Genomic DNA, 72089 nt, shown 5'->3' on the forward strand with positions numbered 1-72089 from the left:
TGTATACATATCAAATACCATTTTGATAGCTTCCTGTTGACATACACATTTTTATATTTGCACTTATACCAAACTCAATCATCTTCACGGGAAAACAACTAGTTAGGTATTCATTAGAAACACATAAGACCAATGACGAAACCCTCGACACTAAGTCATGTGTGACAACCTTGCAATTCGGGTCAAGTAAAAGTCAACAAAAGTATAAAGGTCAAAACGATAAACTCATTTAGTGCTTGTATGATAGGGTATATTTTATGATTTCTTATGTACAACTTTCTATTATAATACAAGTATCACTCAGAAGTTTTACATGTTTGGAAATTCTAAACCGTAACCAGGGTGAGTGATGTGATGACTTTATAAAGCGTTATGGGGCCAAACACAATCGAAGGCTACACGCATCTCTACCACTTTATCTCAATCTATCCCAGATCTCTCTTAAAATCTCTCCCGAACTCTCTCAAAACGTTTGATTGTAAAAATCACAATTCCCAATATTTATATGATCATCCGTACCATCCCAAACCTTCCCTAGGCCAAAAATACCTTAAAACGGAAGAAGGAAGTCAAATAGGGGCCTGGAGGTTTATAGGTCACTATTCACATGCGAACTCTTGTAGGTCCTTGCAAGCCTCAACAACACTTAGGGAGGTTTGCAAGCTACCGGGAGATTTTGCATCTCACAGTCCTTCACTGCGAACCAGACACCTTTATAGTAAGACCATCTTCGCATCGTCTCGGGCTCATTCACAGGTCTTTGGCCGAGCTCGCACCGAACCTCCTATTCACATCCAACACCCTCTCGCACCCAGAAGCCTCTCACAGTAAACCTTCCCCCTCTCCCACTGAACCTCTTACCTTCGCAGGTTCGCATCACTTTCTCGGTTTTCGACCACTTTTGCATTTTAAGCCCGTTTTTTATGATTTTGACGGTGGATTTTCACCTAAACTCGTATTTTGACATATTAGACCCCATAAACTTATATCGTATTCCTATTTTAGGGTAAATTCTTATTATGGATCATATCTTTTGTACAAGATATTATCTATGGGTTATTGACTTTTCCAAGAAGTTATGACACCAAGCCATCCCCATATCCACTTTATGTCACTATTCACACCTTACCTAGTCAAATCATTGTCCTTTTATGCATTACCCAACAAATCCTATATTCTATCCATTTCCCAAAAGGCTCTTTTAATTTATCCAAAAATCAAACACACACACACACACACACACTCTCTCTCTCTCTCTCTCTTTATCTCTCTCTCTCTCCTCCTTTTTCTTCTCTCTGGAACTCAAACATCCAGCAAGTCACAAGTTCTTCCCTGACTCTTGGTAAGTTCTTCATTATTAATCTTAAATATTCCACATTCCTTCACTCCAATCATGGATTTCTTACACAAATATCGTTATATTTGTTCTTAGGGCCTTTAAATCCTTAAGCATTCTCCAAGTGTTCTTGACATGGAAAACCCTTTCTTCAACCATCCATCTCAGGAAATCAATCAAGGTGAGGTCATACCCCCGTCTTTTCAAGTTTTCTTCTAGTTTTATGGGGGAGAATACAAGTTACAACACCAAAACATGCTTAAACTCAAATAACAGCTTTCAACAGAAAAGTTTTGGCACAATCATGAACTGTTTTTACCATCTTAAACTCCATAACTTTCAAAACTGTTCAATACGAGAATAGTTCAGGTTTATTCCTTTCAAACGACTACTTGCACATGTTCACATGATTTTTCTAAAATTTATGGTGATTTTTACAAAACTTTCTATCAGCACTGCAAAGATTTCGGACCAGTCAGTGAAAATGGTCATTTTGACACTAGTTAGAAATATTATAAAAATTGTGAGTTTACTAGACACTTTTCTGAACTTCTAGAGTTTATGGATTTAGATTTTGAATCACGATGATTTTTCTGTGATTTTTACAAAAACAGTGACAGAAAAGTAAAACTAATTACAAACAGTTTACAAGTTACTAACACTTTGTAATGTGTTGAGCAAAGTGTTTATCTATGATGACTACATATTTACTTGTGTATTCTGTTAAGTTACACCTAGATAACATAAATACTCATTCATTATAAGGGTTCTTAGTCATTACAAACATACAAGATGAACTATAATAAGTATAGTTTATGATTTGTTAAATTACTATTCACTATGAAAAGGTTCAATTCTCACTACAAAAGGGTTTCTCATTTACAACGTACATTCATGACAAACTATAATATGTATAGTTTATGTTACATAAACTCTATGAACTTACTATGAAAGGTTATAATCCTACTACCAAATAGGATTTTCAATTACACTACATGTAAACTAGTTAAATCCGGTTGTGAGGCACTACTTCATTGTACTCTTAGAGTACTAGTTAAAATCTTGTAGTTATAACTAGAGTCTCTTGTAAGGAGAGTGTGATACTTGTATATAGATCTATATTGGGATTGACAACCCACACCTTAGCTGCATGCAATAGCTAGACCGACAGGTCTGCGGTGACAAATGTCATAACATTCCGATGCCTAAAGAACGTCGTAACAGGTTACTATGTCAAACAGTATGGTTATAATAACTTACAAAGGGAAATAATGGCACACATAGTTTACGAGATCTCAATATTCAAAGGGGTTTTATTTTCATAAAACTGCTTACACTATTATATGTATGGTAAAATACTTGTACATTTTGGTCTTTGGGTCTTAAGACTACAACTCATTTTATAAGGAATATATTGGATTTTTCTTGTGCAAACACTACATTTACAAAGAAAGGTTTTGAACTCTATATACAAAAGCTTATGTAGCCACCAACATAATCGTTAACACTCTTTCAAAATTTACTTGTATTCTCAGGTAATCAATAAAAACAGGTGACTACCAGCTTTTGAGGATGGAATACTTCGGCGTTGGACAAAACATTTTATCATCATATTGTAATTGATTTTGAAAAATGTACTCTTATAAAACCATGTAACTTTTTCTATTATATTTATGATAATTGTATTTACTTTAGCACTATTATACTCGTTGTTGTGATACTATACATGAAGTCCTCCACCCCTGGACGTTTCCGCCATCCTTGGTTTGGGGGTGTGACACATTAGTATCATAGCATTGTTTATAGTGAACTAAGTATATCGAACCATATAAGATATACAAACTATAAACACAATGGGACAAAGATGCTCTGAATAAACCTTTTTCATACAACTATACTTTTAAAAATAAAACTTTATTTTTAGGTAAAGTATAGGCAAATGCATGCATGATGGTATAGTGTCACATCTAGGAAAAACACAAAACGTAAAAATGGATGAGTTGTACACTATGATTATGTCTTGGGACATGTAATCAAGTCTAGGAGGAATATAGCCTGATCAATTATATTCGTCCGAGAAGTGACTAGCATATGCAGGGGGATAGTTGTAGTGGGCAACAATTCTATCAACCTACCAACACCCATACAAGAATTGCATTAAGAATAAAACAAAACATTTAAAATACTATAAGAGTATTTTATGTTGCTATAGCATCATATTTCTAGATTCATTATGTGCCTATTACACCCCTATTCTCACACAAACGTCTTGGCAGGATTCCACTTACGTGGAGACCCCTACTTTCCGAACCAGGGAAACAGTGGTGGGATAAAAGAAGAGCAAGATCAGGATCCCAATGAAGACCCTGAAGAAATTGAATGGGAAGAACCCCAAGAAGAAGAATTTGAAGAAGAACTAGAGGAAGAAGAAAGTGAGAGGAGTCGGAAGAGGAGAAGTAGGTTATCAAGCCTCCATACATAGCCAGAGTTCCCATGAACTGTTTTGGCTACAATGGGCATGTGCTCCGTTGGGCATCAGAAATCGAGAAGTGGAGTCGTCGTCAGCGGCAACGATCACCATTTGGCGATTAACGAGGTTACTATGACGTCAACCCTTGAGGACCAGCAGACAAGTCCTTCCCAGTAGTGATCCAGCAAGTCACAAATTTGGAAACCAGAATAGGGAAACGGAAAATCGAGTTCGGGAGCTGAGTGGCACTGCGGAAGTCACCAACGCGCGCACTCAAAACTTGGAAAGTGACCACTATCCCAAGGATCGACTTATTGAGGACCTTGCCACCGCACGGGCAGAGGTAAGGAAGTCTCAGGAAAGGTATACGGCTCTTAAAGAGAGAGTGACCACGGCTGAGCATCGGTTAGCAGATCTACAAGGTGCCTCTACTTCATCTCATGGACTGCGAGGGACGAGTCGCCGCGAGTAGGGTCTACACTACTCACAAATCTTTATAGATTAGGTTTATGAGTATGCGTTGGTGCTACTCTTCTCTATGTGTATGCTCAGTCCTGCGATTAAGCGGTTACACTAATCAAAGGGGCGTAATGCTTTCAAAATTTTCCTTGCATTTATGTGATGTAGACCTATATCAAGGTCAAATTTTTCCAAATCCTATGTACTAAAATCATATCAATGAAATTGGCATGCATATTATAATTCGTTGGGGGTGTTATCACTAAATTCATAAACAATATATGTAGTTGCTTATGGTGAGTCTACAACTGCTTGGTGTAGGAAATAAAGTTGTATATAATTAAGATTCTATCGGTTTAGAAATGGTGGTTCCCCTTTAGGTCCTATTCCTTGTTTGGTTGTGGGCTTAGGGTAGATCCATTAGATTCAACGATCTATTCGATCTTAATTACACATAACAAGCATACACTAAGCGGATGTAGAAGGACCTGACATGGATCAAGTCACAAGATGTCACTAAGTCACTACTACTAAATTCATGACTCAAAACATATGAATTTACAACATGTATTTATTACAAATACACTAAAAGTTGGATCATAAAATAGACAATTTAGTTCAATCATAATCAGCTTATCACTACTACTAAAGGCTTACTAACTTTTCAAATTTGTGGCAAAATCATGCCACTGCGGAAAAATCCTCGGCCTTCGCACAACATACCACCATCTCCACAGTTTAACCCCCATGTTCCAACCTGCCGTAGCAGCAGCCGTGGCAGCTACAATGCCACAAATTGGTACAAACGACGGTGGTGTTTCAGGAAATGGTGCTACTACCTCCAATCAGGTGGACAGTCAGAGGCGTTCAAAGGAATGTTCCTAAAAAGATTTTACAAATGGAAAACCCAAATCCTTCAATGGAACGGGGGGCATCATCGCCCTTATGCAATGGTTTGAGAAGATTGAATCAGTGTTCGAAATTTGTGCCTACCCTGAAGCAAGCAATGTCAAATTTACAGCTTACACTTTCACTGACCGAGCCCTTACCTGGTGGAACAGTCATGTGAAGTCCTTAACTTTTCCAGTGGCGAATGCAATGAGCTAGGATGATTTGAAGACCCTTATACTAGTGGAATATTCCCCGAGGGGTGAAATTCAGAAATTGGAACATGAACTGTGGGGCCTCAAAATGACGGACTCTGACATCGCATCTTACACAACCAGATTCACTGATCTGGCCAACTATGTCCCGGGTTGGTCACTCGAAGAGTAAAAAGGTGGAAAAATACATCTGGGGATTAACACCCCAGATTCAAGGAAATGTGTTGGCTTCAAAACCGACTACTTTTGACAGTGCCAAACAATTGGCACAACAACTCATTAACCATAGGGCCAGCCATAGCACTGTGGTGGCCACCCCTGAGCAAGAAAAAGGGGGAAACAACAAAATAAATTTATGGAAAAACAAGAAAAACCAACCGGCCCAGGAATCTACCAAGAAGCAACAAGTAGTAGCGGTTCGCGCTACCACTACCACCGCCACTCTAACACCTCGGAGACAGTACGCTGGGAATCTCCCTAAATGTAACAAGTGCAAATTTCGACACACTGGACCTTGCCACGAGATGCACTGCAACAATTGTAACAAGAAAGGGGCACACCGCCCGTTTCTGCAAGGCGTCTACTCAACAAGCCAACCCGGCCGCCAATGCTGGAGCAAGCCAAGCCTGCTACGGCTGTGGAAAAATCGAGCACCACAAAAGGAATGACCAAAAGCTAAAAATGCAAATGCCAGCGGTGTCGGAAGGTTCTTGGCCTTGGGACAACGAGAAGCAATGGAAGACCGCACAGTGGTTACCGGTACATGCCTCTTCAATAACTCATATGCATGCATATTATTCGATAGTGGAGCTGAGAAAAGTTTCGTTAGCCACACATTCAAACAATTATTAGAACAAAATCCCCAATCACTAAAAGATACATACGTCGTAGAAATGGCAAATGGAAAGACAGAGAGTACTAAGGACATATACTCAGGGTGTACACTCACTCTAGAGAACCACTCATTCAAAATCGATCTATTGCCTGTTTCAATAAAACGCTTTGACCTCATCATTGGCATGGATTGGTTAAGCCCTAACCGTGCTGATATTCTGTGCTACGAAAGGGTCGTTCGCCTTAATCTGCCAAGTGGCGAAACTCTCGTCGTTTACGACGACAAACCTAGTGCGAACCTACAAATCATCTCTTGCGTCAAAGCCCAAAAGTATCTTCGTAAGGAATACCATGCCTTCTTATCCCACGTAGTCGATTAGAAGCAAGAAAAGAAAGACATCAAGGACATTCCGGAGGTCTACAATTTCCCTGATGTATTTCCAGAAGATCTTCCCGGAGTCCCACCAGTGCGACAGGTCGATTTCCGAATCGATCTAATCCTTGGGGCAACCCCTGTAGCCAAGGCGGCATACCGCCTAACGCCAGGCGAGATGCAGGAATTGTCTAATCAACTAAACGAACTGCTATGTAAAGGGTTCACCAGACCGAACTTCTCACCTTAGGGAGCACTGGCACTGTTCGTGAAGAAGAAGGATGGATCGTTCCGCATGTGCATCGACTATCGTGAGTTGAACAAGCTTACCATCAAAAACCGATACCCTCTGCCCCGAATCGACGACTTGTTCGACCAAGTCCAAGGAGTGACTTACTTCGCAAAGATCGATCTGAGGTCAGGATACCATCAACTACGAGTACAAGAGGAGGATATTCATAAAACGAATTTTAGAACCCGATATGGTCACTACGAGTTTGTAGTGATGCCCTTTAGATTAACAAATGCACCCGTGGTGTTCATGGATCTAATGAACCAGGTGTGTCGGCCTTATTTAGTCAAGTTCGTAATTGTTTGCATAGACAACATTTTGGTATACTCAAGGAGTGAAGAAGAGCACAATCAACACCTAAGTATTGGAGACTCTAAGGGTGGAGAAGTTGTATGCAAAATTCTCAAAGTGTGAATTTTGGATCCGAGAAGTGGGCTTCCTCGTTCATGTAGTTAGCAAGGAAGGGATACATGTGGACCCTCCCAAACTCAAGGCGATTGAAAATTGGTCGGCACCAAGGACGCCTATAGAAATCCGTCAGTTCTTAGGCCTCGCCAGCTACTACAAGAGGTTCATTCAAAACTTCACCAAAATCGCTAAACCGCTTACCACCATGATTTAAAAGGGAGTAACCTTCTACTAGGGAGAAAAGCAAGAAATTGTGTTCCAAACGCTAAAACTGGTTCTGTTTAGTGCTCTAGTTTTATCCCTACCAGAAAAGAACCGAAGAGTTTGTGGTCTTCTGCGACACATCAAACCAAGGTCTCGGGTGTGTGTTCATGCAACGAGGAAAGGTTATTGCTTATGCCTTGAGACAGCTAAAAACACATGAGGTCAATTATGCCATACATGACCTCGAACTGGGGGCCTTAGTATTCGCTCTAAAATATGGAGGCACTACCTCTATGGAACGAAGTGTACTATCTTCACCGATCATAAAATCCTTCAGCATATCCTCAATCAAAAGGAGCTCACATGAGGCAGAGACGATGGGTGAAAACACCGAATGATTACGAATGCAAAATTCGTTATCACCCAGGCAATCTATGGAACGAAGTGTACAATCTTCACCGATGATAAAATCCTTCAGCATATCCTCAATCAAAAGGAGCTCAACATGAGGTAGAGACGATGGGTGAAAATACTGAATGATTACGAATGCGAAATTCGTTATCACCCAGGCAAGGCCAATGTAGTAGCTGATGCCCTCAACCGAAAGGAATAATCGGGTCGCCGAGTAAGGTCGTTAACCATGACAATCCATTCATACCTGTCACATAAATTAAAGAGGCTCAGTTGGAAGCCCTGAAACCAGAGAACGTGACAGGTGAAGCTTTAAGAGGGATGGATAAGAACCTAGAAATCAAGGGTGAAGGAATACGCTATCTCATGAATCGGATCTGGATACCCAAGTTTGGGGGATTCAGGGACGTCGTCATGAGAGAAGGACAGAAAACTCGATATTCCGTTCATCCTGGTTCAAACAAGATGTATCTGGATCTCAAGAAACCTTATTGGTGGCCGAACATGAAAGCCGAAATTGCTACGATCGTGAGCAAGTGCCTGACTTGCGCCAAGGTCAAGGTAGAATACCAAAAGCCCTCGAGTCTATTGAAACAACTGGAAATACCCAAGTGGAAGTGGGAGCGGATTAAAATGGATTTCATAACCAAACTGCCCAAGACAACGGGTGTCTCGTTACCATTTGGGTCATTGTGGGCAGGCTGACCAAATCTGCACACTTCCCACCAATAAAGGAAACTGACAAAATGGAAAAGCTGATAGGGACATACATTAAGGAAATTGTGCGGTTGCATGGAGTACCAAAATCCAATATCTCCCACAGGGATACTCGATTTACCTCGCGATTCTGGCAGTCACTCTAGAAATCCTTGGGAACTAGTTTGGACATGAGTACAACCTATCACCCACAAACAAACAAACAAAGTGAGAGAACTATACAAACACTAGAAGACATGCTAAGGGCGTGTGTGATAGATTTTGTTAAAGCTTGGGATACCCATTTCCCACTTATCGAATTCTCATACAATAATAGCTATTAGACTAGCATCAAGGTTGCCCCATTTGAATCCTTTTATGGCCACAAGTGTAGATCACCGATGTGCTGGGCTGAAGTGGGTGACACGCATCTAGCAAAGGGACAAGTCCCTAACAGCACCCTGATGGCCCGAAGATCATAAGAGAAACTACCGAGAATATTGTCCAAATCAGAGAACCACCAAAGGTTTCTAGATATAGACAGAAGAGTTATGCGGATAACCGACGAAAGCCTTTGGAATTCCAAGTTGGAGATCGAGTGCTGTTAAAAGTCTTACCCTGGAAAGGCTTGATACATTTTGGGAAACGTGGGAAATTGAATCCGAGATATATCGGGCCGTTCAAGATCCTCACTAGGATTGGCCTGGTAGCATATAAGCTTTGATTACCGCAAGAACTCAAAAATGTGCAACCTACCTTCCATGTGTCCAACATAAAGAAGTGCTTGTCCGAAGAGACTCTTATTATCCCTCTTGACGAGATTGAAATCAACGAGAGTCTCCACTTCGTGGAAGAACTGGTAGAAATCATGGATCGGGAGATCAAAAGAACAACACAAAGTCGCATTCCCATTGTGAAGGTCCGATGGAACGCTAAGCGGGGACCCGAGTTCATCTAGGAACGCAAAGACCAGATGAAACAAAAATACCCGCATCTCTTCCCCAACCCTTGAAGCCCCAGTCGAAACGCTAATTTCGGGACGAAATTCCTTCTAAGGGGGAGGGGATGATGTGACAATAGTCAAATTTTGATCAAGTCAAAGTCAACAAAAGTCCGCAGGTCAAACCGATAAACTCATTTAGTGCTTGTGTGATAGGGTATATTCAATGCTTTCTTATGTACAACTTTATATCATAATACAAGTATCACTCGAAAGTTTCACATGTTCGGAAATTCTAAACCCTAACTAGGGTGAGTAATGTAATGACTTTATAAAGCGTTATTAAGCACCCTTTGGGGGTGTAAAACACTCATAACGAGGCATAATGGGGTTTACGAACCTTGCATTATGGGGCCAACCACAATCGAAGGCTACACACAAAGTCTCTCTGAATCTCTCCCACTCTATCTCAATCTCTCCCAGATCTCTCTCGAAATCTCTCCTGGTCTCTCTCAAAACGTTTGATAGTAAAAATCACAATTTCCAATGTTTATATGACCATTTGTACCATCCCAAAGCTTCCCTAGGCCAAAAATACCTTAAAACGGAAGAAGGAAGTCAAATAGGGGCCTGGAAGTTGGCAGCCCTTCATTGCGAATCAGACATCTTCGAAGTAAGACCATCTTCGCATCCTGTCGGGATCGTTCACAGGTCTTTGGCCGAGCTCGCACCGAACCTCCCATTCGCATCCAGTACCCTCTTGCACCCAGCATCCTCTTTTAGAAAAGCTTCCCCCTCTCGCACCGAACCTCTTACCTTCGCAGGTTCGCATAACTTTCTCGGTTTTCGACCACTTTCACATTTTTAGCCCGTTTTTGATGATTTTGACGGGGGATTTATTTTCATAAAACTACTTACACTATTATAAGTGTGGTAAAATACTTGTACATTTTGGTCTTTGGGTCTTAAGACTACAACTCATTTTATAAGGAAAATATTGGATTTTTCTTGTGCAAACACTACATTTACAAATTAAGGTTTTCAACTCTATATACAAAAGTTTATGCACTCACAAACGTAATCGTTGACACTCTTTCAAAATTTACTTGTATTCTTAGGTAATCAATGAAAACAGGTGACTGCCAGCTTTTGAGTACGGAACGCTTCGACGTTAGACAAAACATTTTATCATTATATTATAATCGATTTTGAAACATGTACTCTTATAAAACCGTGTAACTTTTTTGGTTATATTTATGATGGTGGTATTTACTTTGAGCACTATTATACTCGTTGTTGTGATACTATACATGAAGTCCTCCACCTCCGGATGTTTCCGCCATCCTTGGTTTGGGGGTATGGCATCCTACAAGAACTGCCACCCCTGCTAGAAAAATGTCCACAACCTACGTTCATCACCTCCACCCACTCGATTCTCTCTCTCTCTCTCTCTCTCTCTCTCAATATCTATTCTCTCCCCGCCTCTCTTACGTATGCACATATAGTGACCTTTAAGGAGTTGCGTTCATTTTTTAAGGTTGGTGAAGGAGTACATAACCCAGTTGAATTCATATTCCGAGATTTTCAATTTTTATCCCCTAGTTTCCAATAGTGACGCATACCCCATAATCCAAAAACATAATGCTCTACTTCGAAAAAAATGAAAAATCGACCCCTGACACATACCCTATTATCCAAAAACATAACACCCTACTTCGAAAAAAAATGAAAAACTGACCCCGGGACCTGATTTTTCCTTCAAAGGGTTTTATTAAACTAAAATACTTTTCATAATTTAATTAATTAGATTTATACACAGTTTAATTATAAATTAACTCTTTTATGTATTAATTTATCCTGTTTTTTTAATGAATTATTTCAAATTATAATCTTAGAACAAAAGTAATTCAAAAAAGTTAAATATCTACGAAATGAAACTAATATCGTTAACAAAATATTTTTTGGGTCGTTATACTAATTTATCTAAAGAGTTGTATCAAACCTGCATTAGCATATTCGGTAAGCACGCTAAGTAGATATATACTAGTAAACCTAGTTTTGAACATTGAAAGAACATTACTATAATGTTTAGGTACTTGACTTTTTTCCTTAGCATGTAATTCAGTGTTTGTGCTTCATTTTAAGCTGCAAAAATACATATTTTAGTTAAATATTGAATCAACATCAGAAAACAACATATCAATGTTGCGTATTTTCTGTTTTCAACACTTATTTACTTTTTTATTTGAAATCTGTTTCGCTATTTAAAATACTAATAAGTCATTAACATGAACTCTAAGTTACTTGGTTTTATGGTTATAACTTGGTTATTTGAATTATATTAAACTTAGTTTTTCAAGTTGTGATGGTTGAAAGTACATTGCTATTCATGGTTCCATTTTGAAAGTGTATTGCCATTCTTAGTTCCATTTTAAAAGTAAACGCTATTCTTGGTTCCTTTTTATAGTTCATTGCTATTTATTGTTCCAATGACCGGCTATATTATGAAAAATCACAAAAACTTGTTTTGAGTTGAGAAATAACCACAAATTTGGTACCACGACCGGGACTGGCGGTATGGTTTCTGGTTCTTGTAAACTCTTAAATCCGGTTCGGTTCCAAAGCGGTTCGGTACAAAATAATATACGTACACTTAATTCTCTCAGCATAACTAGGCATGTCTAGATCATATGTAAGGTAATCTTAGCCATAATTCACCATTTTAAGTGCTATTGTAATTAAACTATATATCGTTTAGACATTAATTCGAAATTTTCCGAATGCTGCAAAATTTGGTTTTTTCTCCAACATGATACATGGTTCTGACTTCGCTTTTGCTAAGGTTGCAAGGTCACGAAGGCGCTTCTCATCTGAAAGTTGCTTTGCAAAACTGTCCAAGAATACAAACAGTTAGTGTGTAATTAAATGCATCAAATAATACACAATTGCTTAAGATGCATACTCTTTGAGAGCTTCTTGATTAGTTCTTTCACTGTACGGGAAAAACTTATTGGTTTCCAAGTTCACTCTTGAAACTTTCTTTTTAAGTAAGTCTTCACCAACCTCAATCAAATATTTTAAATTATCATTGGTAGCTCTATCAAGTGAAGACAATGACCCTTCTAAGCCATCCTCCTGTGTTTCATAACTTTGTTGATATATCTTAACAAAAATAATCTTTATCAATGATTCTAACTAAAAATGTAAATACCCTGAACGACTCAAGCTTTTATGACAATGTTTCAAAATTATAACATAAAGGTTACACACAAACCTGGATGCGTAGGTAATTTTGTTCACTGCCAAGGGCTTTGAAGACAACTGAAAGGTGGTTATCAACCATATCAATGCTAGATTGAGTGGAAATATCAAGTAGGGGAGTAGAGCCATTGGCATTGAACCACCATGCAAAGAGGCCCCATTTTGAAGCCTCTTTTGCATTATATTTCAATTTCATTTTGCGTTCACCAGTTCCAATAGATATAACCAAAAATCTACGATAATCTAGGGATTGGGATACGTCAAAATCGCTACTTTTGCGAATGAGTTGCTTAGCAATTTCACCAATTGCAATAACAGTCTGTTGAAGAAGAAAAGATGAGTAAGAAGATGTCCATTTTGTAGAGAAGTTGATTATTAAAATGTGTTAACCTATACATGAATCTAAAAAAACAATTAACAGTGAAAGAAGATTTAATATGAATATGTCCTTCAACATTCTTAGATCTTAGGCTTTTGAAAGTTTTTATAAAAAATATAAGGGTCAAATTTATGTTCCAAATTTATAATTGACGAGTATTCTAACCGGATTATTTACTGCCATACCACCATCAACTAGGTTAAACTCATGCTTCTGTCCCTCATGATCAATGGTTTCAAAGTGATGCGGTGGAAGATAAGTAGGTGTTGCTGATGTTGCTATGCAAATATCTGACAGCAAGGCATTCAAATACGGCTTTTCCTTCATCTGTCAACATGAAAAATGATCGCATGGACATTATTTGTATGAGTTATATATAACAAATAAAGGAAAAGGAGAATTAAAACCTCATAGCTGGAAAAGATTGTTGGCTGGAGTGTCGAGATGTCAAAGGTAGGAATAACAACATTAGTTAACGTATCTTCCAATCTGATATTTTTAAACCTCTTCCTAATGGAGTCGTGGAGGTACTTTCCATCATATAGTGGCCCATTTAAGCTCTTCATAATTTTTGTAAACATATTGCTGTTTTTCAAGAAAGGGAAAATGACTTAAAAGCCCTAACGAAGTTTCCAAACCATTCAAAAAACCCCAATCATGTTTTGTTTGTTCAAAAAAACCTAACGAACTTAACATTTTGTCTAAAAAGTTCAACAAAGTTCCAAACCGTACAAAAAAGCCCAATTTTGTTTTGTTTAAGTTCGTTGGGTTTTTTTTGAACAGTCAAAACATGATTGGATTCTTTTAAACGTTTTGGAAACTTCGTTGGCCTAACAAGTCATTTTTCCAATACGTTAATAAGCCACGTTATCTGTTTCTCTTATTTGACTTTCAGGAAAGTGTAACTTCGTTGGGCTTTTTAGACAAAATGTTAAGTTTGTTGGGTTTTTTTGAACAGACAAAACATGATTGGGGTTTTTTGAACGGTTTGAAAACTTGATTGGACTTTTAAGTCATTTTCCCTTTCAAGAAATTAAAACCATGTCATGATGTGAATATTACTCGTTTACTGTGTAAATGGGAAAAATTTGCTCTTGTGTTGTGTTTCTTTGTAACATTTTACAAGAGAGACTATGTTCTTCTAAATTAATCGACTCTCTTCTCTTCTTAAAAAAGAAGACTATATTCTGTTTTAAAGTCGCAGAATTTCTCTTTATAACATTTTACTCGAATCCTTTATATTCTCTTACGCAGAATTTCATGTAACTAGTTTGAATTTGGAAATTTTATGAGTTTAATCATATAAAGATAACATATTTATAACATTTGTTACCGATCTTGAGGGAAGATCTTTGGGCAATTCTGGAGATAGAAATTCTTGATGTCTTTAGCGGAAAATAAAGGGCGCTTTTTTTCATCCGGAGCTGTTAACATCGCAGTGATGAGGCCACTAGTACTTGTCCCTGCAATTATATCAAAATAGTCTGCTATTCTTGCGTCTTCACCATCTATTCTCTGAGCAATAAATAAAAATTATGATCGCAAAGAACAAGAAATATCAGATTTGTAAGATGGCAAAGATATCATACAAGTTCTAACAAAAAAACAGTTAAAATTTTGAGAAATCAAAGGAAGCATGTTATACCTTAAGCTCATTCTCAAGAAAGTCGAGGATAATAGCTGGGATAAGACCTCTGATTCCTCCACCATCGATGCTAAGAACTGTGATTAAGTTCCCAAAAGCTGGGGGCTGTAGTACTGACTTAGATCTCTCCATTTGAGTAGTCATGAGATTCCTCTGTGTATATGTGTATAAGTTTGTTAGTGACTTATCTTTTTATCCTGGCAACTGATGAGTTGCCTACTTTATTGGTATTTCTATTTTTAGTCCGATGCTCTATTTTTCTTGAATTGGCCTTTGGAGGCTTCTTAAATTAAGCTTTATTTTATTAGAATGGTTGGTGCAAAAACTATGCATTCACATAGCAGAACTATATCATGAATCAAGAAACGATGGAAACCAAAGGGTAAAAATTGTTTTTTCACATGAAGTGTCTTGTACTTAAATGACTTCGGATGTTTTTTTGATATGCATATAAAGAGAATATTAACCTCTTTAGATTTTAAAGGTAGCTATATCAATAATATGTGATAGCGATACTTTATTATAAAACAAGAACAAAATTCCATATAGTGCGTGACAGTTATAATGCATGACAATGTAAGTGAAATAATGAATAATAAGACACATGACATGATTGGACTTGTAGGTCCCTGTTCGCACATCTATTCGACCAAAATTTGTGAACGCACAACTTCTGTCAATTTTGTTCTACAACATAGATGGACACCTTTCTTCCACAATCATTCCATTTCTACAGGCTACAACTCTCGTCTCGTATCTTCATGTGAATCATGTCCATCGTTTTCTCAGTTTTGCATGGAATCCTTAACCAATCTTTTTCATATATGTTTGAAGCCACTTGTTGTCTAAGGAGGATTAATCACCAGCTAAAACAGAAACAAGAAACAATGACACACTGTAAGATTCTTGTAAATTCACCTCAATGATGATAGAGGTGGAAACACGTTTATATAAAGAGAACTTTACAAAATTACCCCTACAATCAAGGGGATAATTGATACAGAGAATATGACTAAATAATCACAATTAATATGGCTAATAATAAAGTAAATCATCCAATATCCCCCCTCAATGTGAATGGTGGCAGACCAAGTCGAAGCATAGTACGAAGTGTCTCAAATTGAGCGCGCGGAAGACTCTTAGTAAAAATATTCGCCACTTGTAGATTGGTAGGAACAAATTTCGTGTATAGCTTGTCAGATGTAACAAGTTCCCTGATAAAATGGTAATCTAAGTCAATGTGTTTGGCTCATTTATGGGACACCAAAATTTGTGAACGCACAACTTCTGTCAAATTTCGTACTCTAGCCATGGTGATGGGTTCGGGTGCAGCTCCTACTATAGGACGACGAGAGAATTTTGGATTATAGGCCAGTAGTTGTAAATAACTGTTGAAAAGCTTATAATGTCTTGTTTATGCTTTTGATCTGTATCAGAACATGACATCCCGAAGTTTTGATATATATATATATGGAAAATATATACCATCTTAATGAAGGGTTTTGATAAACTTTTATCATATGTTGTTTAGGGACCAATTCCGCAACATCTTTTAAAAAGATTTCTCTGATTTTATTTTAAAAAACATAAATTAAATCGGTCTTTTCTAGCCGAGAAATTAGGGGATGTCACAGTTGGTATCAGAGCATTAGTTTAAGTGAACTAAGAAATTGTAGAATTTCAAGACTTGAACTTAGAATGCTAAGTGATGATTGTGAGATGAGTGTCTACCATATTTTAGACACGAGCACTAGTTTATTTTAGGGAAGATGCCTAAAATTCCCTTATGTGCTAAATGCTATGTGCTTGCCATGTGTGCCATTATTTGTTCGGATCTATGGTTTGTTGCCGACCGTATCTGGAAACCTTATGTGTGTAGGATTCTAAGCGTATGAATACGAGATTAGAACTAAGATGTAAACCTTTCGGAGTGATAAGGGAATTGATATGTCTAACAAGAATAAAGACCTAAATTCACCTTATTCGGTATATAGATTGTAATAGTAAGAACTCGGAGTGGAGCTGGAAATGCAAACAGAAACCAACAACCTCAACCCCAAGTGGTGGAACAGGTGCCTATAGTAGGAGCTGCACCCGAACCCATCACCATGGCTGGAGTACGAACTATGATTCAGACCATGTTGGCTGAACAGAGGGAGGAATTGAGGCAAATGTTGCTGAACGACAGGGATGAACCTTCAGATCCTGTTGAACAACGTGAACTAAATGACGATCGATCTGAAGAAGGGAGCAACAGTAGATCGGTTGCTCATAGTGAACCGCTTGTGGCTGGGAGAAATAACTACGAGGGTAGGATGGAGAGAAATGGGTGCAAGTATAAGGACTTTATGACTTTCAAGCCATCGACCATCAATGGAAAAGAAGATCCTGTTGGAGTAATGGACTGGATCTTGGAAATGGAGTTGGCTTTCATGACTTGTGATTGCCAAGGCAAGTTACAAACTACCTTTGCAGTACGTCAGTTCAGGGGTAGTGTTGCTCGTTGGTGGAGCACTTTGGGGAAAACCCTAAGCCCTAATGAGCCACTGCTACTAACTTGGGCAAAGTTCTTAGTGCACTTCAAGCGCAAGTACTGCTCGGCCCAAAACGTACTTGAGTTAGAAAACCAATTTCTAACGTTGCAGAAGGGGGATATGACCGTTGACGAATATACGAATAACTTCACAGACAAAATGCAGTTTGCTTTGCGTATTGTCCCAGATGAGTTGGCAAAAATTGACAGGTACGCAAAGGGACTTCCATGGGAGTACGCGGTGCCAGTACGTCAGGCACTTACTTTGGAGGCAGCTATCTGTGCTACCAAGTCTGTTGAAGATTTGATAAAAGGGAGACCCGCCATCAAGGTTGAAGTTGGAGAAAAGAGAAAGTTTGAAGGAACTTCAGGCTCCAATAAAAAGAACAAATTCTCGAAGACTGGTTCGAGAAAATTTGGAGGAGGAGCCGAAGCCAAGTGGTGTGACAAGTGTAAGAAGAAACATGTTGGGAAGTGCAGCGTGGAAGTCACTTATTACAAATGTGGAAAACCTGGGCATTATGACAATGAATGCACCTTTAATAAGAACGTATGTTTTGGGTGCAATGAAGAAGGGCATATTTTGAGGGATTGCCCGAAGAAGAAGGACGCAACAAAACCCAATCTACCACCAAAGCCGAAGGCGAGAGCCTTTCAGATGACACTCGAAGCTACGAAAGAAGAAGTCGATGTTGCTTCAAGTACCTTTCTCGTAAACGAATTGCCTGCCCAAATTTTGTTTGATTCTGGAGCCAATTACTCCTTTATATCGCATGAATTTGGTAGAAAGCTAGCTTTGCCTATAGATATGCTAGTTAATGCTATAATAGTCGAGATTCCTAGTGGCAAGTTTGTACCTGTTAGCCATCGTATGAAAAACATCCTCATTGACTTGGATGGGAATAAGTTCCAAGAGGAATTATTGCCTATCGAGTTAAATGGATACGACATAGTTTTCAGAATGGATTGGCTTAGCGCCAACGATGCAGAAATACTATGTAGAAAGAAGATAGTAAAAGTAAACCCGCCAGGGAAAGAGTCGTTTATGGTGTATGGAGACAAACGTAGAGTAAATTCTGGAATCATTTCCCTAATGAAAGCCAGAAAGTGTTTGGCCAAGGGATATACATCATATCTAGCGTTCGTGATAGATGCTAAGAAGGAGAAGCAGGAGGTGCAGGATATTCCCGTGGTGTGTGAGTATCCGGAAGTCTTTCCCGAAGATCTTCCCGGATTGCCCCCTGATCGACAAGTAGAATTTCGTATCGACTTGTTACCAGGAACAACGCCGATAGCAAAAGCACCATATCGATTAGCACCAACGGAAATGAAAGAACTTATGACACAACTTTAGGAGTTAATGGACAAAGGTTTCATTCGACCTAGTTCATCGCCCTGGGGAGCCCCTGTGTTATTTGTAAAGAAGAAAGACGGGAGCATGAGAATGTGCATCGATTACAGAGAGCTGAGAAAAGTGACGATAAAGAACGAGTACCCGTTGCCAAGGATCAACGACCTGTTCGACCAGTTACAGGGTTCGAGCTATTTCTCGAAGATCGATTTAGGTCGGGATACCATCAACTAAAGGTGAGAGAGCAGGATATCGAAAAGACTATGTTTAGAACGAGATATGGACACTATGAATTTTTGGTTATGTCGTTCGGACTAACCAATGCCCCAGCAGCTTTCATGGATTTGATGAATAGGGTTTGTAAACCATTCTTAGATAAATCCGTGATAGTATTCATAGACGATATCTTGATTTATTCAAAAAGCAAGCAGGAACATAAAAAGCATCTACGTGAAGTGCTAGAAGTCCTGAAAAAGGAGAAGCTGTATCCAAAGTTCTCCAAATGTGAATTTTGGATTCAAGAAGTCCAATTTTTAGGTCATGTGGTTAACCAAGAAGGAATAATGGTTGACCCAGCAAAGATTGAAGCTGTAATGAAGTGGGAACAACCAAAAAGTCCTATGGAGATTCGAAGCTTTTTAGGATTAGCTGGATATTACCGAAGGTTTATCCAAGGATTTTCTTCGATTGCTACTCCATTAACAGCTTTGACCCACAAAGGAGCCACTTATGCTTGGAATGACAAGCATAAGGAAGCCTTTGAGAAGTTGAAGAAGAGATTGTGTGAAGCATCGATTCTTTCATTGCCTGAAGGAGTTGATGACTTCGCAGTTTATAACGATGCATCTGGAGTTGGGTTAGGTTGTGTTCTGACCCAAAGGGATAAAGTGATCGCGTATGCATCGAGGCAATTGAAGGAACATGAAAAGAACTACCCCACTCATGATCTGGAGTTGGCAGCTGTAGTATTTGCCTTAAAGATATGGAGGCATTATCTTTATGGAAGAAAGTGTAAACTTTTCACTGATCATAAGAGTCTCCAATATCTCTTTAATCAGAAGGAATTGAACATGAGGCAACGACGCTAGCTAGAGTTACTCAAGGACTACGACTGTGAGATACTTTACCACCCTGGTAAAGCAAATGTTGTTGCTGATGCTCTCAGTCAGAAGGTAAACCTTGAAAAGAAAAGGCCAAGAGCGTTGAGAATTTAAGTTGTCTCGACAATTGTGGAAAGTATAAAGAAAGCTCAAGAGGAAGCTTTAGAGAAAAGTGGCCGAAAGGAAGAACGTCTGGGCAAAACGTTAGTGTTCGGTACAAACAACCAAGGGTTGAAGGTATTCCAAGATAGGATTTGGGTACCTAAGACGGGCGGAGTAAGAGATCTTCTGATGGAAGAAGCTCATAAGACCATGTACTCGATTCATCCCGGCAGTAAAAAAATGTTTAGGGATCTAAAACCCTATTATTGGTGGCCGACGATGAAGCTCGATGTTGCTAAGTATGTGGCCGAGTGTGTAACTTGTGCTAGGGTTAAGGCACAACATCAGAAATTGTATGGGAGTTTAGAACCTTTACCCGTACCCATGGGTAAATGGGTAGACATCACCATGGATTTTGTAACTAAACTGCCCAGAACAAGGAACGGTCACGACATGATTTGGGTGGTTGTTGATCGCTTCACTAAGAGTGCACATTTCATAGCAGCCAAAGAGAAATGGTCTATGGATAAACTTGCGAATTCTTACGTGAAGGAAATTGTGAGGCTTCACGGTGTTCCGCTAACGATTGTATCCGATCGTGACAGCCATTTTACCTCAAGGTTTTGGAGGAGTCTACAAGAGGAATTGGGTACTAAGTTGTGTTTGAGTACAGCTTACAATCCGCAAACCGATGGTCAGAGCGAACGAACGATTCAAACATTGGAGGATATGCTGAGAGCATGTACCCTAGAATTCCAAGGTAACTGGGATGAACACTTACCTCTAGTAGAATTCTCCTATAATAATAGTTTCCACTCAAGCATTAAGATGGCACCTTATCACGCTTTGTATAGGGAAAAGTGTCGAACGCCATCATGTTGGCTGGAAGCTGGAGAAAAGCAGTTTCTGGGACCTGAAATAGTCCATAAGACTGCTGAAAAGTTGAAAGTGATAAGGGAAAGAATGTTAGCTGCTCAAGATCGACAAAAGAGTTATGCTGACAAGAAAAGACAACCGATAACCTTGGAAATTTGAGATTCGGTTTTACTTAAAGTCTCGTCATGGAAGGGACTTATAAGATTGGGCAAAAAGGGAAAGTTGAGTCCAAGGTTTATTGGACCATTTAAAGTTCTTCAGAGGATCGGGAATCAAGCTTACAATCTAGAGTTACCGGAAGAACTAGAGGGTATTCATAACACCTTTCATGTGTGTTATTTGAGAAAGCTCACGGGAGATGTGCCCGACATAATTCCGATTTTTGAGTTAAGGTTGGATGAAAACAAGAGGTTGATCGAAGACCCTGAGGCAATCATTGACCGTAAGACTATGAAGTTACGGCGCAAGATGGTCGATTTAGTGCTTGTGCACTGGAAACATACGAATGGACCAAATCTCACTTGGGAAACGGAGAGTGACATGATGAGTCGCTACCCGCAGTTTTTTGGTGATATGTGATTCCGGGGACGGAATCATCCTAAGGGGAGAGAATTGTAACACTCGTGTTTCTAGCCTAGGCATTTATATTGAGGTGATAGTCTAGGTTAACCTTTGTAACACAATTTGAAGAAATGACATGGAATTATGTGAATTATGTGTTTTTATGCTTAATTATTAGGGCTTAATTAATTAAGAATAAAAATAAGCGTCAAAATTAAAGTATGAGATAAGCCTGATATCTTTACATAAAGTTGTAGTGGTCGAAACAAGGATTTTGGGGATATAAAGATTACCAATATCCGAGTTATAACGAAGAAGTTATGACCTGTCGAAGTTTCGCGACAAAACCGGCACGGTGCTGAATGTCGTAAAAAGTGAGTTTTTGATAAACTACTTTTTAGCCTTAGTAATCTAAACGAAAGTTGTTGTATTCGTTAAACCGAGAAGTTCGATTAAAAAGAACGCCCAAATCTGACTTCGTATGAGAAAGTTATGATTTTTTGAAGTTTCAGCTTAGCAGTAGACAGCTAAAAACTCGAATTTTAGATCGAGCGATTTTTAGCCGACACAACCTAAACGAGAATTGAAGGTCTCATTATTTGTAGCACAACGGTAAAAAGTCTGATGAAAACAGACGTCGGATAAAGAAGTTATGAATTTTTAACGGATTTCTTGTCCCGGTCTGTTAAAAATAATAATAAAAAATAAAATTCCAAATTAGCCGACGAAGTTTAACAGAGATTGTAGAGCGTAATTTTAGCTATGTGTGCATATAAAGAATGTCAAAAATGGAGCTCGTATGTGAAAGTTATGGATTTTAGAAGATTTGGCGCGAAAATCGAGAAATTCGCATAGTCACACTTGCCACGTCATCCTCGCTGAAAGAGTGCCACGTGTCCTGCTGAGTCACCGAGTTGCTGAGTCATGCGAAGCCACACATCGGATCCTGATTCGACCGAGGAGGAGGCCCAATCCGAAGTAGCCAGCTCTCCGGTCGAAGCTTCGCCCTGCTGCCGTGTGTTCCGAGCCTCGCATAGCCTAGCTCCGAGCCTCGCACATGGGTCACGAGTCCGCGGTCCAATCAGAAGCTGCCACTGAGTCCCTCGCACCTACGCACCCTCGCCTGTGGACCCCACCACCAAAGCCGACTTCGGACCCTATAAATAGAAGGGGACCTACGAGCCTTCTCGGGCAGAATTGAATAATTGCCATTTTTCACCCCTTTCTTCATCTTTTCTTCACCTTAACCTTCCCCGAAGCCCCGGTATCGATTGTAAATCCTGGAATACTCCACGAAGTGCCTGTGAAGCCCGGAAAATTTATCTTTTCGGTTTCGAAGCCCGACTTTTATAAAGCCCGGTTTCTCAATAAAACTCCCGGTTTTATTAGAAACGATCGTTTTAGGAAACGAATTGCTGCCCGATTATCATCAAATCATGTGAGTGTGTAGTTACTTTCAATTTACACATAGATATGAAGTATTTACCTTGAAATACGTGTTATGTGTAAATAGGTTAATTTTTTATTTGAGGTGACTGTTGAATTGATGTTTTATACAAGTTTTAAACTGTATATGCTTTTTATCTACAAAATATGTTGGGTAGAACATGGGTAGATGAAATAGTTGATGTGTGTTAAAATGGTGAGAGGCCTCGATGTTGTTGTTGTTGTTGTAGTCATCTAGCGGAGTATAGATGACGACCACGGACTTTTCTAGACAGTCCAGTGGAACAATAGCAGGTTCGCAACTTGTAGGCGTTGATGAATTAAATGTTCATTGGCGTACTCCATCCCCCTCATGGTTGCCTTTAGGACATGCATGGCTGAGGAAACCCCTTAGAAGTAGTGTCCATCCCGATGATAATCCTTAGGCTAGGTCCCTTGTGATAGGTGCTTAGGGACGTAAAGTGAGGACAACGGGAATGGGTAATCAGGGTTATTGTTGATTGGTGAACTTAATAAGTATATTATTATTGTGGGTTGAAAACCCTATATGCTCACCCGGCTCCCAAGCCTGACACACTCAGTTTTTATGATTACGGGTAGTGGACCCCGAGCATAGTCGGAGGACGACGAGAGATTTTTGGATTATAAGCCATTAGTTGTAAATAACTGTTGAAAGGCTTATAATGTCTTGTTTATGCTTTTGATTTGTATCGGAACATGACATCCTGAGGTTTTGATATATATGGAAAATATATACCTTCTTAATGAAGGGTTTTGATAAACTTTTATCATATGTTGTTTAGGGACTAATTCCGCAACATCTTTTTAAAAGATTTCTCTGATTTTATTTTAAAAAGCATAAATTAAATCGGTCTTTTCTGGCCGAGAAATTAGGGGATGTCACAATATTGAGCTAGAGATTCATATTATAGAGGAGGGAGAATCTCAAGGGAGAGACAGGAGACCAGTGCAGTCACAGCTAGTGACGAAGCGGGCTAAACCCGCTGATACGAGAGCAAGAGGCCAGAAGGGCTACACTTGTGGCGAATGCGGCAAAATTCATGAAGGATCTTGCCGATTAGAGATTTGCTACAAATACGGAAAGGAAGGGCATATAGCGAAGGACTGCCCTAAGTGATTTTTCGTTTGCTTTCATTGCAACCAAAATGGCCACCGGAAGGTCGACTGTCCTCAACTCACTCAGGGATCAGCCCAGGCTTCTGCTCCTGCTGCTTTGCATGTTACTGATGGCCGACCGATGAAGGCCGAGGCTCCGAGAGCTCGAGGGAGAGCCTTCCAGCTGACTGCGGAGGAGGTTCGCGTAGCTCCTGACGTTTTTGTTGGTACGTATCTCCTTATTCATGTTATTTTGAGATTTGTTTATGCTTATACTTTGTTTCATATAGGTACTTTTCTTGTGAATTTTGTTCCTTCCTTGTTGTTATTTGACTCCGGTGCGATTCGATTCTTCGTGTCTTTATCCTTTAGTACATTAGTGTTAGACGCGAGGCTTTGATTTGATCGTTGAGGGTTTCTATAGCCAACGAGCATGCAGTTTTTGCCACTGATATATTCTGGGAATGTGTTTTGGAAATTTTTGGTGGTGCGTTTTCGATAGATCTGGTGTTGATAGCTACGGGAGATGTATGTGTCATAGTTGGCATGGATTAGTTAAGCCGGTTTGGATCTGTGATTGATTGCAAGTGTCAGATGGTGACGATACAAGACCCTAGTTGGGGAGTAGTCACAGTTTATGGCGAGGGAACTAGATCGGGATCATCTTTCTGCTCTGCCGCCAGGGCAAGGTAGAGTCTACAACAGGTATGCATGGGCTTTTTAGCATATGTAATGGATACGCGGGTTGTAACTGAGAGGTCGATTTTTGTTTCCGATGTTCCATTAGTATGTGATTTTCTAGATGTTTTCCCCTAGGAATTGCCGTGTGTGCCTCCTGAGAGGCAGATGGAGTTCCGGATCGACCTGATTCTGAGGGCGGTGCCTATTGTCAAGGCACTTTATCACCTTGCATGGCCCAAGATGCAGTAGTTGTTCTCGCAGCTCCAGGAGTTGTTGGGGAAGGGTTTCATTAGACTGTGTAGCTCGTAGTGGGGAGCACCGATCGATTTTTTTCAACAGAAAGGATGGTTCACATTGGATGTGCATCGACTACCAGGAGATGAACAAGTTGACGGTCAAAAATTCTTACCCACTACCAAGGATCGACGATTTGTTTGATCAGTTGTAGGGAGCATCTTGGCTTACCAAGAATGATTTGAGATCTAGGTATCATCAGATAAGGGTCTAAGAGGAGGATATCCAGAAGACGGCCTTTCGGATGCGTTATGGGCATTATGGGTTTGTAGTGATGCCTTTCGGGCTCGCTTATGCACCAGCAGCGTTCATGGACCTCATGAACCGGGTGTGTAGGACCATTTTGGATCGGTCGGTGATCGTATTCATCGACGATATTTTGGTGTACTCGAGGTCTAGGGAACAGCACGAGGACCATCTTCTGGTGATTCTTGGGGTATTGAGGATGTAGAGGCTTTATGCCAAATTATCCAAATGTGATTTATGGTTTCAAGAGGTCTAGTTTATGGGACACCTCGTTAACCAGAATGAGATTTTGGTCGACCTAGCCAAGATTGAGGCAATTATGCAGTGAGAGGTGTCGAGGTTCCCATTAGAGATCAGAAGTTTTCTAGGTCTAGCAGGCTACTATCGGAGATTTATCATAGATTTCTCCAAGATTGCAGTTCCTCTCACCAAATTGACCAGAAAGGCTCGGACGCTCATTGCGCGCCGTAAACGCTCATTGCGCATCGTAAAAGGCTCGGACGACGCGCGAATGCGCGTCAAGGAAGGCCCTGTCATAAAGAGAGGCGACGCGCATTTACGACGCTCATTTACGACGCGCAATTACGACGCACGTTTACGACACGCAATGCGTATCAAGGAAGGCCCTGTCATAAAGGAAGACGACACGCATTCGCGTGTCATAACCTTACGACGCGCGTGTTAATGACACGCAACGCGTATCAAGAAAGACCCTGTCAAGAAAGGCCATGTCATAAATGAAGATGACACACATTTTTGCGTATCATAATTTTAAATGTCTAAAAAAATATTATTTATAGATTTACTTATTTTCAAATTAAATTTGTATTTAATGTTTCGGAATAGAAAATAAAATATCATATACAAAAAATAGAATCCATTGCATAAATTTAATGTCATACAATTCTATTTCTTACAATATATAAATTTCCATCTAATCTACTATGTACATCAAATTCCAACTAAGTAATGTTGCATCTTGCCTTTTATAATTCTTTAAGACTAATGCTCCAAACAACAAATTATATGGATAAGCAGTTGTGCATTGGCTGCATCCCGGTTGCTGATATCCTTCCACATATCTTTGCACCACATAAAACTAGAAGATGGAGAGAGCTAGACTCCATATCGTTAACAGCCCCACCTAAGGAGATGGAGTGATCCTTTTCATTTTGATCCCATTCATCCAAATAAGGGAAAATCAATAACAAAATGAAAATGAAAATGAAAATGAAGTGAATTGACATTCTAACTTGTTTCTTGAGGATAGAGTGCAACTTTAAGTCCTGATTCAGATGTTATCTGTAATCTTTTGGATATGACTGGATGCCACATCTTTGAGATAGTCACCCATGCGTGTCTGAAAGAAATTGTAATTATTTCAGATAAAAAGTACATAAATTAGCACTATAACTCTAAACAAACAAACTTGTGTCCTTGTAGCTCGGGACATTTTTTCTTGCTCCTGAAGATCCATTCGAAAAAGATTTGTTTAATAATATATTAACTCTTAACATATTAAATAAAAACAATAAAAAAAATAAAATTAAATAGACCATACCAATTTCCCTGAAATGACACAAAGTGATTCAGTGTCTACTGCCCTGCTTTCCCTGCAAAGTTAATCTCAACAAGTAGCTTTGGTTTGGATATATCTCTTTTTCCATGAATCTGTATAGTATAACTGTTCTGAAGTGTTGTTTCTTGTTTACATAATACCTTAATTGGTTTCTGCAATCCCAGAATTGGTGTTTTCTGTCTCTAAATTTAATATGCTGCTAGTGCTAGATGATGATGTCCAACAGCCTGAGCCTGAGAATAAAAACAACAGTTTATTGCTCATATTCATTAATTATCTTTTGAAAGGCGATAACCTGCCTATCTGTAGTAATACTTACTAGAGGTATAGGTGTTTGGCTTTGGAAAGAGCGTTGTCAGGTATTCAACTTTTAGGCTGCATCTATTACACTGTGCAGGAGTACACTAGACTATATTGATCAAACTTTCTATGACTTGACTAGACTTTGACCGATGGGTCTATTTTCTATAACTTGACTTGACTTTGACTGACTTGTAACCTATAACCACTCTTGTTGTATCCTGCAGTACTTCTTGTATCAGCTCCTACGAGGGTTGAAGTATATTCACTCTGCCAATGTGATTCATAGAGACCTGAAGCCAAGTAATTTGCTACTGAATGCAAATTGTGATTTAAAATTTGTGATTTTGGGCTTGCACGAACAAGTGTTGAGAACAATTTTATGACCGAATATGTTGTGACAAGATGGTATCGGGCCCCTGAGCTCCTACTCAACTCTTCAGATTACACAGTTGCCATTGATGTCTGGTCAGTTGGCTGCATCTTCACGGAGCTCATGAACAAAAAGCCTTTGTTTCCTGGTAAAGATACTGTCCATCAAAAGCGCATATTAACAGAGGTATCTATATGTTATATGTATATTTTTACTGGTGTAGCCTTGTTTCCCTCCAAGGGCAAACTAGAAAGTTGAGTTTTCAGTTCCTTCTTTAGCAAATTTCATAGTGGCGCCAGGCTAGACAACAAGACAAAATAAACTTAAATTCAACAAAAACAAGATACGATACGATTCAAACTTATCATCAAAAACTCAACTTTCTGATAAAATGTATGTCATTGCATATAACTGCAAATGGTGATCGATTGTTGCAAGTATGTCATTGCATATAACTGCAAGTTCATCTTCTATCATAAAATGTATGTTTCTTTTAAATATCACAAATACTTTGCTAAATAACCTTTGTGATTTTATTTTTTAAAAAAATTTAATATCATCAGGAAGGGTGATTACTTTCGTTACTTGGCTGAATTTAAATCAAGTGGAGATCATAAGGAGGTTAAAGATCAGTCTCTAAAAGCTTACGAGGTTATTTCATTTCTTCCCGTTACACCATTCTACTTTCAGTTTCTTTCTTTTTATTCATTGTACTTTAAAAATAAAATGCTATAATAAATAAATTAATGAAAGCAAAATGCTATTTCTTGAAGGCTGCAACAGCTATTGTTGCATCTGACCTGGCACCTACTCATCCAATTAGACTTGGTTTGGCTTTGAATTTCTTAGTTTTCTACTATGAGATATTAAACTCTCCTGAAAGGTTTAATTAATCATTATGTCATTAGTCTTTACCAATTTCTAAAGTACAATCAATATTTCTTTTTGTATTTAAAAAATTATTTTTAAACCAATCACGGCATCCCATACCTTCAAAAATTCGGCGATTTTTGCAGCTATGCTGTGATGTTCAACACTACTCTGGTTTCCATGCCAGGTGAACAATGAAGAACCAGATTGAAGAAGAAAGCATTCATACGTATTCAATGAGGTTGCCACCTGAAACAAACAAATTTCATTAGCCCTAATTTTAACAATTCCAAGGAATAACTTAGAAGGGGCTCATAATCATACGACATCTACTTGAACGGCTTTATTATTATGGGGTGAAGTGCCAGATATCTGAATTAGGGCTACACCATCTAAAGTGTAGGTTTCATCATTCAATCCTTTGTCTGCAATGGAGTTCTTGTATCCAAAGCTCAATCCACCCTAATAACACAACATTTTCCATCTGAATCTAATATCACAACAAAATATTTGAAAAAACTAAAAGTGTGACGCAAGTACCTACCTTTAACACAACCATAGGCTAAAAGATGGCGACAAACTATGGAGGCTCTTTCCCTTGAAATACACGACCCTGAACTGGTCTCCCCTTGAGTGAATTGAACATTGTAGTAGCTAATCGAGCAGCAATGTTACCTCAATGCTATCTTTGCCAATCCAACAGCACAAATAGTAATCTTCTTTCTTTTCATTAGAATGGTAAGTGTAAAGAACAATGTAGCAATCTCCACTTTAGAATTTACCAATATCTTCTTTGGGTACTGTGGTTTTAGCATTGCCATTAATCCTCCACACCTCAATTTTCCCATTTTCTTCAAGCAATGGTGGGACTTCTTCAGTTGCAGTAGAACTTTTAGCCAACCCTTTGAGCCCAACTCCTTGTTGCTTTAACAAAGCTAGTAATATAAACAAATAACACTGAAAACTTCATCCCATTTGTTTTCATTCTCTTTCCATAAAGGATACACCAGTAAAAAAGCAGCAGGCGTTGACCTGGCCATCAAACCCATGATTTGACTGCATCCCAGTAGCTGATATCCCTTCCACATATCCTTGATATAATACCTGTCTTCTTGTTTTAACTCCAATATGTTGTTCAAGATATTCCTTCATAGATACATGGGGTGAGGTTCAAACTGTATGTAGGATTGGATAATGGATAATGGATAATTGATAATATAAGCATCATCATCATATGATATGGTATAAAAGAATGAAACCTAACCTGTGTGTAATGAGTGTCCAGATCAACAGCTGCCCTTTGCTTTGGAGTTTTGGCCATCAAGAAACGCATTGCAATGGATAAGGTTTGACGATCAAACTGCATCAACCATTTTCACCATAGTAGATGATGATATCAATAATCAGTTAAATATATATTATATTATTTTATTAAAAACAAAAAGAAAAAAAGGTGATCTAGGAAGGAGTGGCTGAATCAATATTTTATTTGGTTATCTTATGCTATTGCCACCACCTCTGTTGATTGGTCATGATGTAAACAGTAAAAAAAATACATACATACAGCTTTCATACATATTTTTTAGTCTTTTTCCATATTGTTGTGCTTAATCTGTATAGGAACATATAGGAAAAACCCTCTCTATTAATTAGATACAACTTTGCTGAAAGTAGATCACATAGGTGTATGGATTCAGAATATTCCAATGGCATATTTGATTTTGCCATTGTAAAACTGTACAACTGGTGTTTTGTTTTACCTATACTTGTTTTTGTCATTGTAAAGCTATACAGCTGGTCAGTGATGACCCAACTGCCAAAAGCTAATAAAAATTAATGATTAAATTTTATGCTTTCTAAATGATTAGATTAAGTGCCTCATCACCAGGCCTCAAGAAAGCAAACAGGGCACATGTAATGGCATGGGTGCCTGAGAAGAACTGAACTAAAGTTTGTTAAGTAAATTGAGAACCTAATAAAAATGGTGGGAAGAACAAATGAATGATTAAAAATGGAAAACCTGTTAACAAACAATTGTTGATTCAACACCAAAATTTTCTACAAAATCTTGGTCTAGGAGAGAGGAGGTGAGATCTTGTAGTGATAGTACCTGAAGGTTTCTAGTTCGAATGATTTGGGCTCTGTGGAACCTTGATGCGAGGCCAATCATAAAGCATCCTAGTGCTTCGTCGCAGTGGAAGGTGCGTTATGAGTGTCGATTCGCTTAAGTGGCGAAGCAGCAGCAGTGGTGAAAGTTAAAACCCTAAGTCGTCGTTTAATAGAGAACAACATTACATGCTTCCTTCTACAGACATTTACCCTAATTTCCCCTTTCGTCTCTCACTCTAGAAACCCTAATCCCTCCGCCACAATGAACACCATTACAGTTTCCACGGCGCCTTGAAAGCCCTAACCTGCATCTCTCGATCAGAAGCTACTGAACTCCACAACCTGCACACACACGCTGACCATGCTAGATCTACCACCGGAAGCTTTTTGAAGATCGTACGTGGGATATATTTACAAATTAAAGCCGCAAAATTGGAATTCATCAGAGATATGGTGGTATATGACATCGCCGGTAATTGACGACGCCATGGAAGAGGATGAGGGGTGTAGGGTTGGGGTTTGTTGTTGTTGGAGTTATTTGAAGAAGCGTATCTAGAAGGAAGCAGGTCAAGGAATAGTCTAAGAAAACTGTTGGCGAGTATTCTCAAGAACAGCAGAGAGATGAAGAAGGTGAAATTACAGCAACAATGAAGTAGATGAATGGAAATCAGAAGCCCTGTTTCTTGATTGAGATGATGAAGTCGAGAGATGGAGATGAAATCGTAACCTTCGATCTTTGATTGAGAAGTTGCACAATAGTGTGAGGAGAATGAAAGATGCGTGAAAATGCTTAGGTCAGGGAGGGTAGCAGGCTTTTCTAATTTTTTGGCTTTTCTTTTCCCGCTTGTAACTAAGGAACGCGCGTTCATTAAAATTATAAAGCGACACATACAGAGGGCGCGCATTTAAGGTACAGCGCCCTCCGTGTTTTTATTTTTTTTTCTTTTGACACTAGTTTAATAGCACGCAATAATGCGTGACCTAAATCCTTAAATTTTCTGAAGAGATGACACTTTTTTAATGTCACTCTCGTTTGCGTAACATATATTAATGAGTGTCGTAATTTGCGCGTCGTAAAAAGCTATTTTTCTGGTAGTGATTTTTACTTGGGGGCCTAAGCATCAGGCAACATTCGAAACTCTTTTGCCATAGATTATGGGAAGCTCATGTGCTAGCCCTTCTGGAGGGAGTAGAGGACTTCGTAGTCTACTGTGATGCGTCCATATCTGGATTGAGTGTCATGTTGATGTAGAGAGGATACATGATAGCATATGCGTCGAGGCATCTGAAGCCTCACGAGACGAGATATACCACCCATGATTTGGAGCTAGGGCGGTGGTATTCACCCTCAAGATTTGGCGCCACTATCTTTATGGTGTCCGATGTACCATATACATGGACCATAACAGCCTGAGATACCTTATGGATCGGCCCAACCTGAATATGAGATAGAGGAGGTGGTTGGATGTATTGAAACACTATGATTGTGAGATTTTGTATCATCCGGACAAAGCTATTGTGGTAATTGATACCCTGAGTTGTAGAGCAGTGAGTGCTCCGATTATAGACGTATGTACCAGGAATCATTCGAGACTCGTTACCAAAGATTGTGCGAAGCTCCACTGCTAGCCCTTCTGGAGGGAGTAGAGGACTTCGTAGTCTATTGTGATGCATCCATATCTGGATTGGGTTCCGTGTTGACGCAGAGAGGATACATGATAGCATATGCGTCGAGGCAGCTGAAGCCTCACGAGACGAGATATCACACCCATGATTTGGAGTTGGGGTGGTGGTATTCACCCACAAGATTTGGCGCCACTATCTTTATGGTATCCGATGTACCATATACACAAACCATAAGAGCCTGAGATACCTTATGGATCAGCCCAACCTGAATATGAGACAGAAGAGGTGGTTGGATGTAGTGAAGGACTATGATTGTGAGATTTTGTATCATCCAGGAAAAGATAATGTGATAGCTGATGCCCTGAGTTATAGAGCAGTGAGTGCTCTGATTAGAGACGTGTGTATGAGGATGACGATGATGACTCCAATTTTGGATACCATCCGAGAGGCCCAAGTGGTCGCCATGAGACCAAAAAACAGGAAGAGGGAGCGGGTGACCAGGCAGATTTCTGAGTTTTAGACGGATTGTCGGGGGCTTACGAATTTTCATGGGCGAGTATGGGTTCCATATACGAGTGGGACCCGATGGATTTTGCTGGAGGAGGCCCGTAGGTCGAGATTCTTGATCCATCCTGGGGCCACTAAGATGTATTTAGAATTGAAAAAGGATTATTGGTGGCCCTGTATAAAGAGAGATGTGGCATGGGTTGTCGTGAGATGTTTGACCTGTCGTCAGGTCAACGCAGAGCACCAGCATCCCCATGGCTAGTTGCAGCCTTTGGAGACTCCCCTATGGAAGTGGGAGCAGATTTTTATGGATTTTATCACCAAATTACCTAGGACTACGAGAGGTGTTGTGCGATCTGGGTGATTGTAGATCGGTTGACGAAGAGTGCTCAATTCTTGGATATAAGAGAGAGCTCTTCTGTGGAGAAATTGGCCAACGTCTACGTTTGAGAGGTGGTGGCATGGCATGGGGTGCCAACGTCGATAGTGTCAGATCATGATGTGCATTTTACATACAGGTTCCGGAAAAACTTTCATGAGGAGTCGGGTACCCGACTACATTTCAGCACCACATAACACCCCACGGACAGACAAGAAGAGCAAGTGGGCTTCAATGGGAGTTGGGATTCTTACCTACCCTTGGCTGAGTTTTCATAAAAGAACATCCATCATTCTAATATTGTGATGCCTCTTTTTGAGCTTTTATATAGGAGGAGGTGCCGGACTCCCATCTGTTGGGGGAGGTCGGGCAGAGAATGATGGGGAGCACTGAGATAGTGCTCAAGACGATAGAGCAAATCCAGTAGGTTAGAGAGAGGTTGCTAATGGCCCAGAGTCGTTAGAAGAGTTAAGTAGATCGGAGACGTTCCAAGATAGATTTCCAGGCCGGCAATATTTTCCTCCTAAAGGTATCCCCATGGAAATGGGTGATCCGATATAGGAAACGGGGAAACCTAGGCCCTAGATACATTGGTCCTTTGAGAGTGATTGCTCGAGTAGGTAAGGTAGCTTATCAGTTAGACCTATCTGCAGAGTTGAGCCAGATTCATGACACCTTCCATGTATCCAAGCTGAGGAAGTGTGTAGTCAACGAGACGACAATGGTCCCTTTGAAGGACATTTAGGTCGATGATCACCTGAACTACATTGAGAAGTCGTTGGCGATCTTAGATAAGAAGGTGAAGGTCTTGAGAAATAAGGAGGTCCATTTGGTTAAGGTTTAGTGGCATCATCGGAGGGGATTAGAGTGGACTTCAGAGCCAGAGTCTGAGATGTGTGAGCAGTACCTAGAGCTATTTCCAAGGAATGAATTCGAGGGAGAAATCTGAGTCTAGTGGGGGCCCCAACTCGTCAAGTCGAGAATGTGTGTTTTAATGGAATATAATAAACATTTAAATTTAATAAATGTTTAAATTTATACTTGGGAGTCAGATAAAACCTAATCGAGCTATCTTCCATTTTAAGAGTGTGTGTTTTGGTGCATTCCTTGAAGAAACTTGAAGAGTAAAGAGTTTGGAACAAGAAGGAGTCTTTAGATCCGGCATCCATTCAGTTGTAGCAGTTATTTGAAGGTAAAAACCATTACCTTGATCACTTGTTTGTTAGATATCTCTATTAGAGAGTTTAGGACCATTTCTAGCTTCTTCTTGAGTTATTAATGGTTTTGAGCATGCGTTGAAGCAAAGACTTCAAATCTGGACACTACTAGGCCCTTTAGGCCTAAGGACTTAAGCATTATCAAGAATTGCTCAATCTTCATGCCTTAAACCCCTTGTTGAGCCTTGTTTTGGCAAAGTTAGCTGACATAAAGCTTGCATCTTTACATAGTATCTCATCCCTAGAAGGCTAGATCTAGATTTTGGGGCCTTAGCCTCACTTAAAAGCATCTGAATGAGGGAAAGGGGTTAAGGAACTCGACGAGTTGGTTAACCAACTCGACGAGTTGGTTAGGGTTTTCCCCGATATTCTGGACACTGTACAAACTTGATGAGTTGACTCGAATTTTCCCGATTTTTTTAGAACGGAATGAACTCGACGAGACGCATAGATGCACTCGGTGAGTTGAGTCAACATGAACTGTTGACTTCCGTTGACTTTTAAGGGTTTGGTCAAGTTGTTAACTTTGGAGACCATGGTGGGGTAAAATGGTATTTCTCCCATTTCTGAGATTTAGTAGAGGAGTTAGCTTAACATATTTGGATTTGTTAAAATAAATTTTTAATTAGAGATGATTGTGATATATGTAGGCGGAGTCTAGACTGACAATTGAGTGCGAGACATTCGTGCTTTATTTACGAGGTGAATCTTCTCACTATACTTACTTGAGTGGTAATTACTCTACGACGGGAGGGTCTTATCTGTGTTATCGACCGGAGGGACTTATGTGCTTATACCGAGATATGTGATATTAGGCATTTTGTCCTTGTGTAACATCCCAAAAATCCATACCAAAAATTTTTCTTTAAATCCTTACTAAAACCATATTTACATAAACATATTGCAAACCATAACATAATTCAGAGTATCAATTCGAAAACATATTTTCATCATCAGAGTAAAACATCCCAGGCTAACTAATCAATGGTGTGTGCCATATGATCACCACGAGCTCTTCCCTCCGCTACCGGAAGTACCTGAAACCAAAACTGAAAACCATAAGCATGAAGCTTAGTGAGTTCCCCAACCTACCACATACCCTGCACAAACACATATAGCACATACTGGGCCACACCCGCTATTTCGCTCATCGCCCCTACCTCAGGCCTCGCCCGCTACAATGGCCCTGCCACTCCAGGCCTCGCCTGGCTTCGAGCCCCGCTCGGATACAGATCTGTTTCTCTTAGGCCCCGCTTGTCTGTGGGCCCCGCCCGTTGACATATACTAACACATAAACATAGAACAACACATAACTGAACATATACTACTGAATCCTGTTCTTAGGCCTTGCCTATCTTGAGCCTCACTCCTATCCTATCACTAGTAAGTCATGGAACTACTGTAAGTGAGATACGGGCCCACGCCGACACTCACTCCATACCTATCTCGGGCCTCGCCCCTGGTCTGCTACTAATGAGACATGGAACACCATCCATACTCTGCTATTGGTGAGATACGGAACCTCACCCACACTCACCTTCCTACCAGGCACATACATGCATCACACACTCAACAAGTATACTCTATCAAGCAAACCATTCCTTGGGCACCCGCCCGACATCAGACCTTGGTCCAGAATATCATACTACCAAATAGTGCCTAAGGATAACCCCCGAGTCTTCCTACTCATAACTACATGGGTCGGCATTGTAACCGTAGACCTATTCACACAAAGGGAAATTCACCTGCACTGTTGAACTTGTTGATAATCCTCTGGTTGTTGTCCGACAATTCCCTGAACCAGTGCTCCACTAGCTCCCCGAGCTACTAATATCAATACATATATCACTTAGATCAAAACAGAACTCTAGAAGCCAACTAAGTCCATTTTTGTCAAAGTCAAAGTCCTGGTCAAAGTCAACCCTCCTGACTGACTTTACTCGCCAAGTCAACCCGTTGACTCGTCGAGTCCATATACTCTGAAACTCTCATAATACGACCCAACTCGCCGAGTCACCCCGCCGACTCGTCGAGTTCAACGATCTTTGAGTCCCATCCTGTCCAACTCACTGAGTCACCACTCAACTCACCGATTTAAGTCTTAACTAGGAAAGGTTGAGGTTTTGCGATCTAACTCGTCGTGTCCAAGAATCGACTCGCCGAGTCCATGGCAATCTTCAATAAACTCGCCGAGTTGTTCTTCCAACTCATCGAGTTCCTTCCTATCTTCATACAACTCTTTGAGTCCACCCATGTGACTCGTCAAGTAGCTTCAGTTCTTAATCCATATAGTGGCTTTTCGAGCCATGTAGGGGCTCCAAACCGTAGATCCACACTTCTAAAGCCTATTCCTCGTGTAAAGTTGCAAACTTTACATGAAACCAAAGAGCTATAGGCTTAAAACACTCTAGGTCAAGGGTTTGAGGCAAACATGCATCACCAACACACCAACGATTGATATATTATGGGCTTCTGGGTCAAAACACACCTAGATCTGAAGTAACAACCACAGATCTGGACTTCTAACTCGAAATGGCTCCTTAACATACCAAAATGGGCCTAAACATCATTCCAAGAAAAGATCTAGAAGCAACAAAGGCAAAGCAACAGATTGTTACCTTCAAACTGATGCTCACAACAAAAGGGTTGGATCCTCCAGCTCCTTAGTGGCCAATTCCTTCAAATCTTCCACCTGCAAATGTCCCAAACTCACTTTCTTCCTTTTCTCTCTCAACTTAGGGTTTGGAATCGAGTATAGCAGATTCTGGCCGACAAGGGGGCTAAGGAGAGGACATAAGGCCCTTTAAATAGGGTGCAAACCCTCGGATTAGGGCTTTTCTCGCTCAGACCAGACTCGTCGAGTCCACTCGCTGACTCGCCGAGCATTCACTTATTCCATAACCCGAATCCCGCTCCGACTTGTCGAGTTCTCCTATGGACTCGACGAGTTGACCCCTTAACTGAGGGTTTCCTTTCCTTTTCTCGGTCTTTCTGATTCTGTGTGTTACAACTCTCCCCCACTTAAACTAAACTTCATCCTCGAAGTTTCTCCATGGCCAATCGTTCTGCAATCTGCTTTCAATACTCTGCTTGAAAAGCCTAACACCCGTCGATCACTTCCATTGGCCTTCCGCCCGGTCATTCAGAATGACACTAGACCTTGCAAATAACAACCCCGCGAATACAACTCTCTCAACCGACGATCCTTCCAATACTCCCCGAGTATTTATGTTGGACATCCTAGGGGGTTCACCTCCTTTCCATTGCGCATTTACTGGCCTTCCCAAAGCAACATTCCACAGCCAACTACTTCCTCTGTGCAACAGGGTTAAACCCTTCCCTCTGAGATTATCCAACCTTACTGTGAGAGGCGTAACACACTCCGATCAAATAGTTGTCTTATACCATAGTTTCCTTACCATCACTGCCCCTGACTGAAAATATGTTGTCCCCTATCTGCCTTCCGGATGAATCGAGACCACCCTAGTCCCTACTAATCTATCAACATCTAGATTACTGGCTCCCACCGGTCACTAGCCCCAACACAAACTCCTAGTCGCTCCCAGCGACTTCCGAAGAAACTTAGGCTACCTAATATTGCCCCCTCTATTCTACCACTCTGGCGCTACAAGTCTTGGGATCCTCGATCCCCTAACATGAACCTAAGGTCCACACAAGGTCCCACCTGTGCTACTAAAACTCACGGGCCTCGCCCATGGGTCTCACACGACTATACTACTGAGCAACCTTGCTCTCAGATCTCACATACACTGCTACTCACATACGGGCCTCGCCCACAGGTCTCACCCAACTACATCCTGGAGCAGCCTCTCCCAAGGTCTCACCTTTCTAGGGCTATGCAGGCTAGCTCCATACTATTCTCATCGACTACCCATTCCTGATTCCTACCTTGATCATTATTTTCCCAAACTTTGCTAACTTAGGAGATACGAGCCTCCGCCCACTCTCCGCTAACTAAGCTGCTAGGGAATGCTATGGTTACCCCGTCGTCTTACAACACTTCCCACTACTGACTTGCTGCTGGAAAATGTTGCGGCTCTCCCACCGCTCTATCATGCTCTACAAGTTGTCTCTAGCACTGACTACTAACATGAAAACATCCCGATTACATGACTAACAGTTGGGAAGTTTCTCAAAATCCCAACCCTGAACTTTTCAATCCATCAATCACTATGCTACTTCCTTTCCTTCTCAAAGGCCGTGTACTCATTTTGGATCTGCGTGCTCTTACCCTTGTACACTCGGAGGGTTCTCCCCCACTTTGATCATGCTTATACCTCACTGCTCAACGCTTGAGAAGAATTCCCCATCATCTTTACTATACTGCAATCAATCTGCTGAAGAAAACCCAAGCTTGCCACAGCTAGGGGCTCTAACCAATCCATAACTCAATAAAACCTTTTTGGAATCCAGCGGGTCACTACTGAGTTCCACATAAGCATGCTATAGTTACTGCATCCTAAGTAACCTGCTCCAATAGGGCACAACCCCTAACTACCATTTTCATATCTAAGGCATGCAGATGGCATATAGATAAATCACAAGCAAGCCGCACAATTCTAAAATACTTATACCAATAACGATGCAGATTCATAACCATATAATCATGAATAAAGAAAACAGAACGAAAGTCGCATAGCTGCAACGTCCGGCATTGCTCGCCTCTCCATGGTAGTCATCTGAAAATCCCTGCCTCCTACCGTAGGCGCCTCTACTCAGCCCTGACAGTCGTCTGTGATCCTCAAAGTTGCAGGGGCAGGTGCTATCACCCGTCCTGCCGAAAGCAAACTAGGGCACTGGGCCTTCTTGTGGCCCCGCTGACTGCAGTGAAAACATATCAAGTCTGATCCCTGTGTGGTGGTAGCAGTACAATCCCTGCTAAAATGACCAGTCCGACAGCACTTGAAGCAGCCTGAATCCCCACCACTACCACTCCTGCACGCACCCTCGTGCGTCCTGCTGCACCTCCCGCATCGGTCGCGGCTCTGGTAATCCCTCGATCTCGAATCTGACCCCTTGGGCCTTTTGCCCGAACCTGTGGCTACCTAAACCTCATCCAGCTTCCTCTTCCGGATCTGCTCCAAATCGAACTCCCTTTCTCTAGCCCGAAAAATCATATCTTCCAGAGTCTTATAGCCGGACCTGCTCACGAACTCCCTGATGTCATCCCTCAACATCTCATGATATTGGGCCTTCTTCATCTCCTCGTCTGCGACATACTGAGGAACAAGGAGGGCCCTCTCCCTGAACTTGGCGGTGATCTCTGTTACAGTCTCAGTAGTTTGCGTCAAACCCTAAAACTCTCGTGCTAACTACTGCACCTCAATAATCGGTGAAAACTCAGCCCTGAACCTGGCCGAGAAATCGCCCCATGTCATCGCGTCCAACGCGGCATCATCACCAATGGCATGACCAATCTCCTCCCACTAATCCCTCGATCTGTCCTTCAGAAGACAGGAGGCGAGTCTGACCTTGTCCCCCTCGGGACACTGGCTCATACAAAAAGTGTTGGCAACACCGGCCAGCCACCTGCTGCTGGCAATGGGGGTCCCTAACCCCGTGATAATCTGGTGCTCCGCAAGCTCTAAACTCTCGGAATATCATAGTACACACTCCCATCAAAGCCGTTATCTCGGTATGAAAGGCTCCCAGCCTCTCATCCAAGATCTCTAGTATACCCTCCTTGAACGTGCCAATGATCACAGGAGTATGATCTAGGATACTACGCGTAACCTCAGTTGATACCAACTCCCTCATCCGCTCCTCAAGTTTCTCAGCTCCTGAACCTGAGCCTGATCCCTCTCTTGCGCCTGATCTGCCCACTGGCCTCTCTCGCAATGTCACCATGCTGAAAACATAATATAATCACTATCAGAATACTCATCACTGCTGCAAGACCATACACACACTACAAGTTTCCCAGTCTCATCTCGGCCTTCCCCGAATCGAGTACGGATCCTCTGCTTTCAGTAGTATGGGCCCATACTACCTTCCACATATATCCTTACTTTCCTCAAGAACTGCTTCGACTCCACCTGGTCCCTTTTCTACTATTACTGCTCCCAACACTATCTCATCCTAGGCTTACCCTAGGGAAAACCTCTAACTCCACCCAAACCAATCCTCAACCGCTGAAGGCCTCTTTTTGATGCCAATTAACCATCACCTGAATACCATCACATGTGCCAAGGCTCAAATAATCCTTCGAGTAAAAGACTCATCCCTACAACGGTTAGACTTAAACGAGATCTGCGCAATAGGGCCAAATCCAGCACTCTGAGATTATTCAACCCTGATCACATGTGACGTGACATATTCACCTAATGGCTAACTCCCATCACTCAGAATCCTACAATGCACAAACCAAGCAACATTCAGACAAGGGAAAATCTAACCATAACATACTCAAGCAATCATAATCCCATAACAGGAATCTGTACTAGCATGCATCATAAGCTCATAAACTCAGGCAAAACCTAGACAGGCTATCCTACTACTGTCTAACCAGTACTATCATGTAGCTCAAAAGCACATACAACAGGCACATAAGGCATCCTCCCTAGATCCTTATTCCTAATCTAGCATGCTGTTCTACTAACTGATAATCATAACATAAACTTGTATGGGTATTTTGGGGTACTTACTTGAGATCGGCTGATTGCATGCACCACACACTTTTCTCTTATCAAGGTTCTTTTCTTTCTGAATTCTCTTTGATTTTCTAAAACTGTTTTCTTTCCCAAAACTCTTTACAAAACTATCATTTCATTTTGAAAACCATTATACCAATTCCTTAGTTTGAGTTCAGACACACCCGATGATAAGTCTGAATCCCTCAAACAAAGGCTCTGATACCAACTTGTAACGTCCCAAAAATCCGTACCAAAAATTTTTCTTTAAATCATTACTAAAACCATATTCACATAAACATATTGTAAACCATAACATAATTCAGAGTATTAATTCCAAAACATATTTTCATCATCAGAGTAAAACATCCCAGGCTGACTAATCAATGGTATGTGCCATGCGATCACCCCGAGCTCTTCCTTCCACTATCGGAAGTACTTGAAACCAAAACTGAAAACCGTAAGCACGAAGCTTAGTGAGTTCCCCAACCTACAACATACCCTGCACAAACACATACAACAAATACTAGGCTACGCCCGCTATTTCGGGCCTCGCCCGCTACAACGGCCCCGCCGCTCCAGGCCTCGCCTGGCTTCAAGCCCCGCTTGGATACAAATTTGTTTCTGTTAGGCCCCGCCTGTCTCTGGGCCCCGCCTGCTGACATATACTAACACATAAATATAGAACAACACATAACTAAACATATACTACTGAATCCTGTTCTAAGGTCTCGCCTATCTTGGGCCTCGCCCCTATCCAGTCACTAGTGAGTCATGGAACCCTGTCCAAGCGCCCATACTCACTCCATACATATCATGGGCCTCTCCCCTACTCTACTACTAATGAGATATGAAACACCGTCCATACTCTGCTATTGGTGAGATATGGACCTCGCCCACACTCACCTTCCTACCAGGCACATACATGCATCACACAGACAACAAGTATACTCTATCATCCAAACCATTCCTTGGGCACCCGCCCAACATCGGACCTTGGTCTTGAATATCATACTAGCAAACAGTGCCTAGGGCTAACCCCCAGGTCTTCCTACTCATAACTACATGGGCCGGCATTGTGGCCGTAGACCCATTCACACAAAGGAAAACTCACTTGCACTGCTGAACTTGCTGATAATCCTCTGGTTGTTGTCCGATAATTCCCTGAAGCGCTGCTCCACTAGCTCCCCGAGCTACCAATATCAATACATATATCACTTAGATCCAAACAGAACTCTAGATGCCAACTAATTCCATTCTTGTCAAAGTCAAAGTCCTGGTCAAAGTCAACCCTCCTGAATGACTCTACTCGCCGAGTCAACCCGTTGACTCGTCGAGTCCATATACTCTGAAACTCTCAAAATACGACCCAACTCGCCGAGTCACCCCGCCAACTCGTCGAGTTCAACGATCTATGAGTCCCATCCTGTCCAACTCACTGAGTCACCACTCAACTCATCGATCTAAGTCTTAACTAGGAAAGGTTGAGGTTCTGTGATCCAACTTGTCGAGTCCAAGAACCGACTCATCGATTCAACGGCAATCTTCAACAGACTCGCCGAGTTGTTCTTCCAACTCGTCGAGTTCCTGCCTATCTTCATACAACTCGCCGAGTCCACGCATGTGACTCGTCGAGTAGCTTCAGTTCTTAATCCATATAATGGCTTTTTGAGCCATGCAGGGGCTCCAAACCGTAGATCCACACTTCTAAAGCCTATTCCTCACATAAAGTTGCAAACTTTACGTGAAACCAAAGAGCTATGGGCTTAAAACACTCTAGGGCTAGGGTTTGAGGCAAACATGGTTCACCAACACACCAAAGACTGATACTTTATGGGTTTCTGGGTCAAAACACACCTAGATCTGAAGTAGCAACCTCAGATCTGGACTTCTAACTCGAAATGGCTCCTTAACACACCAAATGGCCCCAAACATCATTCCAAGAAAAGATGTAGAAGCAACAAAGGCAAAGCAACAGATTGTTACCTTCAAACTGATGCTCACAATAACAAGGTTGGATCCTCCAACTCCTTAGTGGCCAATTCCTTCAAATCTTCCTCTTGCAAAAGTCCCAAACTCACTTTCTTCCTTCTCTCACTCAACTTAGGGTTTGGAACCGAGTATAGCAGCTTCTGGCCGACAAGGGCGACTAAGGAGAGGACATAAGGCCCTTTAAATAGGGTGCAAACCCTCAGATTAGGGCTTTTCTCGCTCAGACCAGACTCGCCGAGTCTACTCGTCGACTCGGCGAGTCGGTCACTTATTCCATAACCCGGATCCCGCTCCGACTCGTCGAGTTCTCCTATGGACTCGACGAGTTGACCCCTTGACTTAGGGTTTCCTTTCCTTTTCTTGGTCTTTCTGATTCTAGGTGCTACACCTTGTGATTTATGTTGTATATTATTTTATACATTTATTGAGATAGGACCAAAGGGTCCAAATTGAGCCATGAGACCAGAGGGTCTTCACTGAGACACATGACCGGAGGGTCCTTATCGAGATTTAGCCATGAAAGGCTAATTAATTGTGTGTGGTATTATAGGAAACTCACTAAGCTTTGTGCTTAGAGTGTTGTGTGAAATGTGTTTCAGGTACATCTTAGGATCGTGGAAGGCGCCGACATGATTGTATACACCAACTAGTTGATTTGTGTTTTGAGGATTCTGAGATATTTGACAAACAATTTTATGTCTTGTGTTTGAAATAGTTTACAAAATGAGTATGAGAAACGTTAAACTGTGTTTTGTTGTGGACTTACAATAGAAATTTTTATTTGAAAATTTAGAGTTTTACACTAATCCTGTTGCACACAACACACACATGGGTAAATCATGCTCATATCTCCATGTTTTGTTTGTGTGTCTGCAAGATAGGGGATAACATCAGTGAGGGATAAGATATAGAGAAGCAGTTGGTTGTGGTGGATGTATCTCTTGGGTTATTTAGATGAGGCCGTTGTGCGATTATGTGTATGTTGGCGTTTAGGGTTACAAATCGGAGGGGCTATTTGATATGTCTATTACTAGGTCTTATAAGAGTCTCCTGAATCTGACTCGGTCATATTCAGACATTTTATTACCACAATTAGAAGCCTCTAATGTCGTCTGATATGTTGTCTCTAATATGCCTCTTATTGATATGCTTCTTATTGGAAATGATACGAGGTTCTGTTTGACTTAATCAGTCATTGACTTACTCAACAACTATGAAATAATGTCTAACTCAAATGACCATTCACGAAAGATTTTTTATTTTATTTATTTATTTATTTTGATTTATGGTTTCACGGATTTATTGTCTCCGATTTTGGGTTTATGGTTTCGAATATGGTTTTTGTTTAGCAATAAAATATACGTTTATGGTCTCCGATTTGCAATTTCATTAACGATGGTCTTAGATTTGGTTTGAAGAAGGTGGATAATGGTTTGAAGATTCCTTGATTTTGATTAGGATTTGAATTTAAGTTTCTATGATTTTTGGATTAGGTTTCGATTTGATTTGAATATTTAATGCCACTCATGATGAAATAGTTAAATTTTGTATTCAACCATCAACTCATTTAATCAACAACTATCCAATTTCATCTTCATAATGAACGTGTAGAGATTTCATGTTCTTCATGTTAATAACATTTAACTTTAATAAATTGTAATAAAAACAATAATTATTTAAAATTTTATTCTGAATTTTAATAGAGAATATTATGTGGATGCCATGTGTAGCAATTAAGTTGACCCGAGTCCAAATTTCTTATAATGATTTATTTGACACCAAATTTGAAGTTTAAGAATCTAGAATGCATAAAAATAGATTAAGGACCAACTCAGTACAAATCTTAAAGATTTCCGAATGCCCCAAAAGTTAGGCTTTGTGTCTTAAATGATGCATGGATCTGGATTCGATTTTGGTGTTCATGGTGATCTATGGTCACGAAGGTGCTTTTCATCAGACAACTGTTTTGCGAAGCTGTCCAAGAAAAATACATTATCAGTAACAGAGTAGATAAATGAATCCAATAACAATTGATGAAGATGCATACTCTTTGAGAGCCTCTTCATTAGTTTTTTCACTGTAGGGCTCAAAGTTGCCGGTTTGCAAGTTGACCTTTGAAACTTTCCTTTTTAATAAGCGTTCACCCGTTTCAATCAAACGTTCCAAATCGTGCTTCGTAGCTCTATGTAGTGAAGACAATGACCTTTCTAAGCCATCCTCCTGTGTTCATAGAATTCTATGTTGGAAGATCATCACTATGCAAATTAATAATCTTTAGCTCCGATTCTAGCTAAAAATATAAACACGGGTTGCTAACTCCTATCTAAATTTGTATGTGTAGTTCCTTGGGACGCTTTATATTTTTAAGCTAATGTTTTGTAGTAATAACAAAAAGTTCATAAACAAACATGGATACGTAGGTAATTTTTTTCAACGTCAAGGGCTTTGAAGAGAACAGAAAGGTGGATATCTACCATATCAGTGCTAGCTTGAGAGAAAATATCAAGTAAAGGAGTCGACAAATTAAAGACATTCAACGACCATCCTAACACGCCCCATTTTGAAGCCTTATTCACGTTATATTTCCATATCTTTTTGCATTCACCAGTTCCAATAGATATAACCAAAAATCTACGATACTCAAGGGATTGAGGTATGTGAAGAAAGTCATTATTTTTGCGAATAAGTTGCTTGGCAATTTCTCCCATTGCAATAAGTGTCTGTTACAGAAGAAAAAATAAGTTAATGGCCATAGGTAGACAATTCAGATAGTCCTATTTTAGCGACAAAACATTCATAATTCTTGTTCTTTTAAACTAAAGTGTATTCTTAAATGGGGAAGAAATAAGCAAGTTCTAATATTTGAATTCCGAGTGATAAATGGCTCAAGCTGATTCATTTGGTTTGTTTATTTGATAATGTTGTGTCTTCAATTTCTTTTTGTGAGTTTTATGATCCACATCTTGTGATGGTCATTGAGAAATAAAGCAGATTAACAAATGATTTTATTTTTTAAATAAATAGTTCCAATAAGTATTTTACCGGATTATTTGCTGCCATAGCACCATCAACTAGGTTAAACTCATGCTTGTGTCCCTGATGATTGGTTTCAAAATGATGTGGTGGAAGAAAAATTGGCGCTGCTGATGTTGCGATGCAAATATCCGAGAGCAAGGCATTCAAATATGGTTTTTCCTTTATCTATCAACAGAAAAAGATGGCATGGACATTTTATTGTATAATGTTTATGCTTAGAGACAATAATAAATACACCCCATAATAGAAAAAAAGAGAAAATTAACCTCATAGCTGGAAAAGATTGTTGGTTGGAGTGTATTGATGTCGAAGGTTGGTATAACAATATTAGTTAATGTATCTTCTAGTTTGGCGTTTCTAAGCCTCTTCCTTATGGAGTTGTGGAGGTACTTCCCATCATATACCGGCCCCATTAGGCTCTTTATAAATTTTTTAAACATATTGCTGTTTTTCAAGAAAATTATAAATTATGTCAATATTTTTTTTTTCAGTGAGCAAGCCTTAAATGATAAAGTCCAAAAAGAGGCAAGTAGAATAGTGTGCAAAAGAGTTGACATCTGTGCCCTGACAAATATAAGAAACAATAAAATAAAGAAAAAAAATAGATATATGCCTACTTGTGACTTCCTTGTTTTCATGAAAGAAAATAAAGAAAACAACTAGGAATAAAGAAAATAATGTGTGTAGTGTGTGAGAGAGAGGTGGGGGATTTTATTCTCATTTTCTTTAAAAGGCTAACCCAAACATATATCTAATCCTACACCTAAATCTACATAACAAGAAACTCGAATGTTCAACCACTTTGGATGACACATTTGCAACAAACTTATCCCAAATGCCCTATAGTCTATATTCTCATCTAAAAAGACTATTCTCTTCTAAAAAGGAAGACTATATTCTCTTATTCAATTAGGGTGAACTACTATAAATCGTTTTCTTTGGATGATCAAGCTCATAATATTTCGAAATTCAACTTAATTACATGTGTTGTTAATTACCAATCTTGAGGGAAGATCTTGGGAGAATTTTGAAGGTAGAAATTCTTGATGTCCTTGGCCTCAAATACAGGGCGTTTATCTTCATCGGGAGCCGTTAACATTGCAGTAATGAGACCACCAGTACTTGTCCCAGCGATCATATCAAAATAGTCTGCTATTCTTGCGTCTTCACCATCTATTCTCTGAGCAACAAATAAAAAATATGATTGCAAAGAACAAGAATTATCAGATTTGTAAGATGACAAAGATATCATACAAGTTCAAACATGAAAACTGTTAAAATTTTGAGAAATCAAAGGAAGCATGTTATACCTTAAGCTCATTCTCAAGAAAGTCGAGGATAATAGCTGGTACAAGACCTCTGATTCCACCTCCATCGATGCTAAGAACTGTGATCAACTTCCCAAACACTGGGGGGTGTTGCACTGACTTTGTTCTCTCCACTTGAGTTACACAACTCATATTTCTCCGTGTATATCTGTATAAGTTTGTCGATGACTCCTCTTCGATTCTGGCAGCTGATGCGTTGTATACGTTAATCGCAATCCTACTTGGTGGCCAATGATGCAGATATCTTGAACCGAAAAAGCTTTTGATGCTTCGTAAATTAAGCATTACGAGTCCCATACATGAACTATATGATAGAATGAAAACGTGATTCAAAATTCACACTGATAATGAATTGCAATGGTAAATAGTTTTGATGACATGAAGCGTCCTCTACTTATAGTACAAGAGTATTTATTATTATTATTATTTTTGTAATAAATCACGTGGTTGAGAAAAATGTTTGAAAAGACCGGACGATTTAAATTGTCTTTGTACTAAAATAGTACATGATATGCTTGAAATGGTATACGCAGAAATGTTTGACTTTGGTGGTTGTGTTTGACTTTTGGACTTTTAGTTTCCTCCTTATGGTCGTTTGTTTTTGTTGGCGAGTAGCTAGTGTTTTGGGAGAAATAATAATTCATTGCCTATTTTGTTCAGTTACCAAATTCTTTGTATTATTTTGTGTTGTAGCATTTTGTGTTGACACTTTGATTCGGTATTCACATGTTTGTGAATCAACTAGTTTGGAAGAAATCAGGGTTGTCATTCGTATGAGAATCCACACGTACCCACGATGGGTTTACCCAGTTCTAGGGTTTTTCCTTGTTATCTCATGTTTCCCTGCACTAGTTGGTATAGAGCGATTCCAAAATAGATATTCCATGTAACCTCCTGTTTTCTTTTTCGATTACCTATCAGATTTCCTTTTTAGCAACTCAAATTTAATAAATAGAAGACTATTATTTTGGAATTTAGTAATTATGAATATGTTTAATGAGATTATGTCTAAATCAAAATAAATAAGAATAATCATATAATAACGTTTCTCCATTCTTAATTGTCAACTAATTTATAACTTATATTTTATTTAAATAGCTAGAAAGAAAAGGTCTTATAGAAATGTTGATTAATTTGATGTACACTCCAGTTAGGGGCTGGGTGTAGGACGTTATATGGTCTTCTCCGACAAATGAATAAATGTACAGGAGTATATGTGTTCGAATCAAACTTCCCACCAGAGAAAAAGATGTGGTCAGGGAGGGAGGCTTCGCCGGAGTTAGGCATCACTAGTGATTTGAGGGTGTGTTGGTCATCTAATTAAAGGTGAAGGGATGTCTTTCAGCATCTGGTATCACATTCATTTCATTTTGTAGAGATTACAGATTAGGTTATTTATAACTTTTAGGCTTTTATTTTAATTTCTGATGGACCAATAGTAGATTAAATATTTATATTTATGGATTTAATAATGAAATCTAGTGGGAGTCAAGCCTTATCACCGAGTAATTAGAACAAAATCTGATTAATTAGAGGTCGTTAACTTAAGATAAATGTTGGTAGATAATTATCTAATTATGGTTAAATTAAATTAATTACAAGATAATTAATCTAATTAGAACTAAATGGATTAATAAACTTGTATCACTACTAGAAAACTAGGGCAATAGCTACGGCACAATCCGTAGGTATTCCGTAAATATAAGGCAATACCTACGGATTTGCTACGGAAAATGGCCTGTAGCATAAATGTTCGTGGGAAATTTGTAGCTACGGACTAGCTATGGAATAGCTACTACCAATTCTGTAGGTATAATACCTATAGATTAGCTACGGAAACGAATTACTACAGAATGCCTACGGATTACTGACGGGAGTCGAGTTTGACTAAAGTTGTCTAGTTTCGGACGCAATATCTACGGAAATACATAGCTACAGATTTGCTACGGATTACCGACGGAGCCCACTTTGACTAACATTGACTTTATCACCTACGGATTTCCTACGGCTCACATTACCTACGGATTTTCCGTAGGTAATTACTTTTTATTTAAAAAAAAAACAGCAAAAAAATATAAAAAATTCAGTTTTTTCTGTCCAAAATATTAAAAAAAAACATTACATTAAACTTATAATAATATTGAAATTCAACCAGAAAACAAATAACCATACAATAAAACTAATAAACCTAAAAAAATGTCAAATACAAATACATATCACTAACATTGACTAATACTACATTAAATGTATCTCATAATACACATTAAGAAGATAAAATTAATTGGAACCCAATTTAGAATGAAAGTGGCATAGCCGGAGCGCCATCGCCATCTCCTCGGTGCTCCTTCCTTTCTCGTCGATTTCTTCTTCGCTGTTCTGCTGCTCCATGTTCCTTCCTTCTCTCGAACTCGTGCTTAACAGATTTGTAACCCACATACTTACCATACAGCCGGGTATGCCACTTTCATTCTAAATTGGGTTCCAATTAATTTTATCTTCTTAATCGAAAATAAAGAAAAAATGGTTTGTGGTAGGAATTGAACTAGGGTCTCACGCGCAATTAACCATGCTAATTAACATCCGGCCGGAAATGTCTCATCCGATTTTGTTGCGTGTGTTGTTACCTTTATACACTTTCATTTTTCAATTATTATTGTTATTATTATTATTATTATTATATTTTTCAATATTTTAATCTTGAAACTTTTTTTTTTATCATTTTGTTTTTACATATTTAAAACACAAACAATTAAAAATAAAACTAATAGTACTAATAATAATAATATTTATAAAAATAATGATAATATATATATTAATGGTAACGAATGTGTTTAAAACACAAATAAACAAACAATTGGAAAAAAAAAACTACACTTAACACATCAATAAAAAGTATATAATGTATTACCCCGAAACGCGAAAATAACCATTTAACAAACAAAGAAACAAAACAATCGGGAAAAAAAAAGAACTACATTTAACACATCAACAATGTGAAATAATTTGCGTTTAATATATAAATTAAATAATGAAAAAAGATGATAATTAGGGGAAATATGCATATACTATGTATGTGTATGTATGTATTTATTTATGTATATTTATGTATATGTATGTGTGATTATGTATATCTATGTGTGTTTGCGTGTGTATATATATATATATATATATATATATATATATATATATATATATATGTATGTATATGTATGTGTGTATTTGAATTTGTATGTGTATGTGTATGTATATATATATATATATATATATATATATATATATGTGTGTGTGTGTGTATGTTTATGTGTGTATGTGTATATGTATGTATGTATGTATGTATATGATGATGGTGGTGGTGGTGGTTGTGATAATTGTAACGCCCCATTCCTGGTACGTATTTATTTTGATTAAATGTTTCTTTTTGGAACGGCTACTCGGCGAGTTGTAGCCGTAACTCGCCGAGTAGATGTCGAGTTGGATGCGGGCTATAAGTGATCTACTCGGCGAGTCCACGCTTGGACTCGGCGAGTAGGCCAGTCAGGAGGAAACCCTGATCCTTAGGGTTTGCACCCTATTTAAACGTCCTTATAGCCCCATCTCAGCCTCCATCGCCCTCAGAGCATTCCTTATCGAAACCCTAGCCTCCATTGGTAAGTTTGAGTGATTGTTGCCTTGTGAAGGGACTTTTAGTGCACATTGGAGCAAGTGGAAGAAAGGAGAGCTTGAAAAGGTCAAGGAGGGGGACTTAGATCCAAAACACATTCGTTTGTGGTCATCCATTCTGGTAATAAAGTTTCCATCTTGATTATTGATCTATTATATATTGTTTGTCCCTAAATTGTTGCTTTTAAGCCCTAAAACCCCAAATCCTTTGTAGAGAAACCTTATGGTTGGGTTATACTTCAGATCTGGCCTCTCATTACCTTCTAGAAGTGTTAAGTTTCAGTCATATTTGTGATTAAGGTCCCTCTTGAGCTTAGAACCCCATTAAGAGCTTAGTTTGGACATTTGAAGCCCCTAAAGCTATGCATGCATGTAAAGTTTGCAACTTTACGTGATAAGCATGCCCTAGAAGCCTAGATCTGTGGTTTGGAGCCGCTGCATGGCTCAAATCAGGTCTGTATGGAAAAAGGACTGAATGAACTCGGCGAGTAGAACGTTGGACTCGGCGAGTCCTATGAAGATAGTCGTGAACTCGGCGAGTTGGATGAGCAACTCGGCGAGTCCGATGAAGATTGCCTAAGACTCAACGAGTTGTTCTTCAACTCGGTGAGTCGGATGAACTTGGACTCAGTATGTGTGCATCGAAGAAGAACGCGTCGGGTCTTCGCTAAGCTCGACGAGTAGAAACGGGTATAAAACTAGAACAGATGGAAGGGACTCGGTGATTTGGCGAGCCAACTCGGCGAGTCCGGTCAACCAGGAAGTTGACTTTGACCAGGGGGTAAAATACTCATCTTACCCTAAGATTAGTTATTAGTATTTGACTTAGTGTTTACGGAAATTGTAGCCGGGGAGTTCCAGAGCAGCTGTCAAACAGTTTCAGACTTAGCATCTCGACAGTCAGCGTTACGAGGTGAGTTTCCTTCCAGTAGGAACGGGTCTAAGGCCACAATGTCGGCCCGTTTAATTAGTAGTAGTTTCTGAACCTCGGTCCGATGCAGTAGTTAGAATGTTTGATGCCTACGTGGCTCAGACAGTGTTTATGTGTTATGTATTCCGGGCTACGACCCGATGCAGTATGCAATTTATGTGTTCATATTAGTTGATATGTTTATCTTATGTTATGTTATGCTCAGATAGTTCCCGGATTTCGGTCCGATGCAGTTAGTTTTGGACTTTGGTCCGATGTAGGGGACAAGGTCCCAGTCAGTTCCGGATTTCGGTCCAATGCAGTTAGTCCCGGACTTTGGTCCGATGCAGAGGGCAAGGCCCTGGTTAGTTCCGGACTTCGGTCTGATTCAGTTTCTGGACTTCGGTCCGATGCAGTGGGCAAGGCCCAGTATGTGTTATTTGTTATTGTATGGTATGTGGTAGTTTGGGGGAGCTCACTAAGCTTTGTACTTACAGTTTCAGTTTTGGTTTCAGGTACTTCCGCAAGTAAAGGGAAGGGCTCGGGTTGATGGCATCGCACACACCACAGCTTCAGTTTGTCCTGGGAGTTGTTTTAGTTTTTCATAGATGTGATTTGATATAGTCTTGATACAGTTTTCTCATGATACTTTGCTATGGTTTTGAGATATTGACGTATGGGTTTTATTTTATGATACTGACATGATGTTTTCAGTAATTATTAAACAAAAATTTTTGGGTCGTATTTTTGGGATGTTACAAGTTGGTATCAGAGCCTTGGTTTAAGGGATTCAGGCACACTCTCGGGTGTGACTGGAGTCAAACTGAGGAAATGGTAGAAAGATTTTCAAAAAAAATGTTTTCAAAAAGATTTTGAAAAGAGAAAACCTAAAAAGAAAAAGAGTTTTGAGAAAAGGAAAAAGGGGTGTGGTGCATGCGATCAGCCGAGCTCAAGTAAGTACTCCCAAAATACCCATACAAGTTTATGTTATGTTATCAGTTCCAGTTTCAGTAGAACAGCATGCTAGAATATGACTAAGGATCTAGGAGGATGCCTTATGTGTCTGCTATATGTGTTTCATCTTTATGAGAAATTGCATGCTAGTTTCGAGTATACAGCAGAACGATAGCCTGTTTAGGTTAGGCCTAATAGTATGAGCTTAGCATTGTATGCTAGTACAGTTTCTTGTTAAGAGGATAGAATTGCTTGAGTAAGTATCCTGTGTCTGAATGTTGCTTTCTTTGTGCTTTGTGGGACTTTGAGTGATGAGAGTTAGCCATTAGGTGAATGTGCCACGTCATATGTGAACAGGGTTGAATAATCTCAGAGTCCTAGATTTGGCCCTATTGCGCAGCTCTTGTTTGAGTCTCACCATTGTAGGGACGAGTCTTTTACTCGAAGGATTATCTGAGCCTCATCGCATGTGATGGTATTCAGGTGAAGGCTAATTGGCATCACAAGGAGGCTTTCAGCAGCTGAGGACTGGGTCGGGTAGAGTCAGATATTTTCACTAGGGCAAGCCTAGGATAAGAGTAGCAGAGATCAGTAGCAGTAGTAGTGACTTGGTAGAGTCGAGGTAGTTCTTGAGGAAGGTACGGATAGATGTGGAAGGTAGTAGGGGCCCATACTACTGAAAGCAGAGGATCCGTACTCGAATCGAGGAAAAACTGAGATGAGACCAGGAAACTTGTGGTAGTAGTGATTCCTCAAGATATATTAGTGTTCCTGACGTTTATTATGTTGTGTTACGAGAATGGTGTTATTACGCCCTAGACCAGCAGTCGACAGTTCAAGTGCTGGAGGGGGATCAGGATTAGGCCCGGAGGCCGGGCAGTTAGATGAGCAGACTAGGGAGTTTCTCTCTTCAGAGATTACTCGCACCATACTTGAGCAGACTCCTGTGATCTTCGGTTCGATTAAGGAGGGTATTCTAGAGCTGATGGACGAGAGACTAGGCACATCTCGTGTAGAGGTGGCGGCCATGATGGGGTCGCGCATGCTTACTTTCAGGGAGTTCCAGGCATGTGGATCTCTAGATTACCACGGGGCGCGGGACCCCATAGCGAGTACTAGATGGTTGGCGGATGTGGCCAACGCTTTCCGCACGAGCAGGTGTCCCGAGGGGGACATGGTCAGATTGGCGTCCTGTCTTCTGAAGGACAGGGCACGAGATTGGTGGGAAGAGTTCGGACATGCCATTGGAGATGACACAACTTTGGATGCTATGACCTGGGCTGATTTTACTACCAGGTTCAGAGCCGAGTTTGCACCAGTTATTGAGGTGCAGCAGTTAGCCAGAGAGTTTCAGGATCTTACTCAGACTACAGAGACAGTGGCGGAGATTACCGCCAAGTTCAGGGAGAGGGCTCTTCTTGTTCCTCAGTACGCGGTTGATGATGAAATGAAGAAGGCCCGTTATCATGAGATGTTGCGGAGTGATATTCGCTAGTTTGTGAGCCAGTCCAGCTGTAAAACGCTGGATGACATGATTGTCAGGGCTTGAGAGAGAGATTGACCTTGAGATGGAGAGGAAGAGGAAGCTGCAGGCGGCTCCAGGTACAGGGAGTGCTGGCAAAAAGCCCAAGGGTTCAGATCACAGAGCTAGGAATCAGCAGAGCCACGCTCAGTGTGGCAAGTGTGGGAGATTGCACGATGGGGCGTGCAAGGCAGGGAGTGCCGGCTGCTACAAGTACGGTCGGCCTGGGCATATGAGCAGAGATTGTATAACCACTAATATCGCCGTTACGGCATCAGACCTGATTTGCTTCCATTGCAATTAGAGGGGACATAAAAAGTCCCAGTGTCCAAGTTTAGCTGCTGCAGGAAAGGTGTCAGCACCTGCTCCTACTACTTTGAGGATTACAGATGGCCGTCAGAGCCGAGCTGAGATGCCAGTGGCAAAGAGTAGGGCTTTTCAGCTGACAGCAGAGGAGGCACGAGCGACTCCTAACGTGGTGACGGGTATGTATTTTTCTCCTTACCTCTGCATTTATTATTGATTGTTTCTTATGGTTATATGTTTTCTATAGGGTCGTTCTCCGTGAACGGCATATCAGCTACAGTATTGTTCGATTCGGGGGCTACCCGATCGTTTGTTTCACTTGCGCTTAGCAAGAGATTTAGTAGAGCTCCGGGGGAGCTAGATTGTCCACTTGAGGTTGAGATAGCAGTCGACGGGACCGTTAGGGTGGCAAGAGTACATAGATGATATTCTTTACAGTTGTTCGATGAGCAGTTTCCGGTGGACTTGGTCCTTATTCCCTTGCGAGGGAATAAGGTCATAGTAGGCATGGATTGGTTGAGCCCCAATGGGGCGGTGATAGATTGTGAGTAATAGTTAGTGAGGGTTCGCACTCCCAGTGGGGGAGAGTTAGTGATTCAGGGCGAGAAGCCACAGCGTGGACCAGTTCTGTGTTCAGCAGCGAGAGCGAGGCGCTACTTCCAGCAGGGTTGCGCCGGTTATATTGCCTATGTTTTAGATGCCCGGGAGAAGGGCAAGACGACGGTTGATGATGTCCCGGTAGTGCGAGACTACCCGGATGTATTTCCAGAGGATTTTCCTGGAATACCTCCCGAGAGACAGGTCGAGTTCAGGATTGACATGATCCCTGGTGCGGCTCCGATAGCCAAGACACCGTATCGGTTGGCTCCCCCAGAGATGCAGGAGTTGTCTACGCAGCTGCAAGAGCTGCTAGACAAGGGTTTTATCAGGCCGAGCAGTTCGTCCTGGGGAGCGCCGATTTTGTTTGTAAAGAAGAAGGACAGGTCGCACCGTATGTGTATACATTACCGGGAGTTGAATAAGGTAACAGTGAAGAACTGTTACCAACTCCCGAGGATAGATGATTTGTTTGATCAGGTATAGGGAGCGTCTTGGTTTTCCAAGATCGATTTACGCTCAGGGTATCATCAAATGCTAGTCAGAAACGAGGATGTGCAGAAGACTGCTTTCAGGACCCGCTATGGTCATTATGAGTTTGTGGTGATGCCGTTCAGGCTCACCAACGCTCCAGCCGTGTTCATGGACCTCATGAACCGCGTATGCAGACCGATGCTGGATTGGTCTGTGATAGTGTTCATTGATGATATCTTGGTTTATTCCAAGACCCAGGAGATGCACAAGGAGCACCTGAGGGAGGTGCTAGAGACTTTGAGGAAGGAGAGACTTTTTGTGAAGTTCTCCAAGTGCGAGTTCTGGTTGCGCAAGGTGCAGTTTCTTGGTCACCTCATCAACTAGAAGGGTATTCTAGTAGATCCGGCCAAGATAGAGGCCGCGATGCAGTGGGAGGTCCTGAAGTCTCCATCTGAGATTCGGAGCTTCCTGGGTTTGGTAGGGTACTCCAGGAGATTCATCCAGGATTTCTCCAAGATAGCTGTACCGCTCACCCGACTAACTAAGAAGTCGATGGTGTTTTGCTGGGGACCTGAGCAACAGGCAGCATTCGAGACCCTCAGGCGGAAATTGTGCGAGGCACCGATTCTTACCCTGCCAGAGGGAGTAGAGGATTTTGTAGTCTACTATGATGCTTCGATCGCAGGTATGGGAGCAGTGTTGATGCAGCGAGGCCGTGTGATAGCTTACGCCTCGAGACAGTTGAAGCCTCACGAGGCTAATTATCCTACGAATGATTTAGAGTTGGGGGCAGTGGTGTTTTCCCTCAAGATTTGGAGACATTACCTTTATGGGGTCCGTTGTACCATTTACACGGATCACAAGAGTTTGAGGTACCTCATGGATCAGCTGAATCTGAACATGAGGCAGAGGCGATGGTTAGATGTGTTGAAGGATTACGATTGTGAGATCCTTTATCACCCAGGGAAGGCCAATGTGGTGGCCGATGCCCTGAGCCACAAGGCGGCAGCAGCCCCGATCAGGGATATATATCTGAGGAAAACATTGATTACTCCATTGTTGGAGCAGATCAGAGAGGCACAGGTCGAGGGCCTCAAGGAGGAGAGGCAGAAGTGTGATAGGATTATGGGCCGAGTAGCTTCCTTCGACTATGATAGTCGAGGACTGTTGACCCTTCATGGGAGAGTCTGGGTGCCATACTGGGGAGGAGTACGGCAGGTACTGATGGATGAGGCCCACAAGTCTCGATTTTCCATCCATCCAGGGGCGACGAAGATGTATAGAGATCTTCGACCCTATTATTGGTGGCCCTGCATGAAGCAGGACGTCGCCTGGTATGTGGAGAGGTGCCTGACCTGCAGGAAGGTCAAGGCAGAGCACCAGAGGCCTCACGGCAAGATGCAACCGTTAGACATTCCAGTATGGAAATGGGAAGACATCACCATGGATTTTATCACTAAGCTTCCCAGGACCGCACGTGGAGTGGATTCGATTTCGGTCATTGTGGATCGGTTGACAAAGAGTGCTCATTTTATACCGATCCAGGAGAGTATATCAGCAGAAAAGCTAGCCGATATTTATGTGCGAGAGGTTGTGGCACGGCATGTAGAGCCTATTTCGGTGGTGTCAGATCAAGACGTCCTTTTTAGTTCCAGATTCTGGAAGCGGTTTCACGACGAGATGGGGACTCATCTCCATTTCAGCATCGCTTTCCACCCTCAGACGGACGGGCAGAGCGAGAGGACGATTCAGACTCTCGAGGACATGCTCCGGGCATGTGTCCTAGATTTTGGTGGCAGTTGGGATACGTATCTTCCATTAGCTGAATTTTTGTATAACAACAGTTACCATGCGAGTATTGACCGCCCTCAAACGGGTATAAAACTAGAACAAATGGAAGGGACTCGGCGAGTTGGCGAGCCAACTCGACGAGTCCGGTCAACCAGGAAGTTGACTTTGATCAGGAAGTTGACTTTGACCAGGAAGTCGACTTTGATCAGGGGGTAGAATACTCATTTTACCCTAAGATTAGTTATTAGTATTTGACTTAGTGTTTATGGAAAATGTAGCCGGGGAGTTCCATAGCAGCTGTCAGATAGTTTTAGACGTAGCATCTCGACAGTCAGCGTTATGAGGTGAGTTTCCTTCCAGTAGGAACGGGTCTAAGGCCATAATGTCGGCCCGTTTAATTAGTAGTAGTTTCCGAACCTCGGTCCGATACAGTAGTTAGAATGTTTGATGCCTACGTGGCTCAGACAGTGTTTATGTGTTATGTATTCCGGGCTACGACCCGATGCAGTATGCAATTTATGTGTTCATGCTAGTTGATATGTTTATGCGGTGTTATGTTATGCTCAGATAGTTCCCGAATTTCGGTTCGATGCAGTTAGTTCCGAACTTTGGTCCGATGCAAGGGACAAGGTCCCAGTCAGTTCCGGACTTCGGTCCGATGCAGTTAGTCCCGGACTTTGGTCTGATGCAGAGGGCAAGGCCCTAGTTAGTTCCGGACTTCGAACCGATGCAGTTTCCGGACTTCGGTCCGATGCAGTGGGCAAGGCCCAGTATGTGTTATTTGTTATTATATGGTATGCAGTAGTTTGGGAGAGCTCACTAAGCTTTGTGCTTACAGTTTCAGTTTTGGTTTCAGGTACTTTCGCACGTAAAGGGAAGGGCTCGGATTGATGGCATCGCACACACCACAGCTTCAGTTTGTCCTGGGAGTTGTTTTAGTTTTTCATAGATGTGATTTGATACAGTCTTGATATAGTTTTCTCATGACACTTTGCTATGGTTTTGAGATATTGACGTATGGGTTTTATTTTATGATATTGACATGATGTTTTCAGTAATTATTAAACAAAAATTTTTGGGTCGTATTTTTGGGATGTTACAATAATGATGATGATGATGGTGGTGATGGTGATGGTGATGGTGCTGATGATGATGGTGATGATGATGGTGATGGTGATGGTGATGGTGATGGTGATGGTGATGGTGATGCTGGTGGTGGTAGTGGTGGTGGTGATGGTGATGTTGGTGATGATGATGGTGATGGTGGTGATGATGGTGATGATGATGATGATGATAGTGATGGTGATGGAGATGGGTATGGTGATGGTGATGGTGATTGTGATGGTGATGATGATGGTGATGGTGATGGTAATGGTGATGGTTATGGTGATGATGATGGTGGTGATGGTGGTGGTGATGGTGATGGTGATGGTGGTGATGATAATGGTGATGGTGATGATGGTGATGGATATGGTGATGGTCATGGTGATGGTCATGGTCATGGTGATGGTGATGGTGATGGTGATGGTGATGGTGATGGTGATGGTGATGGTGATGGTGATGGTGGTAATGGTGATGGTGGTGGTGGTGACGGTGATGGCGATGGTGATGGTTATGGTGATGATGATGGTGGTGGTGGTGATGGTGGTGATGGTGATGGTGGTGATGATGATGGTGGTGTGATTGTGATGGTGGTGATGGTGATGATGATGCTGATGATGGTAATGGTGATGGTGATAATGGTAATGGTGATGGTGATGGTGGTGATGGTTATGGTGATGGTGATGATGATGGTGATGATGGTGATGGTGATGGTGATGAGGATGGCGGTGTGATGATGGTGGTGGTGATGGTGGTGATGGTGGCGATGGTGGTGATGGTGGTGGTGATGATGATGGTGGTGTGATGGTGATGGTGGTGGTGATGATAGTGGTGATGATGATAGTGGTGTGATGATGATAATGATGATGGTAGTGGTGATGATGATGATGATCATGGTGGTGGTGGTGGTGATGATGATGATCATGATGATGGTGATGATGATGAAGGTGGTGATGGTGGTGATGGTGATGATGGTGATGATGATGTTGATGATGGTGATGATTGTGGTGATGGTGATGATAGTGATGATGGTGGTCATGGTGATGATGATGATGGTGGTGATGATGATGATTATGATGATGATGATGGTAGTGATGGTGATGATGATGATGGTGGTGGTGGTGGTGGTGATGATGGTGATGGTGGTGGTGGTGGTGATGATGATGATGGTGGTAGTGATGATGGTGGTGGTGATGATGATGGTGGTGGTGGTGATGATAGTGGTAGTGGTGGTGATGTTGATGATGATGTTGGTGGTGGTGGTGGTGTTGGTGATGGTGGTGGTGGTGGTGGTGGTGGTGGTAGTGATGATGATGATGATGGTGGTGGTGGTGATGGTGATGATGATGATGGTAGTGATGGTAATGATGATGATGGTGGTGGTGGTGGTGGTGATGATGATGATGATGAGGATGGTGATGGTGATGATGGTGGTGATGTTGGTGATGGTGATGATGATGATGATGATGTTGATGATGATGGTGATGATGTTTATGATGGTAATGATGATGATGATCATGATTATTATGATGTAGGTATACGTGTTTGTGAGATGTATGTGAGCGTATTCATAAGCATTATAGTGTTAAACCAGTAAACGAGTAATGGATCCCGTATGTGCACACCACTTTATGAATGATATTAATAGCTATAAGTTGGTGAAAATATAGATAATCATGTATAATAGAGGTGTGAAAAAAAAGGAACGAAAAAACGACGTTTGGTGCCCGCAAAATCGAAAATAAGAAAAATCCGTAGCTAATCCCTAGCTAATTAGCTACAGATTAGCTACGAAATTCTAACGGAAAGCATATTTCGTAGGTAATTACCTACGAATTAGCTACGGAATATGCTTTCCATCAGAATTCCGTAGCTAATCTGTAGCTAATTAGCTACGGATTAGCTATGGATTTTTCTTATTTTCGATTTTTCAGGCACCAAACGTCGTTTTTTTCAGTCTGTTTTTTTCACACCTATATTTTACATGATTATCTATATTTTGACCAATTTATATCTATTAATATCATTTATAAAGTCGTGTGCACATACGGGATCCATTGTTCGTTTAATGGTTTAACAATATAATGCTTATAAATACGTATACATACATCTCACAAACACGTATACATATACATATACACATACACATATACCACAACTGATTCATGTATATAAATATACATATACAAACATAATCCATCACAAGTTGGTGAAAAGTATGGGCATTACAATGTTAAACTGTGAAACGAGTACTTGATCCCGAAGGGGCACACGGCTTTATGAACGATATTAATAGCTACAAGTTGACGAAAATATAGATAATCATCTATAGTAGAGGTGTGAAAAAACTGAAGCGAAAAAAACGACGTTTGGTGCCCAAAAAATCAAAAATAAGAAAAATCCGTAGCTAAATAGCTATGGATTAGCTACGGTATTTTCTTATTTTTTATTTTCCGGGCACCAAACTTCGTTTTTTTCGCTCCGTTTTTTTCACACCTCTATTATACATGATTATCTATATTTTCACCAACTTATAGGTATTAATATCATTCATAAAGTTGTGTGCACATACGGGATTCATTATTGGTTCAGTGGTTTAACACTATAATGCTTATGCACACGTTCACATACATCTAACAAACATGTATACATACACATATTAATAGTTACAAGTTGGTGAAAATGAAGATAATCATGTATAGCAGAGGTGTGAAAAAGACGAAGCGATCCGTAGCTAATCCGTAGCTACTTAGCTACGAATTAGCTACGAAATTGTAACGGAAAGCATACTCCGTAGCTAATCCATAGATAATTAGTATCCGTAGGTATTCCATAGCCGTTCCGCAGCTAATTAGCTATGGATTTGCATCTGTAGCTATTCCGAATTTAGAAGTGCAAGTTTAGGGTGCTTGGTGTAATTAAGGAGGATCGACTCGGCGAGTCAATAGATAGACTCGACGAGTTGAGTTGCGATTGTGGTCACGTGTTTAGTGACCAACTCGGCGAGTCGGTAGGCTGGACTCGGCGAGTCCATGCTGGAATGACAAACCCTAATTCCTAGGGTTTGCACCCTATTTAAGGAGCCTTAAGCCCCCATTTCGGCCCCTTATCACCCCTTTGAGAACCAGAAGCCCTAAAATCATAAGAGAAGAGCCTTGGGAGCATTTTGGAGCTTGGATAAGTGATTTAAGAAGGAAATATTCAAGACTAAGGGATTGGATCAAGGAGGCTTGAGCAGATTTGGTTTACTCTTCAGTTGGAGGTTGTTTTGAGGTAAGGATTCGTCATCTTGGCTTTATTCCTTCTAGATCCACCTTTTTGGAGCTTTAGGGTTTGTTTGGAAGAATTTATGTTGACATCTTGATGCATGAGTTAGATCTGGAGTTGAAACTTCAGATCTGATTTCCATATGGATTCTATGTAAAGAAAGCCCTTTCCTTAGTCATGCAAGAGCCAACCCTAATGAGGTAAGTTCCATTTTAACTTGGTTTTTTATGAATGGGTCATGGAAGCACGTAAAGGTAGCAACTTTATGTTGCTAATGAACCATAGGGACCCTAATCTAGTGTTTGGAGTAAGGGAGTGGCTCTATGACTCGAGATTATGGAACTTCACGTTGGACTCGACGAGTCTGGGAGATGACTCGGTGAGTCGGGCTAGAGTTTTGGCATGAGTCGCGTAGTAACTCGGCGAGTAACATAGTTTTACTCAACGAGTTGCATGAAGATAGGCAGAAACTCAAGGAGTTGGAAGAACAACTCGGCGAGTCTGTTGAAGATTGCCTTGGACTCGGCGAGTCTGGTCGTGAAGTCCTAACCTTTTCTGGTTGAACGGTCAATCGGTGAGTCGAGGGATGACTCAGTGAGTTGAGCGAGAAGGGACTCAGAATTGTGGGACTCGGCGAGTAGACGGGGCGACTCGGCGAGTAGGGTCTCTCAGGAAGGTGGACTTTGACTGAGGACTTTGGCTTTGACCAAGAGTTGACCAGTTGACTTCCAATGGTATTTTGATAATTATTGGTATATATTGAGTTCAGTCTTTTGGTATTGATCAGTGGTGGAGTTCGTGTCGGAGGTTGGAGCAGCGTGATCTTATTTCTGCATTTCAGCTTTGCGAGGTGAGTTATCTTCACTATATCGACAGGGTCTAAGGCACCAAGGTCGGCCCTTTATTGGATGCAAATCCGGGTAGTTGTTATGTTATTGCTTTGCTATATGTTTGCATCCTGGTAGTTAGGATGGTATATGTTAGAGACCTGGTTCAGGTCGGAATCCTTGTATATAGGATGATGCTATGCTAGTGACCGGTTAGGTCGGTATCCTGGTTAGAGTGTGTTATGTATGTGATCTGCTAGATCGGTTGATTAGTGATGAATTTGTTATATGATTATATGTTTTATGTGCACATGGTTGATTGATTGGGGTTGGGTTGAGGCGGGTCCTGCTTTGTGTTGTAGGCCAACATACCCAGGGCGGACTGGATATCCCGAAGGCCCAGCGAGCGGTCCGGATAGGCTGTAGGCCCCACGAGGGCGGACCTGACGTGTCGAGGCTCAGAGAGTGAACCAGACCGACTGAAGGCCCGGTACGGGCGGACCAGTCATACTGTAGACTCAGAGAATGGACCAGGCGGGTTGAAGGCCCGGTGCAGGCAGACCAACCACACTGCAGACTCGATGTATATGGCTAGACACGGAGGGTGGACCAGGTGGACTGAAGGCCCGGTGCGGCGGACCAGTCATGTAGTAGACCCGAAGTGCATGCCTGTTCTATTTATGATATGATATGTTATGAGTATGGTATATGTGGTTGGTATTTTGGGGGTAACTCACTAAGCTTTCGGGCTTATAGTTTTCTGTGTATTGTTTCAGGTACTTCAAGAGATCGTGGCAAGGCGAAGGCGTGATCGTACCGCTCCTCGTGTTTTATGTATTTATGATGTGGTTCTGCGAAATACTCTGATAATAAATGAATTGAAAACCTTTTTGTAATAAATTAATGAATATGGGTTGTTTCTGAAAAAGTTTAAATTGGTTGAAAATTTATTGGACATTACAAGTTGGTATCAGAGCCTTGGTTTGAGTGAATTGGAGGAACATTCATGTGAATCCAGTCTCAAATCAAGGAGAGTTTTCAAAGAGAAATTAAAAATGGTTTTCAAAAATAAGTAAAAGAGGACGCAGAGGGTATAATCAGTCGGAGCCAGTAAGTTACCCCAAAATTACCATACAATTTATTTGTTTATGTGATACGTTAGAACAGCATGCTAGTGTTAGGCTAGGGATCTTCAGGAAGTGCATGATAGAGTTGCCTGATTGTGATGCCTGCTAGCCTAGGGTCTCCTTTTATGAGAGTTTTGGTGTTCCTCTAGGAGTGAGGACAGAGTGCTTGCTATGTTCGTTATTGTTTGTGGCATTGTGATGATACTTGAAACAAATATGGGTAGGTGTGGAAGGTAGTATGGGCCCGTACTACTGAAAGCACAGGACCCATACGCATATCAAGGAAGTCACAACCTATGGGTGGTTGATTAGAGAGTCATTATGGGTGGTTATGCTTGGTTCTGAGGATCTCTTAGTGTATTGCAGAATGGCAATTACGAGACGTTTCGAGGCAGGATCCGGTTTGCGATCAGGAGTGGGAGAGGGTGGTCAGGAGGGGTCAGCACCACCCGAGGTCGTTGGCTAGATGAGTACGGAAAAGTTGGATGTCAGGATTCGTGAGATCTTGCATGATTAGGTTGCTGCTATGTTCCGGACTGAGTTGCCAGAACTATTTGGGTCGATCAAGACTGCCATGGTTGAGTACTTTGATGAGCGCTATGCAGCTCTTACGGAGACGGATGCCGCGGCGGCTACAGCGGCTGTCGAAGCGGCAGGAGGAGGAGCCGGTAGAGGTTTTCAGTATCGGGACTTTGACAATACGAAGCCCCCTACTTTCAATGTAGTTCAGGATCCGATCGTTGCGATGCAATGGTTGTCGGATGTGGAGGGGTGTTTCTTCACATGTTCATGCCCTATTGATCAGAGGGTGAGGTGTGCTCTGAACTTGTTAAGGCTCGGGGCAAAGGATTGGTGGAGGTTGACTACGGGGTCTGATTCTGATGCGCAGCGGGCTACGGTTACAAGGGATCAATTCTGGGAGATGTTCAGCACTCATTATGTTCCACGAGCTAAGAGAGAAAGGTTGGCTCAGGAGTTCCTGGAGCTGAAGCAGGATACAAAGTCAGTGACGGAAATCACCATGATGTTTACTGAGAGGGCGATGTTTTTCCCTGAGTTTGCTTCGGAGTAGGCTCAGATGCCCCGATACCTGAGTATGCTCAAGAGGGACATCAGGCAGTTTGTGTCCACGCAGAGATGTGATACCTTGTTAGAGTTGCAGGAGGCCGCTCAGCGGCGTGAGTTGGAGATTGAGTTGCAGTTGACAGAGCAGAGGCAGACCCTGACACAGTCGCAGCCAGTGCCGAAACGGTCCAAGACCATTGATTCTAGGTTGGGAGATCAGGGCAGCCGCACTTGTGGGAAGTGCGGGAAGATTCATACCGGAGTTTGTAGGTCCGGTGGTGCGTGCCGCAAGTGCGGGAGAGAGGGACATTATGCGAGGGATTGCCGTCAGTCAGCCCCAGTTCAGGATATGAGGATTTGTTATCAGTGCCATTAGGTTGGTCACATGAGGGCCAATTGTCCACAGCTTACTTCCGAACCGGTGCAGGCTCCAGCACCGGCCACTTTGAGGATTACGGGTGGAGGTCAGGGTGGAGCAGAGCCCCCAAGGGCTCAGGGACGTGCATTTCAGCTTATAGCAGAGGGGGTCAGGGCAGAGCCGTATGCAGCTGCGGGTATGTTTCCTTCTTGATATCTTGTTATCTTATGGTTGTTATGGAGTATTTTATATCTGCTAGTCTCGTTCGCATGACTCATGGTATGGTATTTGTTCGTCTTTTCGTCGGGTTTATCATATGATCGAGGGTTTTAGTATTGGGAGTCTTAGTTGGTTATCATCCATGGGAATTGTTGGTGGGGAATTAGGCTTTTTGGTCTGCGTGTCACGTATAGCATTTGCAAGTTGAGGAGTACTCAGCTGAGGGTTGAACTCCCTTAGAGTATGAGATGTGCGCGGTCGGAACGTGATTTTGTGGAAGTTTCTTGTTTCAGGATCAGTTCATGGGTAAGAGGAGTATGTTGAGTAGAAATGATTGATTATGCTGGTTCAGTCACCGGTGGTTGGTAGTCAGTGCTCTAAGTGGGGAGAATTGGAAAATTCTCAAGAGGATCGATAGCATGAGAGGTCAATTAGTTGTTTAGGTTTCAGCAGTGTTTCAGTCAGCCAAGAGCGTGGGCTGGTATGAGTAGGTAATACAAGTGGGGCGGGATGCAAACCAAGGTTGGGCCTAGGGTTAGGCCGGGATTTGAGTATATAGATTGGAGTTAGGGTTCGGAACCCCAAGAGGTCTAGAACAGTATGTACGGGAGAGATTCCCAGCAAGAATGGTTCAGGGTGACGTAAGACAATTTTGAGCGGTCCGGACAGACTAAAGGCCGAAAGGCGTACCAGTTAGACCGAAGGCTTGGGGAACAGTCCAGACAGGCTGAAGGCCCAGGAGGGCGGTCCAGATATGCTGAAGGTTCCGAGAGTGGTCCAAATAGTCTGACGGCCTGGTAAGGCGGTCCAGTCATGCTGAAGACTCTGTATGTGTTAGTGGATCGGTTCGAGGAGAATGAGGAAAAGCGTCACCAGGGGATGATAATTGATATGGTCTGGCCCCTAGTATTGATCATGTTAGTGGAAAGTAGTGCATGGACCCGAGAGTCCTTGCGAGCAGATTTAGGGTATATGGAAGTTCAAGTATAGTAGTTGCTCTACATGGATAATGTAGAGTGAAGTGTAGCTCAGTGGCACGTGCAGGTGTAGTAAGGGTTGTTGAGTGGATTTCCTGGAAAGGAAAGGAATGTAGCTCCGGGAGGAGCGTGGGTACTCCAAAGAGGAGGAAGTGGAGTAAGTGGATTACCGACAGTGCTTCAGCTATGGGTAGTAAGTACTAGGATTGTACCAGTGGTATGGAAACACATCCGGGTTGGGTGTTTGTTGAGGTTACGGAAGGATTTCCGGTAGTGTAGAACCAAAGGAGTTCGGAGGGGATGCAAGGAGGGAGCCTTGGATTTTCTAGTATGGTTGTGATCAAGAAGTTATGTATGTAGCGGTAATTCATCCTGGGGATGTTTGAAGGTATCGTCAGTGTGTCGGGTTTCCAGCCTGAGGATGTTAGAGCAGGTTCAGCATGCGTATGTGACTGCAAGGGAGAGCTCATGGGAGTTGCTCAGGAGCTGAAGGATGTACCATCCTGTCAGCTCGGAAAGAAACGAGTTGGTTTCGAAAAGGAAAGCGGGATGAGTCCCAGAAGTGAATTCGATAAAGGATATTCCAGTCGAGAAAAGGGGTAGCAGCTTGGTACCGGGTCAGGACCCGGTGGTTCAGGGTGATATCTAGCTTGGCAAGGGTCAAGTGATTGTTGTGAATTGGAGTGATGAAAGTATCATCGGGTGACCATTGGTTAAAAAGGGTTATTATTAGAGAAGGAAGCCGATGGCCGGCTTGAATCAGTTGTCGTAACTCTGGGAGGGAAGAGTTGGACTTTATAGAGGTCCGATAACAGTGTTCGGAGGAACCTGGGTCGGTTGAGACCAGGAGCTATATTAAAGGAGTGTCATCTGGGATGTGTTGTTGTAGGCTTCGAGGACGAAGCCTAATTTAAGTGGGGGAGAATTGTAACACCCCGAATTCAGAAGTGCAAGTTCAGGGTGCTTGGTGTAATTAAGGAGGATCGACTCGGCGAGTCAATGGATAGACTCGACGATTCGAGTCGTGATTGTGGTCACATGTTTAGTGACCAACTCGGCAAGTCGGCAGGCTGGACTCGGCGAGTCCGTGCTGGAATGAGAAACCCTAATTCCAAGGGTGTGACAACCCAAAATTTTCATTTGGTCAAACCCTAAAGGTCAATCACTTCATATTATAAGTCAATTTCATTTCTATTTGTTTTTAACAAATTTAAAGTTCATTTGACTATTATAATAATTACTCTTTAAACAAACGGGTGAAAGGATGTGCCGTCTTGAGTCTTGAAATTTCAAAACCACAAATACCACGTCGCTTAGAAACTCACGGCCAAACTTTTATGTTTGGGCCTCAAATTACTCCAAAAACCATAAACTCATGCTTAAGCATGAGTTTACTCCCCAAAATACTCGATTTCTAACTTTCAACCTAAAGTGTAAACTCCAAACACTCTCAAGTATCATCCTGGTTTTCGCCCGATTTCCCGAAAACGTAAGTACTTCTTGGCTTGATTTGTTGTTAGATCATAACAACTAGTGATAATACATCTTTTAATCCATCAAATTTCATGTTTTGATTAGATTTCCAAAACACCAAGAACACCAAGAACACACACTAGTGTTCTTGGACTTTTAGCTCATTTCAAGCTTCCATATAGTAAGTACCTCTATCCTAGAGCCTTAATAAGCTTGTTATACATCTTTACATCAAGGAAATGATCCAAGAACACCAACAACAAGGTTTTCACGGTTTTGGGAGGCTCCCAAAACTGTAAACACCAAGTAAAGTGCCTTATGGTGCCTTAATCCTTCACAATGCCTTAAGGACTTTTCTAGATCCTTCCTTGAGGTGTTTAGCATATGAAAAGCACATGAATCCCTCATTTATATGTGTTTACGGTTTAGGAAGCTCCCAAAACCGTAAACACCCCAAAGTGAGAATAAGTGGCCTTTATTTCATTCCTATGCCTTAGTAACTAACATAGTTCCATTCCTTGTTGAGCTAAGGACTTGAAAACATGAAAATACCACTTTCCATATGGGTTTAAGGTAGTAAACCCAAAAGGAAATGGCCTTGGGACCGTAAACTCCTCAAAGGAGTGTAATGATGCCCTAATCTCTTCCAAAGGCCTAACCATCAAGTAGAAATGCTTCAAAGGACTTGTAAAACCTCAAAACAACATATGGTAAAAGAGTGATGAGTTTACGACCGTAAACTCTTGAATTTATGACCATAAACTCATTAGTTTAGGGTCATGAAAACTGTAAACTCCAAATGATTTTACCCTTGAACCCCAAACACAATAGCAAGGTCCTTTAACACTTAGGTGCAATCCTTATGACTTGTAGCACTTATATAAGGTGTTTTACATGCCTTAAGATGTCTTAACTTTGTCAATTAGTGGTTTAAAGTGGTTTAAAGTCTAATTTAATACATATATGTGTGATCCTGTGCTAACTAGGATCATTAGGTGTGAACAAGTCTTCACTTGTCACCTAGCTTTCCTACATCATTCAGTTCATCCAAACCACCATCTACAGGTGAGTTCATACCCCTTAATCAATGTTTTAAATGATTTTAAATGCTTTAATGGAGGATACAAGTAGAAAACAGCATTCTATAGAATCAATTATATGTGATTTATAACTGTGTTTTCATCCAACTGATTTCACATGCTTCAAAAAGTGATGTATGAAATGGTTTTCTATCTTAAAAATACTTTGTTATCAAATGTATTACTTTTGAGATTGTTTATTAAAATGACATCAAGCCATTGTTAACTATTGTTCAAAACTCTTAAATGTCTTACAAAACCATTTTCATCTTCTTGAACAAAACTATATCTATACACTTATGTTCTTATATACGTATTGATATGATAGCTTTCATCCTTCATTCAGTTTCCCACACTCTTGTGTAGCAAGGGTGTATAAACCTGCTTGGACAATCAATTACCTTCCAGTTAACTATTATAGGGATAGTTAGGAGATACAAAAACATTATTCCTATTACAAGGAATTACACCAAAGTCAGTTCATTCATGAGTTTATACTATACATTACATGTTACATGAATACGTCTACATCGATACATTTACATGAATACATTTACATATATACATTTATTTGTATACACTTACATGGATACTTGTACCTAGATTCACTATGATGAGTTACTAGTACATTATGTGTAAATTGTTTTGCCTATCCTAGTTCAAAAGGATAACTTGATGGGACAACCATTCCGGAACCCACCTGTTAGCAACAGAGGTAATGAACATCTACGGATGCCTACGGTTAATACTTATATTAGGAGTACCTTTACGGGACTAACCATTCCTTAAACCTGCTGCTAGCTACAGAGGAAAATGAACAATCTACGGATGTTCAAGGTTATGCATTTTGGCAGTCGCGATGTTGTGTTTATCCTAATGCAAAAGGATATATTTTCCTTATTACTTTTATCTTGTGTTACATTCACATAAACGAGGAGATAGACTATATATTGTTAATAGTAGTCATAAAGGGGAAAACCATCTTTGTTACAGCAAAACATATAGGTCTTGGTAGAAGACTACTTTCAAAACATTCGGGTCTTGGTAGAAGACTACTCTTATAACTAATAGGAAATATGTGATTTTCTAGGGTTTCATACTTATATCAAACGTTTCATTCAAAGATTTGCATAGAATTCATAACAGTTTTCCAAAACAAGGAAATGACACTTAAATACTTATGAATTCACTAGCTTTATGCTGATACTCGCTTTCAAAATAACTTGTATTCTCAGGTCACCAGTAGACAGGTACGATGGCCAGGTTTTGAGAAGACGGAGCACAGACAAGACTCGTCTTTTATTTTGATTTCATATTTTGGTGTCTTATTACTATTAAAGAACACACATGTATTAAATATTTACTTTTAATGCAATGGATGATATTGTTGCTTGTTTACTACTTTGCATTGTTGTGATACTGTACATGACGTCCTCCACCCCTGAACATTTCCGCCGTTCTTGGTTTTGGGGGTGTGACATAGGGTTTGCACCCTATTTAAGGAGCCTTAAGCCCCCATTTTGGCCCCTTATCACCCCTCTGAGGACCAGAAGCCCTAAAATCATAAGAAAAGAGCCTTGGGAGCATTTTGGAGCTTGGATAAGTAATTTAAGAAGGAAATATTCAAGACTAAAGAGCTTGGATCAAGGAGGCTTGAGCAGATTTGGTTTACTCTTCAGTTGGAGGTTGTTTTGAGGTAAGGATTCGTCATCTTGGCTTTATTCCTTCTAGATCCACCTTTTTGGAGCTTTAGGGTTTGTTTGGAAGAATTTATGTTGAGATCTTGATGCATGAGTTAGATCTGGAGTTGAAACTCCAGATTTGAGTTCCATATGGATTCTATGTGAAGAAAGCCCTTTGATTAGCCATGCAAGAGCTAGCCCTAATGAGTTAAGTTCCATTTTAACTTGGTTTTTTATGAATGGGTCATGGAAGCACGTAAAGGTAGCAACTTTATGTTGCTAATGAACCATAGGGACCCTAATCTAGTGTTTGGAGTAAGGGAGTGGCTCTATGACTCGAGAGTATGGAACTTCACGTTGGACTCGGCGAGTCTGGGAGATGACTCGGCGAGTCGGGCTAGAGTTTTGGCATGAGTCGCGTAGTAACTCGGCGAGTCAGATAGGTGTACTCGACGAGTTGCATAAAGATAGGCAGGAACTCGACGAGTTGGAAGAACAACTCGGCGAGTCTGTTCAAGATTGCCTTGGACTCGGCGAGTCTATTCTTGGACTCGGTGAGTCTGGTCGTGGAGTCCTAACCTTTTCTGGTTGAACGGTGAATCAGTGAGTCGAGGGATGACTCGGTGAGTTGAGCGAGAAGGGACTCAGAATTGTGGGTCTCGGCGAGTCGACGGGGCGACTCGGCGAGTAGGGTCTCTCAGGAAGGTGGACTTTGACTGAGGACTTTGACTTTGACCAAGAGTTGACTAGTTGACTTCCAAGGGTATTTTGGTAATTATTAGTATTTATTGAGTTCGGTCTTTTGGTATTGATCAGTGGTGGAGTTCGTGTCGGAGGTTGGAGTAGCATGATCTTATTTTTACAGATTGGCTTTACGATGTGAGTTATCCTCACTATATCGACAGGGTCTAAGGCACCAAGGCCGGCCCTTTATCGGATAGAAATTCGGGTAGTTGTTATATTATTGCTTTGCTATATGTTTGCATCCTGGTAGTTAGGATGATATATGTTAGAGACCGGGTTAAGGTCGGAATCCTGGTATATAGGATGATGCTATGCTAGTGACCGGTTAGGTCGGTATCATGTTTAGAGTGTGTTATGTATGTGATATGCTAGATTGGTTGATTAGTGATGAATTTGCTATATGATTATATGTTTATGTGCACATGGTTGATTGATTGGGGTTAGGTTGAGGCAGGTCCTGCTTTGTGCTATAGGCTAACATACCCAAGGCGGACCGGATATCCCGAAGGCCCAGCGAGCGGTCCGGATAGGCTATAGGCCCCATGAGGGCAAACCAGACGTATCGAGGCTCGAAGAGTGGGCCAGGCCGACTGAAGGCCCGGTGCGGGCGGATTAGTCATATTGTAGACTCAGAGAGTGGACCAGGTGGGTTAAAGGCCCAGTGCGGGCGGACCAACCACACTACAGACTCGATCTATATGGCTAGACTCGGAGGGTGGACCAGGTGGACTGAAGCCCCGGTGCGGCGGACCAGTCACGGAGTAGACCCAAAGTGCATGGCTGTTCTATTTATGATATGTGTAACATCCCAAAATTTCATGCCAAAAATTTCATTTTTAAATAAGTTATTACATAAAACCATCAGTATAAAGA

The 72089-nt window shown here is 41.1% G+C and overlaps 2 protein-coding genes and 1 pseudogene across 4 annotated transcripts; all 3 read right to left on the reverse strand.

The window, feature by feature from the left end:
• Positions 1–12066: 12066 nt before the first annotated feature.
• LOC111887670 (patatin-like protein 2) lies at positions 12067–15260 on the reverse strand. Of its 2 annotated transcripts, none has more exons than XM_023883845.3 (7): positions 14812–15260; positions 14500–14681; positions 13574–13751; positions 13332–13493; positions 12801–13106; positions 12489–12688; positions 12067–12416 (listed from the first exon to the last, which is right to left on the reverse strand). In XM_023883845.3, the coding sequence occupies exons 1-7, from the start codon at positions 14953–14955 to the stop codon at positions 12281–12283; spliced, it is 1308 nt and encodes a 435-aa protein (XP_023739613.1). In that variant the 5' UTR covers positions 14956–15260; the 3' UTR covers positions 12067–12280. The 2 variants fall into 2 exon arrangements, with proteins under 2 accessions (XP_023739613.1, XP_023739614.1); XM_023883846.3 differs by having other exon boundaries at positions 12489–12661; positions 14812–15259.
• An 11148-nt stretch (positions 15261–26408) lies between these two features.
• Positions 26409–29572, reverse strand: LOC111887695 (villin-2-like; annotated as a pseudogene).
• Positions 29573–44446: 14874 nt separating this feature from the next.
• On the reverse strand, positions 44447–47452 carry LOC111887669 (patatin-like protein 2). Of its 2 annotated transcripts, none has more exons than XM_023883844.3 (7): positions 47066–47452; positions 46754–46935; positions 46022–46199; positions 45762–45920; positions 45194–45439; positions 44767–44939; positions 44447–44693 (listed from the first exon to the last, which is right to left on the reverse strand). In XM_023883844.3, the coding sequence occupies exons 1-7, from the start codon at positions 47378–47380 to the stop codon at positions 44639–44641; spliced, it is 1308 nt and encodes a 435-aa protein (XP_023739612.1). In that variant the 5' UTR covers positions 47381–47452; the 3' UTR covers positions 44447–44638. The 2 variants fall into 2 exon arrangements, with proteins under 2 accessions (XP_023739612.1, XP_023739611.1); XM_023883843.3 differs by having other exon boundaries at positions 45128–45439; positions 47066–47451.
• Between the last annotated feature and the right edge of the window lie 24637 nt (positions 47453–72089).

Source organism: Lactuca sativa, chromosome 7, assembly GCF_002870075.4.
Source record: "Lactuca sativa cultivar Salinas chromosome 7, Lsat_Salinas_v11, whole genome shotgun sequence".
In the NCBI taxonomy this organism is placed as follows: domain Eukaryota; kingdom Viridiplantae; phylum Streptophyta; class Magnoliopsida; order Asterales; family Asteraceae; genus Lactuca; species Lactuca sativa.

What these genes read in the sequence shown, in the direction of transcription:
- LOC111887670 (XM_023883845.3), bottom strand. Translation starts at nt 14,955, where the DNA reads ATGACTACTCAAATGGAGAGATCTAAGTCAGTACTACAGCCCCCAGCT. An exon ending in AAGATCTTCCCTCAAGATCG is followed by an intron (nt 13,752 to 14,499) that starts GTAACAAATGTT and finishes CTTGAAAAACAG; the next exon opens with CAATATGTTTACAAAAATTA. An exon ending in GTATGGCAGTAAATAATCCG is followed by an intron (nt 13,107 to 13,331) that starts GTTAGAATACTC and finishes CTTCTTCAACAG; the next exon opens with ACTGTTATTGCAATTGGTGA.
- LOC111887669 (XM_023883843.3), bottom strand. Translation starts at nt 47,380, where the DNA reads ATGGGACTCGTAATGCTTAATTTACGAAGCATCAAAAGCTTTTTCGGT. An exon ending in AAAATTACCTACGTATCCAT is followed by an intron (nt 44,940 to 45,127) that starts GTTTGTTTATGA and finishes CTATGAACACAG; the next exon opens with GAGGATGGCTTAGAAAGGTC. An exon ending in AATGAAGAGGCTCTCAAAGA is followed by an intron (nt 44,694 to 44,766) that starts GTATGCATCTTC and finishes TTTCTTGGACAG; the next exon opens with CTTCGCAAAACAGTTGTCTG.